Source organism: Aulonocara stuartgranti, assembly GCF_965226115.1.
Source record: "Aulonocara stuartgranti genome assembly, chromosome: 6".
Taxonomy (NCBI): Eukaryota; Metazoa; Chordata; class Actinopteri; order Cichliformes; family Cichlidae; genus Aulonocara; species Aulonocara stuartgranti.
Window position 1 is genome coordinate 32,324,369 of NC_138944.1, and position 71,380 is coordinate 32,395,748.

General features: G+C 40.2%; 4 protein-coding genes and 1 long non-coding RNA gene across 10 annotated transcripts in view; all 5 read left to right on the top strand.

Annotated features, from left to right (window-relative positions):
* The first annotated feature begins 2,935 nt into the window (after positions 1–2,935).
* LOC309708743 (zinc finger protein GLIS2-like) lies at positions 2,936–33,825 on the top strand. Of its 3 annotated transcripts, none has more exons than XM_082537025.1 (7): positions 2,936–3,421; positions 21,975–22,163; positions 23,656–23,849; positions 26,215–26,400; positions 28,677–28,810; positions 29,601–29,719; positions 30,321–33,825. In XM_082537025.1, exons 2-7 carry the CDS (start codon positions 21,998–22,000, stop codon positions 30,992–30,994), a joined length of 1,473 nt encoding a protein of 490 aa, XP_082393151.1. In that variant the 5' UTR covers positions 2,936–3,421; positions 21,975–21,997; the 3' UTR covers positions 30,995–33,825. The 3 variants fall into 3 exon arrangements, with proteins under 3 accessions (XP_082393151.1, XP_082393153.1, XP_082393152.1); XM_082537027.1 differs by having other exon boundaries at positions 23,677–23,849; XM_082537026.1 differs by lacking the exon at positions 2,936–3,421 and adding an exon at positions 10,197–10,325.
* Positions 33,826–42,373: 8,548 nt separating this feature from the next.
* On the top strand, positions 42,374–47,252 carry LOC309707904 (beta-1,3-galactosyltransferase 5-like). 2 transcript variants are annotated; one of them, XM_082535489.1, is made up of 2 exons: positions 42,374–42,651; positions 45,829–47,252. In XM_082535489.1, exons 1-2 carry the CDS (start codon positions 42,608–42,610, stop codon positions 46,928–46,930), a joined length of 1,146 nt encoding a protein of 381 aa, XP_082391615.1. In that variant the 5' UTR covers positions 42,374–42,607; the 3' UTR covers positions 46,931–47,252. The 2 variants fall into 2 exon arrangements, 1 of the variants encoding a protein (XP_082391615.1); XR_014277115.1 differs by lacking the exon at positions 42,374–42,651 and adding an exon at positions 43,475–43,841 and having other exon boundaries at positions 45,829–45,914.
* A 4,763-nt stretch (positions 47,253–52,015) lies between these two features.
* On the top strand, positions 52,016–66,283 carry LOC309708498 (beta-1,3-galactosyltransferase 2-like). Of its 2 annotated transcripts, none has more exons than XM_082536606.1 (2): positions 52,016–53,987; positions 64,228–66,283. In XM_082536606.1, exons 1-2 carry the CDS (start codon positions 53,902–53,904, stop codon positions 65,177–65,179), a joined length of 1,038 nt encoding a protein of 345 aa, XP_082392732.1. In that variant the 5' UTR covers positions 52,016–53,901; the 3' UTR covers positions 65,180–66,283. The 2 variants fall into 2 exon arrangements, with proteins under 2 accessions (XP_082392732.1, XP_082392733.1); XM_082536607.1 differs by lacking the exon at positions 52,016–53,987 and adding an exon at positions 63,054–63,580.
* On the top strand, positions 53,899–62,950 carry LOC309708500 (beta-1,3-galactosyltransferase 2-like). Of its 2 annotated transcripts, XM_082536610.1 has the most exons (3): positions 53,899–54,215; positions 57,130–57,192; positions 61,000–62,950. In XM_082536610.1, the coding sequence occupies exon 3, from the start codon at positions 61,005–61,007 to the stop codon at positions 61,986–61,988; it is 984 nt and encodes a 327-aa protein (XP_082392736.1). In that variant the 5' UTR covers positions 53,899–54,215; positions 57,130–57,192; positions 61,000–61,004; the 3' UTR covers positions 61,989–62,950. The 2 variants fall into 2 exon arrangements, with proteins under 2 accessions (XP_082392736.1, XP_082392735.1); XM_082536609.1 differs by lacking the exon at positions 57,130–57,192.
* A 2,453-nt stretch (positions 66,284–68,736) lies between the features above and the next one.
* The window catches only part of LOC309708501, a 3,299-nt gene continuing 655 nt past the window's right edge, over positions 68,737–71,380 (top strand). Inside the window, exons 1-3 of the long non-coding RNA XR_014277284.1 lie at positions 68,737–69,034; positions 69,341–69,422; positions 70,628–71,380. The exon at positions 70,628–71,380 is cut by the window's right edge and continues 655 nt beyond it. This is a non-coding gene — a long non-coding RNA (uncharacterized lncRNA). The remainder of the gene's footprint in view (positions 69,035–69,340; positions 69,423–70,627) is intronic.

Below are 71,380 nucleotides of genomic sequence, written 5' to 3' on the forward strand. Positions count from 1 at the left end.
TGAGCACAAGGGAGGAGCTGAGATCAGACCACCAACCTTCCAACTGGTTGGTGGCCACTCCAACTGGCCACTCTACCTCCCTACCTCCACCCCAGTGGAATGGACTGAAAAAAAATGAGAGAGTTGTATATTCATCTCTACATCATTTTCCTGGAGGCCTGGAGGCCACGGCCCTTACTCTGATCCTTAAAGTGTTTACATTATAAAGTGATGAATTAGACTGCAGAGACCTTCTTCCTCAAAAAAAAAAGAAAAAAAAAGAGCCGGGTCACGACAATATAACTGTTTTAGGAGATTTATGTCCCTGAAAGAGGAGTGATAAAAACACGCAGCCACTTTGTAGTTCTCAGATTCAGCACACATGTAGCCCGCCTGCACAGTTTTAGTTTCAGGGAGGAAGGTCAAAGTATTCATCATATTTTCATGTGAAAATTAGCAAACAAAAGCCATTTCAATACAAGAAATAAAAGTTAATCAAAAAATGTTTTTTTTTATCTGCAGTTCCCAAAGCAGTCAGCTTTGCTGCCCTTAATTTCTCTGGTTTTCCTGGTTTTGAGCTACAGACAAATGTTTCGGAGAATTTTGTTATGAATTTGAAAAGTGTTTAAAAAGTATAGGATAATATTGTAAAGATCTAATGTCAGTGCAGTCCTTGAGACCGATATTGCATGTCTCACTATCTGAGCATGAAAAAGCTGCAGTGAAATCTACTCACAGGTAACTGGTGCATATTCACGGTGCAACAATGAAATCTAAAACTTATCTGTGAGTGAAAGTGGAAGTAAAAAAGAAATGAAAAGTAAATGCAAAACAAAGCTGCAAAATGCAAATGTCTCAATGGTGACGGGTCGCAGCCTCCTGGAAGTTTTCAGCCATACTGAAACAACAGAATGATCTTAAAATTTGACGGATATTCTTTGAAAGCAACTAAATAGCAAAATAAACAAATAAATGGATTCGAGTGACAAGTGTGCCAATACAGGCTGCTGTGGATGATTGTTGTTTGCTGAGCATCACCTTCAATTTCAGCCTCTTGTGGGCCTCACCACAGTGGCTTTGCTGTTTGTGTCTTTTGGTGCATTTGTAATAGAATTATATGAAAAATTAAATGACCTGCTTTGTGGTACAGGTCATCCAAGAAGATTATGATTTCATTTTAATGAGGGGGCAGCTGTGCCTCTCAACCCTCTGGTCTAAGTGATCACTTCAAGCTCAAAGAAAGAAAGAATAACACAAAGGCAAATGTCAAAGCCTTAAAACGGGACCACAAATAAATGTACATCTTTTATTTACAAGAACAAACACATGAGGCTCGCACAACCAGTCGTGAGTGTGTGTGCTTTAATTTAAAATCAACATCTAGAAATTCAAGGTTTGTAGCATAATTACCGCTTTTGATTCCCGATTTAATTCCCAGTAATTGCAAAAATATTGAAAATCACGCACACTTACACCCTACTTTTAAATCAGCATGAAACGGATGGATGATATGTAGCAACAATTTGGATCTGGAAAGTAGGGGAGACCGGGGATAGTTGTAACATTTTTGACATTTCTGTCTGTAAATTGAAGCTCTTTTAAGGTAGTGGATTCAAAATGTAATGCAAAGTATTTACATGTCTCTGCTATTAAATAATGCAGCTATTTTCTCTGCAGCACAATTACCTATTGCATGGTATGGCCTCAAACACGAAGAGTGAAATGTTACAATTAACCCCATAGTCTGGGTTAGTTGTAACATATCCTGGGGTGAAATGTAACACAATGAAATAAGGGTACTGACAAAATATTAACATGTAATCTTTGTTTATTCAACACATGAATGTGTGTGACAGAATGCAGAAATCTAGCTTTTGAACATATTCCAACCCCCCCAAAAAAGACAAGTTATGGAATTTTCTGCAGCTGAATATTTCATTAATTTTGGTTGGTCTTCCTTGAGTTTGGCCTCATTGGCTCAGTGGGCATTGTAACCTACAACTTTTGCACCAATTTTGAACATAACAATGAAGCTGAAAAAATGTAGTTGTTCACCAGCATCGCAATTCCATTACTTTTTATCATGGCTTACCTTGGTGTGGTTTGCAAAGTGCTTCAGAAAGATGAGGAAATCTGTTTCTTGCACCCATCCTGATTTATTTCCACTACCAGTACTTCCTACTGGTCCATCTCTGACACAGTGGTCTGCATAATGTATGTGTGGGAACACAAACAGTGGAGGAATTGTGTTGCCAATGGCATTAACCACATATACAAATGCGACCAGTGAACCTCTCTCTGCTGATGTCGTTGCCCCAACTTGTTCAATATAAGTTAAAGTAATAGTGTGGTAAGTTGTAACATCTGCATTATTGTTACAACTAACCCAGACTGTTGCTGTTACAACTGACCCAGACTCCTATAGCCATGAACTAGCTAACATTACAGCCAACGGCTAAAACATTAGCACTAAAGACCTACACAGAATATATCCCCATAGACATACAAATAACATAATTTAAGTTTGATGAGTTTAACTGCAAAGCAGATAATGCTATTAAACATTGAAATAAAGTAGAAAAACTTACTTTTTGCCATACAAATGACTTTTTTTCATGTTAAATTGTCTGTGTTTGACAAAATGTGCTGATTTTTCACATGTGATAGCAGAACTGAATTGGGCATGCACAGGATGAGTCACATCATTTGAAACTTAGCCCTGATTGGAGAAATTGGAAGTGTTACAACTGACCCACGTTACAGCTATCCCCGGTCTCCCCTATGACAAAATAAAAATGAAGAAGCGCTGCAATGAAAACGTCCAGATATTCAACAGCTGGAGGAGGAATGCTCCCTCGGATGTCAGACTCTCTCCCTCTCTTTCTCTCGCTCATGCTGTCACAGTGTCTCTCCACGCCCCCTCTCCCTTTCTCCCTCCCAGACAGCTTCTTCCCTCCTCTCCGCCGCTGGAAGCTCAGTTGACCAGCGTCGCAACTGAGCGATGCGCCTCTCGGAGAGCCTGATTTTACGCCAGATTTGACATTTACGCCGCAGAGTATCCTGCATTCGTATATTTGAGTGACACACAATTTAAAAAAAAATCCCTATTCATTTAAATTTTTTTTACATAATAGTCATTTTGAAGAAAAAATATTCCCAGGACAAGGTTTTCCAATACATATGTGAAAACTGACCACTAGCAATAGATATTTTACCTTCCGAACGATTCCCCGAGGGGAGGATTTGCTTTTCAACAACGCAGATTTCTTTGATTTTGAGAGCAGCCAGTGAAAACCGACAACTTTGATGAAGATGATACAGGACACGTCGGACAAACTCGCTTGATTTTGATGAATTTCTGAGCTCACAGTACGACCATTGAAGAAGCATCTTCAGGCAAACTACAGGGAGAAGATCTGCCTCACTAACAGGCTGTTATAAGGTAAATCTCAGCTTTGTCTGTGTATCTAGAAATCTAAGAGTCCCTTGACGTTTCCCTAATATTGATTTACAATATGTGGCGGCCATAAGTGTGGCAGCACTTACAGAATTTAACTAGCTATGTATAAATATACGAGCCATGATTCAAGTATTAAAAAACAAACATTTACAGTATTAATACAGGTTGACATCTGTTGTCTTTAGGGGTTTTAATGAATCTAATCAATAAAAATACTAGAAATCTTTAGCACCTGTGGTTTTCTTTGTCTGTAATCTGGATATATATTGTTTTTTCTGACCTTTTCAAAGATATTGCTTTGAGTTTTTGAAATGACATTTTATGATTTTTTCTTAAAACGATTAATTTAATATTAATGACAATAATCTTTACAGCCATATATGATCTTCCTACTCCTGGTAATCTCAGGAGCTCCTCAGGGGTTTCGTCTGGGAGCTCTGATTTTCTTCTGAAATGTATTTTGCTTGGAGAAAAAAAAAAGTTAAAGAAATAACCAGTCACTAAAACTCTGTGGACTTGATGAAATGTTGTTTTGTTGAATTTTAAACATTAAACATTGATGTGAGGGACAGTGGTCCAAGCTAGGAAAACAACAGCATTATTTCCTTGTTTACAAAGAAGAGTGCAAATGAATTGGTTAGTAACAAATTGGTAAGTTACATCACAATTTTAGGGCTCAACGAGCTGTAAAAGAATTGCTACATATGAAAAAGCATCAGCTGTCCCCTTTACCTTGATGTCTGGTTGAAAAATAGTTTCCAAAAGCAAAGTTGTGCTGAGACTGGAGATATACCTTACACTCAGCTGGATGTCCTTGTTGGAATATCTAGCAAGAAAAGGTTTGTGGTCAATATTGTTTCACATTGTCATTTTATGAACAAACAGTTTATCAACAAACAACAACAACAAAATTAGGGTGGACGTTGTTTGGCTGTCAGATCACTAAGAATTTCTCAGCTTAACTAGAACTACTTCTCGATCAATTCAAGAAATCCAATATCAATCAAGAAAAAAAACCCCAAAACAAAACCCATAAAATCAATTACATTTGATTTCTTCACCACAATTCTTTTTGCTTTCTGAGTGACAGTTAACTGGACTAGCATTGCACATCGATGTACCATCCACATCATTTGGCCTGTGTTACAGTTATTGCCATCATCCTGTAACCAGTTTGTACTGTGTCCACTGTGCTTGTGCCATACGAGCATGCCCAAATAAAAAGGTGGGGTAAAGTGCTTTCAAGGTGGGGCATGAAGTTTGAAGTGGGGTTGTAACAACATGTCAGCCAAATATTGGCATTGACCTTATTGACTTTTTATTGGCATATCTAAAAATTAGATGGCATTTAGCAGTGTCAGTGGCCTGTGTTCATCTCCCGTGTCTCTCTCTTGCCTGTATCAGATGTGGTCTGACTAAATGTTGAAAGATTATTTGATTAATTAAGATCTCAAAGACTCTTTACACGATTACCAAGTATTACTATTGGTATTGCCCAGACTGGTATTTTGAACACTGACATTGGCTGGAATTTCCTAATGTAGCGTCTTCACTCTGGAAGCAGTTGAACCAAATTAGCAGAAAGCCTATACTCTGAGAAAATGCATTGACAAGGGACATATTTTTAGCTTCATGCATTGTAACAGTGGCGTTATTGTCGTTTTTTGCGGCGATCCACAATTGTGTTTGTATATAATTGCATACCGTAAGACCTTTTCTGTCCACAAACTACCAACTTGTGCTAGACTCAAATGCTTAAATTTAAAACAGCTACATTGCCATATTTAGGGACACAAATACTCCCATATACACCAACTCTACACACCCATAAGTGTGGCAAGGTGGACACAAAGCACACACAAAACTTCCACTCTCCTCACACCAAGCATAGCTCCTCTGTGCTTTGCTGCATAAGTTTGTATCAGAAAAACACTTTCCAACTTCATTCTTGCACTTAGACTTCAATTCTCCGGGGTCTGAAATCCTGGTTTAGGGTTTGGGGAGTGGCCACTGGTGCATAAGACCAACAAAAATCCCTTACTGATGTTACATGGTGGTCGGGGCGAAAGTTTTTGCTGATTTTGTGGTTTTCATGTCATGCAGTACTGCGTGTGTTGCAGGCTTGTTGCATCATGCTGCTCTCCAAAGGTTGGGCAGACGCACATGGATGGATTTTAGAAAAGACTCTGAGCCAAGAAAACTCCTTTCCTGTTGTTGTTGGGTGCATCTGTCTTACAGGCCCCTTCCACCCACTCAGTCTGCTACAGGGTGGGAACATTGCTCATGCATATGGACACCTGCAGGGTTGTGTGTACAAGTTTTAAGTAAATTGTTAAAAGAGGGAGAAAGAAAGAAAGAAATAGAATAGGGAGATAAGAGTTGGGAAGGAATGATAAAATAAGGAAGAAAGACCAGAAAGTACAAAAAAAGTAGAAACAAAGTTAGTGAAAAAAGAAACAAAGGATCACAGTTCACAACACTAATCAGTTATAAGAAAATACACAAAATGACTAAACTGTATGGGCAAAAATTAAAGTTTCAGGGCAAACAGAGCCACGGGGAGGAAAAGGATGGCAGAAGATGAAATGGAAGAAGTGAATAAAGTGAAAAATAAATAATCTGATGTGGACTAACAAAGGAGGAAATCAACGCAAGAATGAAAGGATGGCAGGGAAAACAAGGGAAACAAAGATGATGGAAAGAGAATGGAAAACAATGGGAACAGATGTGATAGGACGGTAGTCAGAAGAAAAGAAAAGGAATAAAACATAAGAAAGGGAGTGTGCAATACAAAAAAGTGCAGCAAAAAAAAGACAAAAGGAATGAAGGAAGAAAGCAATTTAGCCAAAAAAAGAGACTGACTGAATGAGTTATTTAATAAGTGGAGTAGTCCAGTGATGAGCCAAGAAAAAAAAACAGTTTGGGAAAGGAAGCAATCCAAGGCCAGAAAGACGGGATAAAAAAGAAAGACGAAAGAAATGTTACAAAATGAAGGGAACAAAAATAAAGGCAAACAGGAATGAAAATGAAAATGGAGCAGACATGCGGCAGGAATAACCAAAGAATGAAGATGAGGGTGGAGGAAATAAGAAAGAAAACAAGGAAAAGAGATGGAAAAATAGTCAAAGAAAGAAAAGAAGGACAAAGGTGAATAAAAGAAGCAACAGGTAAAAGAAAGAACAACCAAAACTGTTGATGTATCACTGAAAAGGGACTCGAGGGAGATTTGGAGGGGTTCTCTCTTACTCCTCCATCCCTCTCTTCCTTGGACCTCCAGCCCTCCTGTGGCCCTCAACCTGAAACCATCTGAAGCCCCCTGCGTGGTTGCTGGCCTCAGGCCTCTGTTGTCTCCATACTTTCCCTGCTGTTTGTACATGATGGGTTCAGTCGGTTCAGTCCAGCTATAAAAGCACCACTCCCCTTCTTTCTCCCCTGCGGCACAGGCAGGAGTTAGCAGGCCTCATATGGGAAGAGGAGGAAGAGGAGGCCTCACTGGTTCTCTTCATATCCTTCGCTTTTTTCCCCTTCTCCTCTTCTGTGCTCCGGTCTCCTTTCCTCTCCCACTTGGCTTGTTGGTTGGTTTGCGGTAGCATTTTCAGGCCTAGCCCTGGACGAGACGTTCATTTTTCTCCTCTTAGTTTCAAACCACTAACTAACCACTGGCTCCCTGCATCCCCCCCACTCCTCTGCATCTAAGGAATGTCTTATTCACCTCCTCTCTACGTCTCTCTTCTCTGATTCTTACAAGCTAAAGCGCACATGCGTTGGTGCCAACATCTGCAAAGATACACACATGTATCTTTGAGCATACATGCTTTGAGCACACATGGCGTTACTTTTGCCAACAGGCGGACACGATTCGGCAACCCCACGTGAACACACACACACACATTTTGACACACAAAAGCCCCCCCCCCCGGACCCGTCAGTATGTGCCGACCACCTGTGAGGGTACACACACAGCCATAAACCTCCCTTTCTTCTCTCCCTCTTTTCCATTATCCTCCTGAGAGCCCAGCGCTGGGGCCTTCGCTTCCAATCCAAACATAGACCAAATTCCGAAAACCCCGACTCAAACCCCCCCCCCCCCCCCCGTCTCTCTCTCTCATTTTCTCCTCTCCCACCCCTCTTTCTTTCTTTTGGGTTTGTGTTTGGAGGAAAGAGGCAAACGAAATGCTGGCCTCAGTGAAAAAGCCCTGGCAGAGCGAGGGAGTGAGTTGTGAGGTAGAGAAAGAGAGGAAAACAGCCTTGTCTCCTCAAGGTTGGGAATTATGATTGTAAAGGAGCCTCAAGTGCCGTCGCAGATGGGCGTAGGATCTTGTTCTGTGTTCAAGTGGCCTTAGATGTAGACAACAATATGATGACTGTTTATTTTTTTTCTTGTGGCTACTTTGATGATGTTAAATTTTGCGTAGGTGTCAGTCTCAACAAATCTCTAGGTCTGCTAGGAAGCCTACATGAAAGATTGTTGGCTTAATTGCTGCCCCTCCCTGAGCCAGGTTAGGTCGGAGGTGTCATCCTGTTAAAAGGGAGTTTTTTCTTCCCACTGTTGCCAAGTATTCACTCATAGAGAGTCGTTTAATTGTTGGGGTTTTCTCTCTATTGTTTATCTCCCTGTTATACTTCACTATATGAAACGTCTTGAGCCCACTGTTGTTGTGACTTGATCTGAACTGAATTTGACAAATGTGGTAAAGCAAAGATTCAACACTCTTTAAAACAGTTTCCCTTTTTAAAAGTGATATACTCAAACTAATGACACAAAGTAACATTTTGGAACTCTTTTGGTGGTCCACTACTTTTATTGCACATTCAAAACCATTGAAAAGTAGACCCAGAGGATCTAGATTCAGAATCAGAATGCTTTAATAATCCCTAAGGAAATTATGTCATGTTCATGTCTAGGGTCTTCTTGTTGCTTGATGCAAAGACTCCATCTGATCTCCAGGGTCTTTGCTATTAAACTGCGTGACACCATCTTGGAAAGCGCAAGTGCCTTCAGAAGAAAACCTTTGTGTAAGATAAGGAGTCTGACGAGGGATTTAAAAAGCACTCCAAACTTTTTTAATAAGTTATTCCACTGAAGGGAAAATCAAGTGGCACTGGTCAAAGGAGCTTGCAAAGAAAAGCGTCTGGACTTCTTTAAGTTGCTTGAAGACGTTTCACCTCTCATCCGAGAAGCTTCTTCAGTTCTAAGGTCAAATGGTGGAGAGTCCCAGATATAAACCTAGTGGGAGTAACCCCCCACAGAGGGACAAAAGGACCCCCTGATGATCCTCTAATCGCCTGAGCCAAGGTGTGAAACTGGGTGTGGGTCCCAATCAGCCAGAGTTTCGGGTATGGCTCACCTTGGCTCAGGCGAAGTAATGATGTAATTAAAGTTGTAATGTAATGAAATTAGCGGAGAGGTGAGGAACAGGCAAGGGTGGTGTTGACCCAGATCAGTGGCATTAAAGTTGAGATGAGAGAGATTGTTTTTATTGTTTCAGGACTAATCTCCACTTTTTAATGGACAACTTGCAGAGTTAAAATTATTACACTGTAAATCTGTATAACAGATTTGCTTTAATCTTGAAACAGTGAGAGCAATAAAGAGCTTGTAATCCCTGCCATATAGGAAAGTCAGTATCTCCACCTTAGATGCATAGAAAAGTAGGACAGTATCACCACTGTGAGTAGTAACAGAAAGAAAAGGACCTCCAGCTGCTAGTGACAGAAGATTGTCTGGACTTAGTGAAAGGCTCCTCCAAACGAAATGGTGTCACCTCCTAGGTGAAGTAGTTTTGGAAATGCCCAAATGGGAGGGAAGACTGGGGAAGTCCCAGGATGTGCTGGAGAGATTATAATTGGCAGGCTCTGAAACATATCCACCCAGAAGAACTGGAGGTGATAGCGAGGGATAGGGAAGTCTGGACATTGCTGCTTACACTGCTAGGCCTGTGATGTGACCCTGTGGCTAAACATTTATTTCTCTCCTCAAGATCTTCCTTGCCTTTCTTCATGTGGGCTGTCCTGTCTACTTCCCCGTCTAATCTCCTTGGATATAGCCGCCTTCTTTTCTAAGGTTGCACAAAAAAACACCCCTGTTTTGGTTTCAGATTTGGTTCCTGTCATATTCAACTGTTTTTCACAAATCCAGAGAGAAAACTGGATGAAAATGTCAATCTGCTTGTTTCCCACAGTGTGAGGAAGCCAACTTAGTAATGGATTGTTTTGTGGAATCTGGAAGGAATCTGTTGCAGTGATTTACCTATAGCTTAAAGGTAGCCGAACCTTGACTCTCTATTGAAATGTGTACAAATGGACTGTTTTTCTCAGGTGGCATCTGGCCCAACTCCTATACTGACTGGCACTCCTACAAGACTCATAATGTCTGCTAGCATTAAAACAAAATTAATTCTTCCTGCTCAATTCTCAGCTGACTTTTTTCCAGCTCATTACTCTGCTATTTGATGGAGCCTTTTTCCTTTCCCTCCCTCTTTGTTTCCTCAGCTAGAATGAGAGGAACGGTCCACAGTACAGCTGGGATTGGTTATTATTTACTGGCTTGGCACATACACGAGCACACGCATACGAAAGCACGCATGCAGAGACTCCCTCACACACACACACACACACACACACACACACACACACACACACACACACACACACTCACACTCAGTGGAAACAAATTGGGTGAATCTGCTCTGCACGCAGGAATGTGAGGCACATGTGTTTGTGTGTTTTACGTCTGGATGACAGAGCTGAGGGAATGAAAGAGGGAGGCTGAGAAAGAAAGAGGAAAGAAGGACAAAGAAAAAACAAAAACTGAGGGAAAGGGAAAAAGAGAGACGGATTTCTGGGATGCAGACTGTGCTTGGCCTCGTCTGTCTCGCCTGACAAGGTTAAAAACACTTTTCTCGCTTTTCTTTCTGTCTTTCATTTCCCACATCCCTTCCCGTTTTTTCATCCTCCACTCATTCTTTTCCATCATCCTCCATTCTCTTTTTTCGTCCTCTTCTCCATCCGTGGTCTTTCTCTTTGAAGGTGGCAGTGGATGAAACGGTCAGGATGGAGGGCCCGTGGGTGGGTGTGGGGGTTCTGTTGCACCGTTGACGGCAAGGAATTACAGAGAGGCAGAGGGGAGAAGTGAAGTCTATGTTGATCTTGTCCTGCTGCCAAATGGTGGGATGGTGGTAGCGGATGTGTTGCAAGGCATTATGGGTGGGGGTTCTGAACGAGGTGAAGAGACAGATGTAAGAGACTAAACTAAAATATAACGAGAATGAAAAGTAAAAAGTTAATAATTTCAGATTGAATCGAAGACTGCTGCTCATAGGGTTCGATCGCAGGCTCACAATCTGCTGGTGTTCCCGTGTACGAGACAGAAGCGGGACAGAGCGTTTCAGTCTGTGGCTCCTTGACTTTGGAACAGTCTCCCACTGTAATTACATTTAGCCGACTCTGTGGACTCAGTTAAAAAGCTTTTTGTCTAACCAGGCTTTTTGTTGATACTTTTACTTTTTCTTTATCTTGTTTTTTGTGTTGTTTTTGCACCATTTCATTGTTCAATTTGAAAGGTATTTGACAGTGTGATCCCTTACATGTCAAAATGCTACTGAATTGTTGTTGTTGTTGTTTTTTAAACTTTTATACATGGGTATTTTTTGTAACAAAGATTTTCTGCTAAAAAAATGATCTCACTTGATGTCAAGAGAATTCCTAAGCAACAAGTGGCAACATAACCTATCCGGTTGTTCAGTGATGACGCGACGAATCCTACTTCCGGGCCTAAAGTAGTCTGCGTTTAATATGGCTTTTGTGTTGTTAACATGTTTAATGTTATGTATTTTCTTCTATTTGATCTCAAAAAGCTCCTAAAACAGTCAGTGATCACTGTTGACCTCCCTCGGCTTTTATTACCGCTAATCATTTATTTAAGCTCAGTTTTTAAAACCTTAGGATGTAACTACAGCCCAGCCCATGCAGCAGTATATGAATGACTAACCTCGTATTGTGGATGGATTATCTCAGTTGTTCTCCTGGCTGAAGTTTGGTCCTTTTACAGCATCCTGCCATGCGATTACATTTGTTCCTGACCACCGAGAACACTCACGTTAACTTTTATCGAGTGGAAAAAAAGTTAGCTTGTTTATATTATGCTAACATAGCTGTGTCGCTAGCGGTCACGTAGCACATCATTATATACCAGCTAGCCAAACTTCAGTAACCCTACAAACATCACTGCTGTTTAGTTTTCTGTCTTCATTTATGTTGGAAGTGATAACAGAGCTGTACGTTTTAATTTGTTTCCAAAACCCCGCAGTCAGGACATGCTATATTGTATTTAGATAGAAGCTAGCGAGCTAACTCCCTGCTAACTTCTAACTCCGTTAAATGTCATAAGTTCCGTTTTCATGGATGCCTGGATGTTAAACTCAAGTGTTACACCTGGTAGAGCAGAACGCTGATCATTTTATTAAAGATGAAAGACTTTAGACAGTTTTTCAACTCTCAGTAATGCCACAGTGATCGTTTGATACATGGAGCTGCAGCGGAGTTTAGACCCAGACACGGCTAGTGACGTCAGACTGAACAACCGGATAGCTGATCATCAAAAAAAAAAGAAAAAAAAAAAAGAAGAATATAAATTTACATGTGGACATGATGTTCATGGACTTTGTGAAAATCTTCACCTGGAAGAAGGTTGTTTTTTTTTCCATTTTCAGTCACTTAGAATGCAGTTTATGTGTGGACGAGTGGCCAAAATGCATTAAAAAGGCTACCAAAATACCAAAGCACACGTGGACAGGTCATAAATACGACGATGAGCCTCAGATGATGGAATAAACACATTCGCTGTTACATTAGAATATGCTATTTTTAGATTGATGAAAAGAATTGCCCGACACACCCTTTAACAGAGTAGTGAACTCATTGGAGGTGTTTTATTGCTTCCATGAATGTGAGCATTTATCATCAGAGAGTGCATGTGAACATCGATGCAGAAGTTCACATGCCAGTTTTTGTGCCTGCGCAGACTCAGAAAAAAACAGAGTACAGCATGCCAGCTATGCATCGACCCTTTAGCTGGACTTCAGTGAAGTGTAACAAGAATGCCTCTTTGTGGCATTTGTGTTCATGTCCAAAACCAAGTATAATTAAACCAAAACCACTGTGAGATCAACATATCTTTTGGAAAGATGTTGCTGCTATAAAAAATTTGACTAGCATCTATTTGTCATAAAGTGCATGCTTGGGGCGCTGTGTCTGTGCTAATTACTAACTAATTAATTACAAATAATTATGAATTCGTTTTTACAACATAAGGCATGGGCTGAGTCAGACAGGTAGATACAAACAATGATTTAATAAGTGAAACATGCTCACTTTGCCCTCATGTGGTTTAATTACTGGCAGTGATGAGCATGTTCTGAGTTAACTAAGCCATTCATCTCCCCCAATGTTTTTGATTCTTTTAGGCCATGCATATGTTTTAACATGCAGTGTGAATGAGTGCTCTGTCTGTATGATTTTCTATAAGTGGTTTTTATAAGCTGTATTACTGCTATGGTGTTATGGTTATGCGTATTCTGTTGTGTTCAGAGTTTACGTACGGAAGAATAGAAAATTTTATACTCTGATTTAAACCATATGGGGATGAAACCCTCAGCTTTTTGTCAACAGGCCAATAATTTGTCCCTACATTTACCACTGACAGAAACTTTTCATAAGGACAGATAATACATAAACCATAGCCATCTATTATAGTGATTCACTTTTCTAAACTAATACACAAAACATATTAAACTCTGCATCAGTGCAACTGCTGCACATTTCAGATATCTGATGAAACAGACGTAAAAAGTAAGTAAACAGTGAGCAATTTCTGTTTCTTACACTTGCAATGAGCAAAACAATCTCAAAACACAAAACAGACGTACTATACCAGTGTGGGCCTACTTTATAAAGCTGAGCAACACAGGCTATTCTTTAAGCTGCAGGTAGAGGTGAAGTGTCTGTTAACTTATTCATTTAAATCCAATATTCATTCTTCTCAGAATAATGGTTCTTTCAGAGCTAATTGGCTGATTAAATGTTCATCAGTTAGCTACTTCCTTTGTCTGCTTGCTGCTTGGTGTTGAGCGAAGAATGAACTGTTGGTTTAATAAACCATTTGGTTGGTCAGGGAGGAGTACGAGTGTACAAAGGGAGTGAAAAGCTCTGGAGTGATTTGGTTTGATATGGTTAAAGTGAAATCAAATCACCCCTTTTTCTTGCATTCATTTGACCCATTTCATTAATGTAAACACAAAGGAGTGGTTTCAGAGTGTTTCTTGAAAAGAGTTAGATTTGACAAAATTCTTAACACTGAAGAATTAGAGAAGAAAAACAGACCCTCTTTAACTAAGGAGTAAGAACCGTTCAGTTAGTACAAATATGCTCTTAACTTCCACCAGCATGAAGTTTACTATACATGGTTATGTTCATCTTTGAGTTATGAAGGGATAAACTGTAACGAGGGGGGTTTATCTTTTATTACAGCTCTTCCTCAACTGATCTTTCCATTTATAAAGCTCCTATCTGATTAACGCCCGCCCACCCCATGTGCTCTAAGTGGGGGCGTCTTAAATAACTCTCCAGCATTTTCCTCCCAGGGCCTATCTTCCAAAATGTTCAGCAATTTTTTTATATATGATAAAAAACAGGTATCCCATATTTTTGCAATAAACACACATATTTCACTGCCTAATGTCCCTAAATGTGATTTTCAGCATTCTGGATGCTGTTTAAGAACCTGTTGATCGAGCTTGTTCCACTTTGTTTATTTTAAAGCAAATGTGACTCTTTGGTCATAGCTGCACTGGAGTCTGTTTGGGATTTAAATATAAAAAAGCAAAAACTATTGTGTATTTGGCATCTGACACAAATGAATAATTAACTTGCAATCGAATAAAAAATGCTTCCATTAGTGTTAGCTACACCACTATTGTACTTTCTACAAAAGATGCGTGTCGTGTACTTTATGGTCAGAAAAGTACATGTCAGTGAAAAAGTGCCTTGAACCTGCACACTTTCTAATGGTTAGCAGGGGGCGACTCCTTCGGGTGCATTAAGAATTTTGGTTCTATGACAAAATGACTCTCTGCTCCCTTGCTCTTTATACAAAGTAAACATTTTGTTTAAAGATCAAGTCCTTTCATCCTTTCATCTACTTTGAAAGTATGATAAAGCAGGTTTGGTTCATTCATTGTTATGCTACCTAGTGTATATAACAGAGGTTTTTTTTAAAGGGCATTGCTGACAACCATATGGTTGATTTTAACACAATACATATGGTGAAGAATTATGTTAAAAGTCTGTAAATTTAGTAGACATGGAAGATGTTTTTGTAACAGGTTAATAACTGTTATTACTTGTGACAGCTGAGGTCACTACTAAGGGTGTTTTCACACCTATAGATTGTTTAGTCTGGTCCGTATAAGTTGATTAATTTGTAACTGTAACAAACCCACAGCAGACCTGGGTGCACGTTCACGTTCGCTGTGCAGGTGCGTCTGCCTTCCCTGCACAGCACTGCAAGCCCCACCCCGCCACAGTAACCTTGTAGCTCTTTTGTTTTGTAGATTTGATTTCTTTTCACACAGAGAAAAATCAAAATGAACTCCAAGCAAAACTAAATGCATCACTACAAACCACGAAAAAACGTTCAGCTCGCTTCTTGTCCAGATGTGTCTGGGGTGGGAGCAACAAAAGTAAACCACTGATTGTACCTTAATTGTACCTTAATTGTACCTTGGCACATCCCAGAAAAGCAATCCAAGGTGGTTTTTAGTTCAAACTTGTAATGTACACCTGGTAGTTGGTTCAGATCGTGGTCGGCTCACGTTCACACTATAAATGAACCACTCTGGAGTTAATTAGGGTCTTGCTTTTGCTCCTCACCTGAGTGTGATTACCATGTTCACACCTGCACAAATGAACTGCACCGAGGGAGGAAACAAACCCGAGTTTGATTTAAGCGGACTAAACACCAGCAGGTGTGAAAACACCCTAAGGAACAGATTTCTAAATACAATTTGTATTAGCAATAACAGTTTACTAGAAGCACTGGAGGATCATTGCTGGTGGCATTTCAGACAGTATCAAGTGTGCAACACTGCAGCTTCCAATGAAGTTGACTCCCTGATTATTGAAGTTGTTGAATGTAAAAACAAACCCTAGGACCTAGTCATATAGGCCTACAGACTGGTCAGCGACCTCTCCTGGAAATCTTTGGTTGGTTGGAGAAAAAATATGCATTCCCCATTCATTGGTGAGTAGTTGCAAAGTAGGTGTTACACCAACAATCCTCCTTGTGATCCATGATGTTGCAAGCGCTCGCTAACCAAGCAGTCAAAATGATGCCTGTTTTCAATGGCTACTAACCATTTTCAGCTACTGATGACCAGCATCCTCCAGCACCCACTCGCCAACCTGTTGGGGAATACCCAGTTTTCTGTAATAACCTGTGTTTGGCAGGGGGACTTGGACTAGTCTCTAAGGCTCCGTCACTGGGCCTTTAGCGATCAAGTTCACCTATGGTCAGTCAGAAACCTCTAGCAACCCCTCACCATCTGGTTGGGGAATATATATTTTCCTCTAGCAGCTGGCGGTTGCCATGGAGTTTCTGATCTGTCTCTTGGGCTGACTGGGGCTTTAATTCAAGGAATTAATAGGAAAAGCATTGTTTGTGTGAGTGAATCTGAGCTTGAATAAACAGCACTGTTCAACTTTTAAAGTTGGGTTTTCTAATGTGCACTTCTTGTCATGACACTTAGCAGCTCAGCCCTTTTGGAACAAATTTTTTGGTAAAGTGAGCAGCTACTTCATGCCTTTCAAAAGTCTCCCTATAGACAGCAAGAGTCAGAAGTAAGCTTATTGACGTATAGAGATGTGAGATTTGTGGTATGTTTCAAGTGAAAAAAAGACAGTCGCTGATTCCAGAAGTTACACCCGCCCACCCCCCGCTCCCCCTCCCCCTGACAGTCGCCACCACTCCCTTCATAAGTGGTGTAGACGCCAGTGTCAGTATGAGAGACACTGCAGGCTCTACTGGTAGCTATTGCAGACTTGCTCGGTACAGTTGCATCACTTTGTGCTGCCGAGATGCAAGAGAGAGAGAGAGAGAGGGAAGGCCGAGACATGCCGAGACAAATAATGGGAAAAGTGTGAGGGGAGGAAAGGGTGGGAGCCCATGTCTGACTCCCACAGTTTCTGTTTTCTCCTTGCCATTTTTCATCGCCCACTCGCTCTCAGTCTCCCCGCACTGTTGCCGTTTTTCTCTCTCCTGAGGGAAGTTCACCCTCGTGAATGCTGGCACAGAGCGCGCGCCGTGAATCAGAGTTGACATCATATAAAACAACAGCGCAACTCATTCTCAAGTTGTGAACACTGACAGTAAATTTCCTTTTTGCTGCCGTGGCGGTGAAAAGAAAAAAAAGCCGCTTGATTGCAGCGGAGGTGGTTTTGTTTTTGTGACTGGAGTTTGAAATGTGATATAGTCATTAGTGTTTTGGATGATCTGCACAGTTTCTCCGGCCCTCAAAAAACATATTGTGCAACACTTGGACTTCAATGAGAAAAGAAAAACTCGTGTTTGTCCTCTTTCTTTAAAAGAAAAACAAACTTGCCTCCAAGAACTTGTTTACCTCCAACTCACCACAGAGTGTGTGGTAAGAGGAACCCCCCGCTGCTTCCTCCATGCTTCTCAACAACCTTTCTATGTCCTTAGAAACCCTTTTTTTCTCCCTAATGCAAACCAGTTGTTTTGTTTTTTTGTCCACTGCTGTTCAAACAGGTGTCCAATTTCATTTCTCACGAGGGCACCTCGGCCTCTTTTCTTTTTGTCTCTGTATGCCTCCACGTCACAAAAACAAAGCCTCCTATCATCCTCACTGTTGCGGCGGTCTTGCATAATACCTTATAAGGACACTGAGTGGAAGATCAAAGAATATATAAACCTTAGAAATCAGGCCTGACGTTGTTCCTGGAGTGATGGACTGGCTTAAATCTCTTTCTCTGTCTGCTGCCTTGTTGAACCTGATTCCTCCTCATCCTGACAGCTAGTTTTTCACACGTGGAACAAGCATAGGTCTAGAGTAAAACATAAAAAAAACAATCATTGAATACCTACACTGAAAAAGGTTTTTACTTCAAGACTGTGAAGTCCATGCCTGATCCAAAGCTTTACAGTCTATCTTCTCAGTTATTAACACTGTCATTTCATGTCATTGTATCTTGTTCGATTTGAAGGACAGAACAGGAATAAAAACAAGTCGTGAAACTGGGGAGAAATAAAAGAAGGGAGCTCAAAAATGCACTGGAGAAGAAAAAGTAGGAGAAAAGAAAAAGGAGTGGGAGGTACAGAGAACAGGAGAGGTATGCTCCGCTGGAGGACTGGGAGAGGAAAACCGCAGGAAGGAGTGAGAGGGAGGGAAGTAAAGCGAGCGCACGAGAGAGAGAGACAGGGGAGGAAAAATAAAAAAATAAGAGAGAGGGAGAGGCCACATCGGGGCACCGTGGAAGCAAATGTTTCCTGTGAGAGGAGGACAAACTCTCATGTGTGGGTGTGTTACACCTGAGGGGAGGGGATAAACTGTGTGAGCATATGTGTGTGTCTGCTTTGCTTCATATATAATAGCGTCAAAAAATCGAACAGTCAAAGTGGGATTTGGATGAGTCTAATAACGATTTGTGTGCTGAGAATACACACAGCATCAGCAATCCAGTCTGAGTGTAAACCAGTACGTATTTCCATGCAAAAATGTGTAAGCAATGCACTTTGTGTGTATGCGTGTTTGTCAGCTTGCCTCCCTTGTAAGACTTATGGGGTTCTGACAGGCATATCTAACCACTGTGTGAGGACGCTCCTGACTTATGAGGTGTTTTGGATTTCAAACAAATGGGTTTAATGTAGGTTGGTTTTAAGCATAACTTTGTTGTTGAAGGTTTGAGGTACACAGCAAAATCTCCAGTGTTAAATTAACACTGGAGAGTGTCTATATGGGTCCACACCTCTGAGTGTTAAATACAACACTGTTGAGTGTTAAATTAACACTTTTGACGGCGTTATATGTTTAAAAGTAACCTAGTCAGTTTTGAAGATTAACAAAGACTAACACTGAGCAGTGCTGATTTTCTAACACTGGAATATTTCTAACATTTTGAGTTATTTTCCAGTGTTAGAAAATCAGCACTGCTCAGTGTTAGTCTTTGTTAATCTTCAAAACTGACTAGGTTACTTTTAAACATATAACGCCGTCAAAAGTGTTAATTTAACACTCAGAGGTGTGGACCCATATAGACACTCTCCAGTGTTAATTTAACACTGGAGATTCTGCTGTGTAGAGTGGTGCCATCTTTCAGTGAGTGACAGTATGGAAAGACCATACAAAGACCATACCAGTATGTACTATACTGTATAGGACAGTGAGTGCATGCACTAGTGCACAAGTATGTACATATGCTTGACTGTAAGTCTGCAAATAGTCAAACTATGTGTTTTTGTAGGCAGTGGAGGATCCATAAGTGGATCTGGGCGTGCTGCCCAAATGCAGGTCACTGAGGGGAAAAAAGGGGGTGGACCCGTTGGGAGGTTGGGGGCTCATGTGTGGTTATGAGCCATACACATGTCTACTGGTGTGACATATGGTCCTGAGTGTGCGTGCTGTTACAGTACCTCCAAATAGCTGTGTGCGTGTGAGAGAGAGAAGTCAACAAGGTTGCTGTGGAATGTGAAACTTAGTGTGGTGAGGTAGCTGGCAAGCCGACAGGAGGACCTAAACACTGACTTCATTGTGGTTTAGCCTCTGCCTTATATTATGTCGGGGGATTGTGTCGGTGATTGTGGAAGAATTTGCGGCGACAGCAAGTTTAGAAGTTAAGGAGGTGTACATGTAGCTGGAAGGTTTAATCCAGCCGGTGAAAGTAAATTAAGAATGCTCTTGCTGCCAGCTATCATTAAAGAGTCATATGGTGAGACACACTGTGGAGCTTTTGCAGTTGTGTCACAAAATGCACTTACAACCCACGTCTGGCGCCAGTTAGGAGTTCCACTGGAGGCAAACACTGACTAAATGCAGTTTAAATACTGTTGTCTTTGAAACGGATACCTGCAAACATTTCTGCACTGTGGGTGTAAGATTTTAAGTGAACTCTGCAAAGTAGAAATGTTTTCAAACTGTCTTTTTTGTAGGATGGGGAAATATTTTTATTTTACCATTGTCTTGTCTGTATGCTAGGGTTGCAATTAAACGCAAGGGCTAACAGTTAAGCCTGGTTCGGTCTTTTTTCTTTTCTTTTCTTTAAAGTAAACTTGCAATTAGCAACATATATATCAAAGTTTTGAATGAGGAAACACCTGGCAACTTGATGCACTATGGAAAGAAGGCAAGCTGGTGGAGGCAGTGTGTTGCTACGAGCAATGTTGCTGGTAAACCTCGGGTCCAACCATCCATGTAGATGTTATGTTGACACGTACCACCTACTTAACCATTACAGACCATGTACACGCTTTCATGGAAATGGTATTCCCTGATGACTGTGGCCTCTTTCAGCAGGATAATGCTGGAGCAAAGATAGTTCAGGAATGATTTTAGGAGCACAACGATGAGTCTAAGGTTTTGACTTGGCCTCCAAATTCCCCAGATCTCAATTAAATCAAGCATCATTGGGATGTGCTGGACGAACAAGTCTGAGCCGTGGAGGCCCCACCTTGCAATTTACAGGACTTAAAGTATATGTTGCTAACATCTTGGTGTCACATACCACAGCACACCTTCAGAGGTCTAGTGGAGTCCATGACTCGATGTTTGGAGCAAAAGAGGACCAGCACAATATTAGGCAGGTGGTCATAATGCTATGACTGTTGAGTGTATATCTATGTTATAGTTATGTATGTATAACATAGAGTAGATAAACCTCATGAACTCATGAAAGAATAAAGTTACGTTGAAACCAAGCACACCATTGTTTTTCTTGTGACATTACCAATACGTTTGATGTGTCACATGGCCCTCTTCCTATTGAAAAAACAAAAGTTGTATCCAAGATGGCCGACTTCTAAATGGCCACCATGGTCACCACCCATGTTGAGGAGTTTGCCCCCTCACATATACTAATGTGCCACAAACAGCACTTTAATATCACCAACCATTCCCATGTTATTACGGTGTATCCATATAAATGGCCCACCCTATATATAATACCAAATGTAATTCAACATTAGATGAGCTTTTTTTGACATCGCGTACACACTCCCACTGACACGGAGTGAATAACAGCTGTGGAATTCTCAGGTGCAAAAATGTCGTGTATTGCGTTGACTTTCCCGGCAGCTGTCAAGCATTTCACTGCGGGTTTGGTCCAAGAATTTCCCCTCTTTGGTTTTCTGCTGGGAGATTTTTTTTCTTTGCAGCACATATCTGCGTCTTGAGTCATTTAGTCTAACAAGAACCCATGAGTTTAGTCGTTGGCTGGGATAACTTTTGTCGCATGCTTCACCCAGAGTATCATACCATCAGAAGTGGAAAACTACTGAAAAGTCTAGTTTAGGCCCTCGAGTGTTCACCACAGAAATGCAGAGGATCAAAGTAACAGGCCCACATCATTATGATTTCCCCCCGGGAACTGAGCTACAACGAAAATTGACAACGAAAGAACTAAGCCCTGCTATTTTCAAATTGCCTTATTACAGAATACATGACCTAGAACAACTAACATTTGTAGGTAGTATGTTAATTAACAAGTATTCACAATTTAGTGAAGTGTCATCTAGACTAACTGTTACTATTACTTCAGTTTGTGGGATATTAAGTAGCTTTTTGTAACAGTTTTGTGACTGTCATTTTAGAATTTTTTTGGGATTATTGCAGAATTATTTCTCATTGCATCTGGAAGTCTAAATGTGGATGCTCTACTACTAAAGAGAGGAATATTGTTATCCAAATTCTAAGAGGGGAATGATAGCTGATGATACACCAGCGGATATCCCATGAAGAAAGATGTGTAACTCTGTACTATTTGTGTGAATGTTGAATCTCGAGAGCCTAAGAACCTGGATCAAGAAAAACGGATGATTTTAGTCATACAACTCACTTTATTGAGTGAATTAATTGAATTTATCGTATCTTTTAACTCATCTGTAGCTGTAAGATGTGCAAAATTATTTTTTTATTTAATAACCTGTTATATAGTCGTCCGTTAGCACGGTGGTGTGAAAGAAATGTCTCCCTGCGTGTAAATGAGATTGTTTTGATTTGTGGGTCCCAGGTATTTCTTTCCCAGATGAGTCAGAGTCATTTCAGAGTGTGGGGAGTTGTGGTTAGCACCCACAACAGACTCAGTATCCCTGAGTGTGAGAGAGAGAAAAGGGAAAAGAAATGTACAGATTTATTCCAGGAGGTTATTAAAAAAAACACATTAGTAAGCAAGTCCTAATAATAAATTTGCTTTCATTGCTCTTTACTGAAATAAAGACACTTTGTTTGTTAACTTGCTTGTCTGTTGCTAGGTGGGCAACAATAATCGGCGGCCATGTTGTCTGTGGATGAGCCACTGGACTTGAAGCTTCCCTCAGGTCGCACAGACGGTCCAGGGATACTGGGAAAGAGGAGCTGCCCGTCCTCTATTTGTGCCCACATCAGCATCAAACGACTGCGGCTACAGTGCACAACTTTTCCATCGCCTCCTTCTTCTCCAGGTACGAGTTAACCTGGTAAACATCTGGCAGTTTTAGCATCACCGAAATAAATTCTCCATCATTTCTACTCTCCTAAATACACACATGACATGACTTTGATATTGTCATGGCGCAGTAATTAAGTTTATCACTGTGGTAATGCAATAGCGTAATAGGTTGATTCTCTGTCCTCACTTTCCTGGTAACCTATTATTGCAAACCCAGTGAACAGTAGCTCATTTGTGTCCTCGAGAAGATTGTCCCCATTTTTGTCAGTGCAGCTCATAACAAGAGGAGTGTGACACTGATATGAAGTGACCTAAAAAAAATACAGCACCTCTGTGACATTCACAAACACAATGGACTTTGTGTCTTCATTCTTGTGTCAGCTTTTGTGCTAGGTATTACTGCATTGTGTGCTTCCGTCTCTGTTTAACACAGAAACACTGCTGTTGCTATTGATTAAAGGACCCATGGGCAGAAAATAGAAACTGAGATTACAACAAATTTAGTTGGTTGGTTTGCAAATATAGTCTTAGGAAGGTTTCTGGAGAGCTAGGCAGGTAGGACGGGCTGAGAGTAGAGGGTGCAGGCAGAGGGGCTGAAGCTGGGGTGAGTGGTGAACCTGGGACAGAGAGAAGAGATTTTGAGCTTCACACAAGGAAAAACTTAAGCCCATATAAATAATAATAAATAGTCCATATATCACCATATAAAGAGGACCTAATCCATCATTCACAATGGATGCCGTGACTGAACTAATGAACAATGCCAAGGTCCTCCCTTCCATGTTTATGGAAGCTCTTGTTATTAAAAGTCTCATTCACCCAGTCATGCACACATCCATACCCAAGTGCCTTGTCTAACATTTGCACATACACTCAGACTCTGAAGGATGGATTGGGGGCAACTTGAGTTTCAGTATCCTGCCCAATGATGACTTCACACACAGTCTGGGGTAGACTGGGAATTGATCCACCAACCTTCAAACTGATAAATGGCTTGCTTTAACTACTGATGACAAACAAAGGGCTAGTAGCTATTGTGTGTCCAGTATGGATGAAGCACCATGCACTTACATTAATGAGTTCTGTGTGATTGTTTCAGATAGCTGCGATAATAACAAAATGAAATGGCCTGGGAGTCGCTTTGTGCTATTTTTTATGCGACTTTCTTCGTGTTTTGAAAAGTGCCTCATGATTTATTTATTACTTTTATTGTGATTGTTATAAAATCTAAGAAGAAGAAAGAACAAAATAAGTCAGTGGATTATAGAAATCTTCTACATGCCTCAATGAAATTGAAAAGGTATATTTAAAATATTTTGAAACATATTTAAAAAGAGTGAGCAGGGGTGTTGCTAAGACCGTGGCATTACCTGCAAACAATAACGCGTTGGTAAAATTACAGGGACATTTTGTGAAATGAACCTCAGCAAAGCAAGAAATCAATGAATCATGATACTGCGATGGGTGTAATAAGGATCCTGCTTTATCTCTAATCTCTAATCTAGATTCCCTGTCTTCCTCTCAAGAACGACCTGGGTCCTGCTTCACCCCTCCAGCCATGGACCTCAGCCTGTCCCCCTCCTTGCGCCATGCCTCTTCTCTCTCCCCATCCCCTTCCTCGCCATCCTCCCTCTCTCCATCCTCTCCCATGGAGTCCCCTCAGAGCAGCAGCAGCCCTCAGCCACACCTCTTCTCTCGGGTGAGTCCATGTGTTTGCTGGAGTGCACTAATGCTACCGCTCCTTGCGTTGCTGCACTTTGCAATTAGTGTGCAAACACGAAAGTTGTGTTTTGCTTGTTTCATCAGTTGACTTGGTAATGACTTCAATCTCTTGTGACATTCCAGAGAGGACATGGGGATTAAAAAGATTTGAATTGAGTGGCTGGGTGCAGTATACTTAGCATGCAAAGCATCAGACCGAATCAATACTTTGTATTAAGACCCATTTTTATAACAGCAATTTGTGAGCAGTGTATCAAGCTTGAAAAATGATTGTTGTCAAAAACTACATGTCAATTTGCGAGTCTAGATAGCGGTTGCTAGGATTGTGTGGATAGCGTTTTAGTTTGTTTAAAAATTAACGGGAGAAAAAAATGACATCTTCTATGTTGCACATTTGTATTGCCAAACCTCTGCTTCGAATTTTGTTGACCTTGTTGATCTTGATTTGAGATATCAAAAATCCTGCTCTTCACATACAAGGTCTAAAATAATCAGGCCCCATCTTATCTTAATGACCTTGTAGTATCACCGTATTAGAGCACTTCACTCTCGCACTGCAGGCCTACTTGTTGTTCCTAGATTATTTAAAAGTAGAATGGGAGGCAGAGCCTTCAGTTTTCAGGCCCCTCTTCTATGGCACCAGCTTCCAGTTTGGCTTCGGGAAACAGACACTATCTCTACTTTTAAGATTAAGCTTAAAACTGTCCTTAGCATATAGTTAGGGCTGGATCAGGTGACCCTGAATCCTCTCTTGGTTATGCTGTAATAGGTGTAGACTGCTGGGGGATTTGCATGATGCACTGAGTATTTCTTCTTCAACCACCTTTCTCACTCACTATGTTCATAGACCTCTCTGCATTGAATCACAGTTGTTATTAATCTCTGGCTCCCTTTCACATCACGTCTTTTGTCCTGTGCTATTTTGCTCACTCCAACCAGTCGCAGCAGATGTTCGCTCCTCCCTGAGCTTGGTTCTGCTGAAGGTTTCTTCCTGTTAAAAGGGAGATTTTTCTTTCCACTGTTGACAAAATGCTTACTCATAGAAGGTCATGTGATTCTTTAAGATCTCAGATAAGCAGAAGTGAGGCCTAGGAAATGGTAATCATTTCCCTGTGTCAGCACACTGGTCGGATTAAAATGCACATGCCCCTGAATTGATGTCTTAAAAGTATCAAAATGGATGAGATATAAAAAAAAGATCACCAACTGTGAAGCTGTTGTGAATGTGAATATAATTTTTTTTGTACAGAGATGTAGTTGTTACAGCTGGATTTTGGCATTTTACAAATGGGAGCGGAACCCAAGAGGACATTAATAGAACAGCGGTTTTTGGGACTACTAGCACCTGTACAGCTCACAAATGAATATTTTACAAGCTAACTGGCTGCTGGCTGTAGTGTTACCTTCACAGTACACATGTGAGTCACATCTGTCTCTCAGCATGTGAGCATGTGAGCATGTTTCTAAAACAGTTCCTTTAATGTTTGTCCAGCTTTTGAAAAACCCAGGAATGTCACATTCCCCTAACCTGAGCGGGGTTCATTACAAACACATGTGTGTTGCACTCATTTTAAAGACGATTGCAAGAATAAAAAGAATAATAAAAATGTTTTACAAGCACGCACTCCAGGTACGTGTATGTATTCATGTAATCACTTAATCTTCTGAACAGGCATGACCACAATCTTAGAATTCTCACACCGGTGACTAATCGTGGCTGAATGCGCTCCATTTTTCTTCAGCAGGACTGAATAGAAAAGTGATCCAGGGAGTGAATCTAATTTGCCGGTGCAGCATCTGCACACAGCCACGCAGTGATTCTGTCTAAATCAAATTTTAGCTGTGCTTTAATGGTGAAAACATCAAACACACAACTCCTTTAGTTACGGCACAAAATCTACCTTCTTGGACCAGATTTATCATTTAGCAGAGAAAGTCCTCATTTTTACATTATCAAGCCCTTTTTCATTGTCATCACTGGATTTGCTGAAGTGTATTCTATAAATCAAAAAACAAATGCAGACCTTCAATCCCCATTTAATAAACATACATGTCATGGATGCAAAAGCTCTTAAATCGTACTTTAACACACTTGAAGTAAACACGATCAGAAGGAGTACATTATTATTTCACAACCTTCCTCCATTTCCTCTGATAGTTGTATCTTTCTAATGATCAAGCTCAAAGTGGCAGGCTTTAGTGTTAGGTCAGCTTCTTTCTTCATCGTTAACGGTGAAGTAAATTAATTATTTTTCTTTTCTTGTGAATAGCTAATGAACATCTTGCCTTTGTTGCCACAAAATTCTCTTGCTCTGACCTCTCTCTATCCTCCTCTGCTTTAGGAATCACCTTTTCACCGAGGTGTGGAACCTGGTGCTTCACCACAGGGCTATCCATTTTATGTCCCAGTTAGAAGTCCACCAAGAAGCTACAGCTTTCCCTCTTCCATGTTCATCAGTCAGACTAGAGAGAAGCCGGTTTCTCCGGAACCCTCCATGGATGCTCAGTTGGCCTGTCGTTGGATGAAGGTACGTGTAATTAAATATTGTAGGTTTAGTTATACTTATATATTAGTTATATGTTTATTGCATGCATTTTAGCAGAAGCTTGAGTCATATTATTTTGGCAGATAATATTATTAATCATGTGTCGCGCTTCAAACCCTACACTTAATAGCAGGCACAAGCAGTTTCTTCAATGAGGGTGAAAAAGAGCCTGCAAACATTACTCTGACCACTAAGTGGCGCTGGAAACAAAATATATAAAGCTGAGAGTTACAGAAAAAGAGGTCAGCGGGGATAAATGCTATCAGAGGTTACAGTATAAAAAAATGAGTGTGGTGTGCGGTGTGATCTAGCAATAACAAATGAACCATTTTGGTGTGAAAAGGGATTTACTTTTTCATCTGTTTGTATAATTTTAAATAGATAAACTTTGTGTTTTAAAAAAAATATAGTTGGGTGAATTAAAAGGTCAAAATCAACCATTTCCTATATTATATTCTGGTGTTTTAAGAACTAAAGGATTAATAATTATGTATAAAAAATGAATGAAAAACAATGAAGTACCTTGATTAGGTAAACTGTACAAAACGTAACTCATATATCAGAACAACAGATGCTATGATTAATGGACATGCTCTTCAGTACGTCACACTTAAATTTATTACATACAGTAAGATCATCACGTCAGGCTAATAATAGCCAGAATCTCCCTTTTTGCTAGCAGCAGCAGTGTTCCTCAGAGTGTTTTCACCTGTTTTTTTATAGCTCTCTTACACCAAGCCACAGTTACCCATTAATACTCACATTCATACCGCACACAGAGCCATCAAAGTCACAGAAATGTATAGTTGTGTACTAAGACTAAGTTTGAAGATGGGATGAACCATAAATATGAAGCAAAGAAGAATAACTTTTTGTGATGATCAGCTTGCACACTTAAAGCTTGTGTCACACATTCATGGGGTTTGTGACTGTTGTGAATCCACAGGAAAAACTCTTTTAAAGATTTAGAGTTACCCATCAATAACATTATGTTTTTATGATGGCTTTATCCGAGCTATGAAATGATCTTTTTATACTTACACATACTTATTACCTGTCATTTAAACTGCAGTTGACTCTGCCAAAGTTATGTTTTTGATAGTGTTTGCTTGCGTGCCTGTATCATGTTATTATAGTTTGACACATGTCACATTTGACCTCTGACCTCACTTTAAATTTGGCATCTGCCTTTCCTTCAAGTAGACCCCAGAACGTTTTATATCTCTTGATATAACCTCAAGCAAAAGATTACAAGCTGCCTATTTAGTTAGAAAGATACTCTCGTATAATATTATATAATAAGCTCAAGTTTATGTCCAGTTATTTACAAATCAATGCCTATTATCCACGACCTACTCCTACATTATATTAATTTAATTAGACAAAACATCTGTCATGCTACCTGATTTTTAGTGCAATAGAAACTTTTTAAAATAAATGTTTAAAATATACAAATTTATAGAAAATACTATTGCTGTGAAGAAGGACCACAAATGGACACACTGTATGGGTTTATTTTCCTTTTATTGCCATCACACACACTACTGACAGTCTCTTTGTCGTTTTTCCCCGGCTTGGCACCCACGCGAGCAGCTTCCAGCCACACTCTGACACACCTCCCCACTCTCTGCTCCGGCTTCACTAAAAATCAGACAGGAAAAGAGAGAGAGCTCATTAACTATAACACCACACACGTGTCCCACCAACCTCCCTGGCACTGCCCCTTGAGCTCACTGCACCACCCCTCCCCTGCAGCTGAGCCAAGGACCACACCTCTGCCACAATCGCCTATTGGTTTGTTTTGTCTAGGATGATTCTGCTTTTTCATTTTATTTTTTAATTTACATTAAATTTACAGATATAAAATCCATATCCTGGGACAATGCAGAAAATTCTAGAGACAGAGGCTTATTTTCTCTTTAATCCTTTGAATCAGAATGCTTTATTAATCCCTAAGGAAATTGTGTGGGTTACAGTTGCTCCAAGACAGTAACAGTAAAAGACGAAACTATTTAAATAATACAATATGTTACGGAGTTTACAAATTTAGGAAATAGCACCTACTGTACTGAACTGTGGAACTGTAGATACTTTGACAAAGGTTGCTTTTAATGGTATACTGTTCAAACATTTTCAATTAAAAAGAAAGAGTGACATAAGAAGAAAAAAACATCAACTGTTTGTGTGAAAGTTTCCTAAAAAGGTCACAATCAGGTTTCTTATCAGCCATGTGCTTCATTCCCTCTTTTGCCCTTCAGTGCCACCTGCTGTTCGATTCACTGCAGGACCTGGTGGATCACATCAACGACTTCCATGTCAAGCCCGAAAAGGATTCTGGATACTGCTGCCAATGGGAAGGCTGTGCTCGAAATGGGAGGGGCTTCAATGCAAGGTATTCTGTGGCTTTATTCCATTGTCATGAGGATGACACAAAGCATATTTCTCATAAAAATTATACCAGTCTCTAAGCAACAGGTGTTAAAAGCAATGTAATTTCCGGTACCCATCTGCGAGTCGCTTGGTACCGGGCCGCGACAGTTGAGGCTTGAGTGCGAAATTTATGGTTCTCAGGGTTTTTATTGGTTTTTAGCGTTGTTTTAATTTTTATCATTTTTATTGTTAACTCGGTTTCCCTGGGTCTTTTCCCGTATATCATGAATAAATCTTCTGTTTTTGGTACCAGTACTGATTTTATTTTGTTGTATTTATCCGCGACACATTAAAGCCAGTCTGTGAAAATATTGTTGGACATAAACTGGTCCGTGGTGCAAAAAAGGTTGGCTGCCTTAAGAAACAAAGAAATGAAAACATGCTAGCAATAGTAGCTTTGAATCCAGTGTGACAGGTCATCAGAGCGAGTCATGATCTTTTCAATATAATGTCAAAATCAAATCACTTTTATTGTCACATCACATGTGCAGGTACATTGGTACAGTACATGTGAGTGAAATTCTTGTGTGCGAGCTTCACAAGCAACAGAGTTGTGCAAATACAATAATGTAAACAAGCAAAATACAAGAATGGCTACATCTGAAACTAATAAATGTAAGCATCATATGTCAGGCTTCCAAGATAAGACACATTTGAATATCAGCAGCCACATCCTAGGTAAAAATGCTGAAAAAAATAAAAACGGCTTGATCTTGATTGTAAATGTGTGTCTTATTTGTTATGATTTCTAGGTATAAAATGCTGATTCATATCCGCACACACACCAATGAGAAGCCACACCATTGTCCCACCTGTAACAAGAGCTTCTCACGTCTGGAGAACCTGAAGATACACACTCGCTCGCACACAGGTGAGTTCAGTCCCATCAAAACCAGCAATGACTTGAACCAGTCATTCTCAAACTGTGGTATGCATACCACTGGTGGTACGTGGGCTCCCTCTAGTGGTACACGGGAAGATTCCAAAAATATTTTAAGACTAAATAATATAGCATGTTCTGACTGAGTGATTTCTGAAAAAATAAAACGTACAACTCTGCTATCACTTCTGTCATAAATGACAGACTTTACTGTAATAATGTAAAGAAGGAGCAAATTAAACCTTTTGAAAAAAAAGGAACGTCCCAGTGAGGCTATTACAAAAGGCGACCATTAAGGCGACCATGGTCAATGGCGACCATTGACCATTAAAAATAAAGTATTTTATATCTTTTGTTCTTATGCAGTATTTTATTTTGTTCTTTTAAAAAGTGTCACATCGGAATAACACTTTCTTCTTTGTTCCTTTCCTTGTTGAGCAATGACACACCATGAATCTCAAGAGTTAGAAACAAACTGACAACATCCTTCTCTGGCATTGTTCTCAAATCAAATCATTTCTTTCCCCTCCATTTCTCCTTCCTTTGTCCTTCTGTCTCTGACTCATATTTGTTTGTTTCTCTTTTCTTTCAGGGGAAAAGCCTTACATCTGCCCCTATGAAGGCTGCAGCAAGCGCTACTCCAACTCTAGTGACCGCTTCAAGCACACTCGCACCCACTATGTGGACAAGCCTTACTACTGCAAGATGGCTGGCTGCCTGAAGCGCTACACAGACCCCAGCTCCCTACGCAAGCACATCAAGGCTCATGGGCACTTTGTTGCCCAAGAGCCGGGGAGTTCAAGTAGGTCAGGGACAGGGCTGGGCCTTCCTACCCACCAGAGTGCCACTGAACAGCCCTCTGTAGGCGGGACTCCTGTCATCATCCCTGGGGCTGCTGCAGCCCTTCTTGGGGGCCTTGGGACGTCCTTGCCCCTCTCTGCTTTCTGCCATGCCAGAGCTCTAGGCCACCACCGGGCACCGCTCTTTTCCATGGGTGGAGGAGGAAGCATGGGATCGCTCAGCCTTTCAGACTCCCCACTGTTGCGCTTTGGACTTTCAGCTGCGTCTATGTTTGGGTTGGGGGCTTTGGGAGGTCTGGGGCAGGTGGTAAGAAGGGAGCCAGAGGACGGGGAGGAATCAGAGGAAGGAGAGGACGGGGAAGTGCTGAACCTCTCTGCAGGGGTTGGGGCGAGACAAAGTGACGCTTTGTCTTGGGTGGTGGTTCCATCAAGGGCGCTACTCCTCAAACCAGCTGTTGTTAGTTAAGATGAACTGTCAGCAACTCAGAGAACCAGAGAGTTTGACTTTGTGTTTTTCCAGCCTGCCATCATCATTATCACCGTGTCTCATACTAACATTTTATCAGAAATCACTGGTAATGTAAGTGTAATAGTTTAAAAAAGTACATAACATGTGAGACTCGCTCTGGATACCTTGGTGCCACATTAAGATACACTGAAATGTCTTTATGTTGGCATATCATGGAAAATCCAGATAATTCTATCTACAGTCCCTCAGTGTATGCCTGCATCACTTCCTTTTGTTGATATATTGTTGCTCTTTAAAACAGGACGTTTACTTCCTCATTTATGTTGTATTAAGGAGTTAAACCAAAGGTGTAGATCTCTGTGAAGCTGGTGGCTCCTGACAAAACACTAGTATTTAATACCCGGGCATGAAACCTTATTGGTTTTACTAACATAATGCAGTGCATATGACTGTGGAAAGCTTTTGTGGGTGTATAAGGTTATAAAAATCCCTTCCACAGTTAGAGCCATGCAACAGTTCAGCCATTCCAACCAATAATAACTAAAGACAGACTTGAGTACAGTGGTCTTGTAATGAGCAAAACTTCAGCAGGGCCTTTTTGTACTGCATAACAGTTATTTTTTACACCATACATGCATTTAGCTGTCTTAACTTTGAGAAGGTCAGTTCATCCATATTGCAAAGAAAAGAAAAAAAGCCAGATCCTTAATCGTAGCATGCAGATCCACTTTATATTTTTTTTTTCACATTGACCTGAGATACCTACTGAGTATCTCTATAGCTCTAGTTGTTATCTGGGTAATGTTAAATCATCAGTGCAAACAGTTTCTCCTGTTGAAATACTCCTAAGGATAGCAATGTTGTTTGGATAATTTCCTCAACCACTATAGCTGTTTGTAGTTATTAGTAGGCTTGATAAAAAGTCTCGGGCATTTAAAATTTGTTTGCTTTAACTGGTCTCTGGTTTTAAAACCCCAGATGATGAGTAAGAGAACCAAAGGTCAAAAAGTAAGTCCATATAATAGTGACTCATACAGTAATGACCAGGGAAAACATTGTGATTGCCCGGCCATCACGTATACCCACCTTCATAGTCTGTTTTACTCTAAATTAAACCACAGTTTACCAAGTTAATATCATGGTGAGACTTGAAACTGGGGCCTGAGATCATAAACCCACTAGGAAATGTTTACTCCAAAGAGAAACAAAACCACATCGCTGCACAGCTAAATAACAGAAGTTAGGGAATATGTGTAATCTGGGTGAACTGAGCCTTCATAAACCCATCTTTTTAATTTCATCTACAGCTTGATTTCCTAAAGGATTTTTCCACAGGCAAGCTCGTGGATTAAATTTACCAAAGCTGCTAAGGAAAAACAGCTGGCACCCCGGCCTTGTGTAGTTTTTAAGCTCGACAACCCCCACAGAGTGCTTCCATCGACTCAGATTGTTTCCTCAACAATAAAGATGTGAGGAAACAAGGATGTGGGGAGCAATAGGAAGTACAGTCCACACACCAAAACACACACAATTATGTAATATTAAAACATACAATACAGAGCTACCCTTGATACAGTTGATTTTATTTGAGCAAAGCTGTTTACACAATATTTATGCATATGAAGAGGAAATTATGTGTTTATGGAAAAGATTTTGCACAGCAGTCTTCTTATAGATTGTACTTAAGTCAGTTTGAAATCAAAATCTTTGACTCGGTCTGATCATGTAAAGGTTTCTATGGTTTCAGTTTGGTACACCAGTTGCTACGTGCAATATGTAGTCCTGGTATATCCCCTCACCTGCTTAATTTCCAAGCCAAAAGCAAACAGAATAATTGCCTTGCCTCCAACCCCCCAAAAATATTGATTTAAAAATGCTAAATCACAAGAGGTCTCACGCTACACAGGACAATGTCAGCAGTTATCGCACTAATTTGCACATAGAAAAGTGCTCAGTGTTGCTCTCATATCTCCACTGCTGTTTATTTTAGCTAACAGTAAAACCTTGACTCAGACTTAGAACACAATGACGTGTGACAGATTATTTTCAACAAAAAGCTATGTTGACCATGTGATTTTTCTAATCGCAAGAAAAACGAACTAAAAAAAAAAAAAAAAAAAACGAAAAACAAACATATTGACACAAGTGAAGGTCAGAGCTCCTTCACTCGCAGATTATATTAGTGTAGTGTTTGTTGTACTAATCGTTTCAAGACAATGGTCTAAACAGGATCAGCTCTGCCTGAAGGAATAATTCTTGTGGGTAGACAAAGGTGTGTATATGGCAATAATAATTACACATTTGCTTTGAACAAATGTTGAGACATGGCATAAGTAGGAACAGAAAAAAAAGCAGTCTGTCCAGAGGCAGTGAAGGGGAAGTGTTTGACGATGGCCACACATGGCCAGTATCTGTGTTGATCTTGTATTCCTGTTTGCACATCCTGATCAGTATTTCAAAGGTGCCCCAGTAAGTGCCTTGTGTTTCAGCTAAAATATATCACTCAGTATATGGAACATATGTACTCAGCTGTAAAGTGCATATATATGCTTTTTTTTTTTAAATTACATTTTAGGAAACGTTAAACTTTTTAAAGGCTTGACAACAGATGTGATTTGTACATCAGGGCGACTGCAACACCTTTTAAACACTCCACCAATGTTTACGACTATGGCAATGACTCAGTGTCAATAAATGCATTAAAGGAGAGAGTGTGACACCATTGTGTAATTTTTGTGCTGTGATGTTTTTTGTTTTGTTACTTTACAAGTTGAAAGACTACATGGTAGAATAAAGAATTGTAATAAATTAGGGTTTTTCTTACTGTGCGTGTCCACTCTTCTCTATTTGTGTTATGCCCACTCACAGTTAGAGTTTGCCTCTGCTGTTTCATTTGTTTGAGATTATGACATCAGGTAGCTTCCTTGTATACCAGCATGAATAGAAAGCAGGAAAAAGCAGACAAACAGGTATCTTCTTATCGATGTGAAAGAATTACCACGTGAATGTTACTGATAGCTCCGAGGAGAATCAGAAAATGGTCCTCCCATATCTAAGTGGGTTATAATAATATGTCTCCACATCTCGGGTGACATATTAACAATAAAACATCTCTGATGGGTGTTGCAATGGCATGCCTGTCACAGCTTTGGTTATAGTAAGGGCCCCTCTTCCCCTCCAGGTAGGTAATTGTTCGTAGGTGAGAAAGAAAATCAGTAAATATTTGACGTGTAAATACACCTTTGTAATGAAAGCCTTAGGTTTCAGCACTTGGAGAAGTAATACAGTTGTATAAGCATTGTAAACGTGTAATCTTTCTCTGGACTGAAGACAGTGGATTGGTTGCAACAAGTTTTATACCTCCAATCCAAAACCTCATGGGGTGATGACACTCAATCTGCAAATGCTCACTTAGACCCCTAGTCCCCACCCTAACCCTAATTCTAACCTTGATTGGACAGGCATGAACTGCCAGCCTGAGGAAATAGGACATTTAAATGCTGTGGCTGTGGTATATAACATTCACACACAAACACACAAAAAGAAAGAGGAGGGAATGGAGGGATGGGATTCCAACCAATTACTGGCTTATTGTGGTTAACCACAGAAGTGTCTGATAAAAATGTCATGGGAAAATCCCCCCAGCAGGGAAAAGTTAATTGTTGATTCTAAACGACCTGTAGGTGTTAATGTGAGTGTAAATCCTTGTCTGCGCCGAGTTAACCCTCCCCATTTCTTTAATTGAATCTATGAAAAATGCCAACAATAAAACAGTTTGATAGGCATAAAAATATTATTTCTGCACCAACAGGATGATCTCCAAAGAGCCATCACCTGAAAATCTAGTGGATCTCTGCATGATGTGGAACTGTGGAGGACAAAAGAAAAAGTGGTGTTGCTTAAAAACTACCTGCAATAGATGAATAGTATCTGAAATTAAGAAATTAAAGAAATCTACCAAATACCTGAAATGAGAAGCCTCATTAGAAATGGTCTCAGAAGGTTAGCTGTCAAGGAAGGTTAACATGGAGCAAAGGCTGAGGTTGCCAAATTACAATTGTTACGCCTCTTATCAAGGAGTGAAATCAGATTTCAGAATTTTGAGTCAAACGGTCATGAACTTATGAGGCGTACAACAGTGACTGCTGCATTTCAAGCCAGTGATGTTGGGGATTTTGGCGAAATTGGATGGAACTACGAACATATACAAACAATACAATCTTATTGGTGATGGCTTTTGCTTTGGCATGACAATTGCCCCAAACACAATACCAATTCAGTAAACATGTAGCTGTATGGGAAAACACACAGTGGAATACTATCAGTCATGGACTGGCTTCTCCAGAGCATGGAGCTCAAACTTATTGAAGCAGTGTGGAATCATCTGGACAGAGAACAGAACAAAAGGCAGCCAACACCCAAAGAAGAGCTTGGAATGTCCTTCAAGAAGCCTGGAAACTACTTAAAGAAGTTAGAAGAAAGCTACCTCATAGAGGTAATTAAAAAAAAGGGAAATAAGTTGTAATGCTAGTGATGTTTAATGCTTTATTATAGCACGTTAGCATGCTAATATTGGTGAATTACTAACAATAACACTTACAACAGAGTAGTACCTTTTGTTTTGTTATATTTTTTTTCAATATTTGAATGTTAATGTTCATAGTATAACTGAATAAAATCTTGATATGTTACGATAAAGATACTTAGTAAAATATGAAATTTAGCCTCATCTCTGCACACTGTCAGGCAATTTGTCAAAATGTTAGACAGACAGAACTTTCTATGTAGTTATCACACAATATAAAAATCATATGAAAAAAAGTGTTAAGATGTGGATTGTATTAAAATAAATATTACAGATGTCATGTAATTAATTTATCCTCAGTGCTTATTTTCTTAATATATTGTTTTATGTACTTTAATAATGAAGGTTTGTAAAGCAAGGCCACTTTTGACTCATAAACTAAGTGCTCAGCCAGACTGAAAAACAGGAAGTTAGTGTAGAGCTATACAAGTACATTAATAAATACAGGAAGCCAGACAGAAAAGAGGAACTTGTACCATATAAGGAGTCTTTGTATCAAAACTGTGTGACGTGTAAAGCAGGGTTTTAATAGTTTTGCAATTTTCATTAGTTTTTATTTTTATTTAGTTTTGACTTCAGATTTTATATCAGTTTTAATTAGTTTTTACCAATTGTTTGCTAGTTTAGTTTAGTTTTTTTTTTTTTTTGAAAAACCTTAGTTTCAGTTTAGTTTTGATTAGTTTCAGTTATAGTTTTAGTTGTGTTTGCAATAATTAAGTGTAACAAAATCCCAGTTTCATCATATCAGTCATGCTCTTCTGCTTATCCTTGGGTATGTTGCTATTCCAGCTACCATATCCTGCACCCTGGACAGGTCAGCTGTCTGTCGCAGGGCTAACACGCAGAGACAGACAACTCACATTCCCACCTATAGGTTCTTTAAATAAATAAATAAATAAATAAATTAATTAATTAATTAATTAATTAGGGCAGATGAACAACCATTGATACCAGGCAACTATAAAATGTATATCTTGGCCCCAATGAGACTATTAACTTTTGCAGCATCGGGTGTTCGTAATTTTGGTTCAAGTGAATTGATAAACGTTTTGAAGGCAATTGACTCACACAGTTGTGTAGATATCCCCGTCCTGTTGTCTCGGGATGCATCACGCTGCCTTGCCTGGGGTTAGCTTCTGTTTTCTGGGGATGAGGGTTGAGTGTGCTCCCTTACCTTCTCAAGGTAAGCTAGGTTAGCCTTCTTGTGTGAGCTTTTCAAGTGCACTTTAAGGTTTGTGGGATTTTTTTCCCTTTAGAAATGTCCCTCATAATTTGTCTCTTTCCACTACAATTATGCTTTATCCAAAACACAGTCATATTCAAAGTAATCCCAAATTGGACTTTGGCGCTTTCTCCCGACTTTTCCTGACATGAATCTGCGTGTGGACAGAGCAGCAACACAGACGACTTGACTAATGTACTGCCACCTGCTGGCATAATGAGACACAGCAAGAAAAAAACCTGGAAACTAAACTTCATTTTCACCCTTGACTATTGTATGACACACACACATCAACGAAAACTAAACACATTTTTGCTATAAATTCAGTTAATTTTAGTTAGTTTTGTGAACACTCATTACAGTTTTAGTTAGTTTTCCTTTTTTCGCAAAGTCTCGTTTTTATTTTTATTTCTGTTAACGAAAATGTTTTTTCACTTCTAGTTTTCGTTATTTCGTTAGTTTTCGTTAACGATAATAACCTTGGTGTAAAGTACCAAAATAACACCTATATGTGAGACGTTTTTAAATTCTAATGTTAGAGTTTCTGCAACTCGCTTTTGGGGCTCTCTCTTCCGGAAGATGATTGAATAAAAAGAAATATAAATGTTTTGACCACTATGAGTCGGTTTTCTCTGTTCTATCAAGGGGATAAAAGAATTGGGTTTTAATATTTGGTGTTTCCGCCTGGTTCCCTTTGCAACAGAGAGAACAAACGTGGCCGAAGGTTGGATCTGATATGAGGCGAACATGAGATTTAAAGATTTAAAGGTAGGCACAAACCTGTTCAAAGAAAAAGCAAATCTGTGCATATTGGATGAATTCAAAAAAATTTGGGTTAGCAAACCTGGGAAAGAGAAAACTGACTGCTTAAGTGGGAAAATTGTGAAAAGAAACATATACAGAAAATGTATTAACCTTACTAACACTTACAAATACAAGAGAGCTCATGAAGATTGGACAGCATCTTGAGCATGTGAGTCTGTTTATCATCTTGTCCAAGTCACTTAGTGTGAAAGGGAAAAAGCGATTAAAGCTTAAAGTAGTTTTTAGAATACTGAATTAGAAGTGCTCTTGTACAGATTGATCAAAACAAGTGATTACTGTAGAAATAAAATAAGATAATTCAATAATGTGGTAATGTTTAAATTAGAGATGGCACGATACCACTTTTTTATGTCCGATACGATATCATAAATTTGGATATCTGCCGATACCGATATGAATCTGACACAGTGTTTTTTAATCAATAAAACAGTTTTTTTAATATCTTACTGCATTTTGTATAAATTCATACTCAAGTTTAAATAGACAACACTAAAGCTATTCTGTTATACCTGTGTGTAAAAAATACACTGCACCCAAAATATTTCATAGTTCAGCAATACTGATCAATCTAATAAACTTAAACCTGCTCCATCCTTCCTATTTTGGTATTTTAAAGAGTACTTAGCAGAAATATTAAGCAACCTAACTAATAGGGTTGCAAACTCCCAGCAAAAAATAAAATAAAATAGGGAACCACCCTCCACCTCATGATGCTTAATCGATGTAATCAACTTTAATTTGATGCAGTGTGAAAAAAAATGCACAGAAATCAATTATTTTTCAAGAATAATTAAATAGATTCAACATCTTTCTTCAACAGAACTGCAGACTGCACGGTTGGTATCTTCCCAGAGGAAAAAGTAATATAGCTTACTAGGGTATATTAGACTTAACAGCAGACAGTAATGAACTTCTATACATTTTACATCAGATTAAAACTTTGGGTGTAAGATTCAGATAATTATTTATTAAAAGCTAGACATTTTAAATGAGAATAAGAAAGAAAAGTATGTCTTTGTGCCCCTTTTCCCTGTTAATGACCTATCGGCCCCCCTGGCTAAACTTTGCTAGATCCGCCCCTGCACAGTTACCAGCTGTCAGCTATGTAGAAAAAGATCCTCGAGTAGAAAGTAATATTAAATAAATTCTAACAACAGCTTATTAAGCTTAAATGTGCTGCTGTTGTTCAGCCGCTGGTTTCCTCTTTCTGGTGCGAAGTGGGCGAAAAACAAACAAGAGAGACGGACTCGTGACAGAAAAGCCGATCAGCTGATCGTTAAGCAGTTTCACGATTGAAGTAGCAGCAAGAAGAGGGAGGGGGAGAGAAGAGGCAGTCGCTCCATATATCGGTTGTTAAGCTTAACGTGGGAATGCTTTACAAACATTCAGAGATGAACTTACACACTTGCTTTACCTCTCTCTGGGATAACTTCCTCGGAGATGAAATGCTGGTTTGGTAGCGAGGCTACAAACCAGCATTTCATACAAATACACGCAGTGCTGTATGTGATGCATACTGCTCCCACGTGCTACTTGGGTTTCCTGTCTGACTGGATGAGTGAAGCTTGCACTGAAAGAGACACTGTGACTGTGTGAGAAGAAAGGCTTGGTAACATACAGGATAATTAAATAAAGTGGTCAGGTCTGTGACTAAGTGCAGTAGTCCAAATTTGGAAAAGAAATTTAGTATTTAGGGATGATAGATTGTTATAACGTCTTTAGAAAAGGCTTAATGAGAATATCAATAGTGTGCAAACTGTGTGGCGTTTAACAAGATTTTCTGTGTATTTAGGTGAAATTATGTCAGTTGACTATGTCCACTGTGAGCGACCATCTTTGAACAGAGGCGGGGTTTACGACACCAACTCTCTGCCATCTATAATCCAGTTTTGAAATCCCTTCCCAGACGCCTTAACGCCCACTCACATCCTGGGCCATCTGACCTCAGGAATTCGCATGATAAGGTGGGGCCAGGTTTCACAATGAACACACCCGAAACTCTGGCTGATTGGGACCCACACCCAGTTTCACACCTTGGCTCAGGCGATTAGAGGATCATCAGGGGGTCCTTTTGTCTCTCTGTGGGGGGTTACTCCCACTAGGTTTATATCTGGGACTCTCCACCATGGACATGTCTACACTGAACAAAAGGCCATGTTGAATTTACTTGATTCAATAGTGGACATTGGTTGCACACAAATTTCTTGCTTTGGCAAAAACTTAAACAATTGAGTTAAATCAACACAGCTTTTTCATATGTAATAACCATGTGCATTTTGTGTTCATAAAACACGATTGAAACATGTTCAGATGATGTAAGTTGAGCTCTTGGAATATTTTAATCCTTCACAATTTTGTCATTTTATTTTAACACTATTCAATAACTTTTACCCCAGTACTACTTGGTCACTTAAATACTACATGTTGTCTTCATATTACATAATGTTCAACAAAGTCTAGAGTCTGGTTACCATAAAAATTGAATGGATCTACAATAGCTACCATCCTCCTAACCTTATTCTGGTGCAGGGGGGCTGGGAAATAACCCTGAAGTGATAGGTTACAAGGCAGGACAGCTCACAAGTCTATCACAAACCACCATTTGCACTTACATTCACAGGTAATTTAGAATCACCAATTAACCCAATTCTAACAACTGCTTGACTTTTAACTCTGGGACAAAAAACAGAATACCCTAAGAGAACCCAGTGCAAACTAGCCAGATTGTGGATTTGAACCCAGGACCTTCTTAATGTGAAGCAACAGCACTAACCACCACGCCACCAATCCAGACTTAACAAAAGTAGGAAAGCTATGATTTCAAGGCTTGATGCAGAATTCTTTTGTATGTTTTTGTCCTTGACAGGTTAAACCACAATAAATAGCAATAGCATACATGTGGTGTGTGTGTAGTTGTCTGCCTCTTATAACTCCAGTGGTTTTCCTGCAGTTTGAAATCTCGTGCGATCTTGTGAATTTCATGAGTTCAGCAACTAACCACTCTTACTAGATTGTATCAGGTCGTCTCAACAAGAACAAATTAAGTTGTTGAATTTCGTACAGATTCTTCATGATTTAATTACATTCATAGAAACATGAAATTATTGTGTTTAAATTACAAGTTAGACTTTTTTAATGCAACAACCACCCAATTTACTTAGAGGCGGCTGCTCGATTTGACTGAGATGGATGCCTTCCTGAAACCACAATCCAAAGCGTGCGAGACTGAAATCCCGTGTGGTGTCGCAGTAAGTTATTGACTTACTTCACTCGAACATGATATGAACAATTTAATCTAGCCTCTCTGCATATCATGTAGTTTCTACACTATATAATTACACTTAACTTTAAAGCACGAGGCACTTATGTTAAATACACGCAAGATGCTTACGTAAATCCAAGAGTTGGCCAATCCCTTTTTTTCAGTGTATAACGGGGCCCTTTAACATTGTGACAGTGCACTTAGAGAAAACCTGGCAGGTGATTTTGTTTTGTGCTTGGATGAGCTACTAATCGGCTCTCTTTTTCTCATTTTTGTTCTAAGAAGGCCTGCAAGATTGAATTAACAGCGCTGTAAAAAATTTACGGGAGAACAAATAGAAGGTGACCTTTTCCAGATTACAACTAGTAGTCCATGTCTGTTGCTGTAACAGTAGTTCATGTTTAGAGTAAAACATCCCAGCTCACTGATTTGATCGGGGCAATAGTGTGCCTAAAATGTTGCATAATTTTGCTGAGAGATCTTTTACTTTGTGGTAATCTTAGACGAGTAGTTTTATGGACAAAAACCACCAGGTCATTCAGTGCGTTCCCTTAGTGCTAATGTATAAGAGATGTTGGTGTAGTATAACTGAAGTAATGTTGTTAAGTCCTTAAAGTCATATTCTTTTATTGTCATGACTGTATTTTAAGGTATTTTTATTTTTGTATGATATCTGATTTATATGGAATATGGTTGAAGTAAACTAAAGTATAAAATACTTAGTCAGTCATTTGTTTAATAGTAACTTAACATTATATAATTCCCATATAAAACTATGAATTGTAATTTTAAATGGTTTAAAAGCATGTAGAATAACATATGTAGGCAAGTATATTTCTCCTTTTTTTTATTAAGAAGCAAAGACGAAAAGAAAAAAAAAGAAACAGGGCAGGGTTCGGTGGTTGAATCATCCGTCCCCAACAATGCCAAAACCAAATCTACGCCCTTGTACTGAACAAACACTAGTGTTCAAACAAATAGAACATACACAAAAGAATAGTTGTGCAATTCAAAGATGCTTTGAAGTCAATGTTTATTTAGGTATTCGCGACCCGATTTTAACCTTAAGTCTTCAACACAGCCCGAGCTGTCTTAGGCAAGCTTTCTTGAAATTTCTTTATGTAGTGTTAAAGAAATTACAAGAGAGTAGTTCTCCGGGCTTCTAGGAACCACAGCACCTCAGCCGTTAAAAGGCAGTTGACAGTGCCGGTGTAGAGGGTTAGGGTGTAGAGTGCTGTGCGTAAAAGTTGTCAATACTCGGCTGACTCCTTCAATATTAAAAAGAATGCGTCTCCTCCCATGCGCACAATTTTTGTGGTTAAGACCCTTCCTACTCCCATAGACATCCATTTTAATACCATAAAAGACCACATGCAGTAAATTTTCAGATTACAGTTAACTTGAGTGGAAAGATGAGCTGGTTCTAATTAGGGGAAAATGACAAACTATAATTCCCCCCCGTGTCCCGTCTCTCTCCTCCCCCTTTCTCCCTCCCCAGTCTCCTCCTGCGCCTCCCTCCTTCTCTCACTTATCCTATATCACACACAATGAAAGGAAAAAGACAAAAAGAAGTCGCTTCATTCATTTATCTGGAAACATTAATGGATAGAACACCTTAAGTGAGCCACTTAAATAAATAATCGCTGGATTTTGTGGCTGAAGCGAAGAAGAAAGAAAGAGAACAAGGAATCACGAAAAGAAGGATCGGGGCCGATCATGGGGGATTCCGACACTGGCTCAGGTGCAAATGGAACGAAGAGGTAAGAACTTATCAAACTGCTTCCAAACCAAAACTCAGCTTTGGTTTCCTGAAAAGCAGCAGCATGTAAAGGCTCTGAATTCATCATTCTGGGACGCATTAGTCGCTATTCTTTAGCTTTCATTCATATTTGATTCCATTTTTTGTGATGAAAAAAGTGACAAGATCAGTATTAAAAAGTTTAACTGATTAAACTTAAATGTTAGCGTTCGGGGAGAAGCTGACTTATGCGATAATATAAGCTATACATTTTCTCTACTTGAATACTGGATACCTGACAGACAAAACTCATTAATTGAAGTCACTTTCAACTTATTTAAAAGCAAGAAACAGTTTCGGTGTCAATGAATGATTAGAAAACAAAACAAAACAAACAAACGAAAACTAACATTTTTAAAGATGTTATTTAACGTCTTTTGTGTGTTTTATTGTTGATGGTGTGTTAACGCTATTGTTCTTCCTGGTAAGTTAGACAAAGTTGACCGTCTTGTTCTGAGCAGGAAATGATTGATGATTAATGATTGGTGACTTGCATCTAACTGATTTTTCATGGCAAGTTTGTATACACATCAGTATAACAAAACTGGCTCAAGATGACTTTATGTCATCCATAAGGGATGCATTTGACATATGTTTAACATATTATAGCCCAACAAGTTACTTATAGCACTTTAAATATGAGCAATCGCTTTTTGGCAAATACCGGAAATCAGTTTTTGGCAGACAATCACTTTTTGGCACAACACCTGTTCCGGCACTGGTTCTGACATAAACGGTAGTAACCAGACCGAAAAGCAGCGCACATTTCGGTGCTTTTATTTCCTGAGATGTCATACACTTTGGATTCTAGCCAATCATTTTACCTTTGCAAGCGTAGTAGGCGGGCAAACTGAGCAGCCTGCAACAAGTGGTATTATGTTGATACGGTGATACTGTGCAAAGGAGGTAACGCCTCGAATCTGATGAAACACCTGGTGACGTATAGCATTTTTTTAAAAGCCGAGAAATGCGCCGTATTTGATAGCTTGCTGCAGGACCTCACACTGAGCATATCTACTGCGGGTGTGGTGCCTGTTATCGGACCCGGAGTTAGCAACATGAACCCAAAGAGGAGAGTCCTGGCCCCTAGCCCTGTCAGTGTAGCAGAAATGATGACGGATGATGATGGCAGCAGCAGCCGTTCTTCTCTGGGTCAGTAGCTTAATGTTGTTCGTGTGTAATTTACATTGATTAGGCTAACCACGTTATTACATTAATGTATGTAAGGTGAACTAGCAAACACCGTTGTAGTTACATGCGGCTGTCTTCTTGTTTGATGGCAGATACTCCCTTCACCCTGGCCAAAAAGGCTAAAATGACCAAAGAAAATGTGGGAAACAGCTAAACATGAGAGGTTTTTGGATAAAGTTTGTGTTTTTTCCATTGTTTAAGCACTGCTTCCAGCCAAGAGTGATACCATAAATCCCCTATAGCTGCAGAAAAGGCTAACATTGTTATCTTTTTACAAAAAACAGCTAAACATGAGAGGTTTTGGACAAAGTTTGTGTTCTTGATTCTTTAAGCACCGGTTCGAGCACCGTTTAAGCACTGGCACCATTTCAAAAGTACCGGATTGGGACTGGTATCGGATAAAACCTAAACGATACCCATCCCTATGCTGCACTGTGCACCAATCCAACACAGTGCTTTACTGTGAATCCACCACACCAATTCAAATTAAGCTATATATTTATATACATAATATAACTACCCACTAACATGCAACATTTGAATAACAGCTAACAGGAGTTAGCACAGCTTAGCTTTATATATAAAACATGTGATAATATACGTAATTTATCAATGTGATTGATAATGATGACATCATATGTAAGCTTTAAATTTGCAGTTAATTTGCCCTTACCTTTAAATATAACCTCTCATCTTCCTCTCCTGTTCTTTCTGTTTTCCTACATCTTTCTCCATCTCTGAGTGAAGTTAGTGCTCTCTCTTTTCTTTCCCTGGAAATACAGCAGCTGAACCTTTACCTGGCAACACACTGTGTGACAAAATGCAGACAAACAGTTTGTGTGATTGTTGATGTTTGTTTAGCTGATAGAAACATTACATTTGAAATGACCTAACACTTAAAAAATGCCACTCCTTTCATGCTTCCCCCCTTCTGTAGCACTAGATTCTGATGTATCACAAACACAACATACTTAGACCTACACTCCTTTCCCCCACTTAAATTCCCGAAGTAACAAATCTGTTAGAAAATATAAGAAGTGGAAAGCATAAATATTTATGTAAAAATGTAGAGAGTAAAGAAAAAAGTTGTCAGAAATTAAAATACTCAAATAAAGTACAGAATCCTAAAATTTCTACTAAAGTAGAATAACGTAGGTATTTGTACTTTGTAACTTTCCACCTATGGTCACCATTAGATGTCACAAAGTGTGGAGTGCAGAGATGAGAACTCAAATGCAAATTTCACAACACACATTTGATAAACAAAATATGAAGCCCTACAGGTAATAACAAGTTCAATAGCTCAGAGAGAAAACCTCAGAAAAAGTTTCACACAAGGTGACAGAAAATAATCTAAACAGGCATCCGTGACTCAGTTTCAGTGCTATCATTACAAAAAAAAAATGTGGAAAATCTTTATAGACCCTTTGATAAAACCTGCGCAAACAATCGTTTTCCAACAAAGGTCAAAGTGACTTCTGATGAAACAAAGAAATGGCCTGTTTTTCAAGTGTTATCATGACTGTATTATCTGCCTCCAGGAATTTGTTGCCATTTGTGAGTCCTTATATTGATGCTATAAATATTGTTCCCTATACTGAGGTAATGATTGTTAATCTTTCACTGATAAATTCAAAAAAGTAGCTGGAAACATTCAACAGAAATTGGCAGTACTAAAGAGGCTGAACACAATAGCTGTGGGCTGTGTTCACCTGGATTGTACTTACATCATTAAGGAGGTGCATATCAAGTTGTTCCATAGGTTATAGCGCAGGATTTCAGAGGAGTGTTGATATGAGGCAGATTTCCCACTGAAGCATAAATCTTCAGTATCAGTGAGCTTAGAGATTTTCAGCTCTAACTCAAATGTTGTGAAGCTGTGCACTTTGTTAACAATGGCAAAGAAAGGTGATATAACTCACCACTTTTATCTTTCTTGTCTTTTTAGGGAACTTGTCCAGAGCATCTTTCCACAGAAGAAGATCTTATTTCTTTCCTGGTTTCAGCTCCTGCTTCTATTTTGTGTTTTGGCCTTAGGCTTGTGTTACACCCTGTCCAGCCGCCCGCTGTCACTATGGCAGAGCTTCCCACTGCAGGAACAATACCAGTGGTTTTTAAACCAGAACAGTAGGGTTAATGCACCTGCTTACCGCATTCATCCCAAAAACAAAGTTATATTAAACAAAACCACTGAACCTTCGACTGTGCGATCTACCTCCCTCCAGTACCACCAAGCCTATCCACGCAACTACCATTTTCTTATGGATAACACAGAGGTTTGCAAGAACAAGATCCCATTCCTGGTTCTCATGGTTCCAGTGGAACCAAAAAATGTGGCAGCTCGGGACGCGATCCGCCAGACATGGGGCAAAGAAAACATAGTTCAGGGTGAGGTGGTACTCACTTTATTTATGTTGGGTGTCTCTAGAGAAGATGATGTTGAGAAGCTCAAACAGGAAAATTTGCAGCACCATGATCTGATCCAGAGTGACTTCACAGACAGTTATCTAAACCTAACAATCAAAACCATGGTGATCATGGACTGGCTAAGTACACACTGCCCTGCAGCAGCCTATGCCATGAAGATTGACTCTGACATGTTTCTGAATGTTGACGATCTAGTAATCATGCTAAAACAGCCGGGCATCCCCAAGACCAACTACCTGACAGGGATGCTTATGTGGAACAGACCAGTCATTCGTTCCAAGAACTCCAAGTGGTATGTGCCTGAGGAATTGTATCCAGAGCCTGAATACCCGACCTACACACTGGGTATGGGATATGTCTTTTCTAATGATCTTCCAGAGAAATATGTGGAAATGTCAAAGTCAGTCAAACCCTTTAACATTGAGGATGCTTATATTGGGATGTGCATGAAAAAGCTTGGACTTGCCCTCACAGCACCACCAACACCCTCCCAGTTCAAGGCCTATAACTATGCATATAATCGCTGTGAATTTTCCAAGGTCATTACATACATTCTTGGTTCTTCTAAACAGCTGCTGGATTATTGGACAGACCTGAAAAAGCCTGGGCCACCTTGTCCTTAACACCTTAGCTTTATGCTAGAGTTTTAATGTATTTATAGATTGTTATAAACTACCGAAGTTATTTATTTTTTTAAATGTGATTTAGAGTTACTTGTTTGGAAAGGTGAAGGTGAACAATTGCTTCAAGGTTTTATAGGTTTACCAGGTCTCATTGGGGTGCACTTTTACATGTGTGATTATTATGTGAGAATGCTGAGGTTACTTAAATGCGTTTACAAATAATACAGTTGGGGTTAAAGATTAAATTGACTGCTAATGAAAGGTGTAAATATTTTAAAAGATTATAAGGTTTATTTTACATATTAAAGTACATTTAATTAAATGGACTGTTCTTATTCATTTGAATGTAATGAATATGTTTTTCCAAAACCTCAACCTTTCAGTGTTCTCTTGAATGTTGTGAGAAACGCCATTCACATACTAGAGTCTATGATAATACCACAGTAGAGCACTGTCCTGTTTTGTTTTCTATCACTGGCAAATCTGGGATCCTTAAAAGCCCTTAGAGGACAGTTTCTGACATACAGAAAGATACTAGTTACAGAATCCATATTTCTCTATAGTGCCTCAGATTGTTTTAATCTGCAAAGCAATTTCAATTCTTTTAGACTATTTCTTTATTTCAATTGTATTCATCTCTCATTGCATACATCTGTTATGTTCCCATTGTGTCCTTATCTCTCCCACCAGAAATAAGACACACAGACAGCAAAGACTCAAAACAGCCAAGGTTCACTGCACATCTTAACCTCCTAAGACCCAAACTCTTCCATGGCATGCATTTTTAATTTCTCTTTGGTATTTGGGCATATTGGGATCCGATGAATGTAAAAACAAAGAATTACCAGATTTTTTTTAAACTGAATTTTTGTTTCTGAGAAAAATGAGAGCCACATATGAGGATATTTGTTTTAAATTTTGATGAAACAGAGGCAGTATAATGTCCTCATAAGTTGATATCAGGCCCTTGTAGAGCAAAATTTAGTGATTTGGTCTAGACAACCAAAAATGTAATGGCCACATCATAGCTGGACTGGCCATCGGGCATACCGGTGGGCCGATGGCGATTTTTCGTTTTTAAAAATTTTTTTTTTTATGGTATAAACAATGAAAGGTGGTGGATTGGCCAGATGCTGGCCGATACGTAAAAGTAACTCAGTAACCAAATTTTTGGTGGCTGTGGCGGAGCTGCCACAGAGGCCAGCAGGTGGATGAGGGAGAGTGGAGGCAGGAGGAGGAGAGACCCGAGGCAGCTGCCGGTCCGAGTATCAGGTGAACTGAACTTCAGGTAAGAAGTTATGACCTGCAGTCTATCTGGGTCAGATATAAACCAAGTTTAGGTGGAGTTTATTTTCGTTGTGCTGACTTTTTACAGTTACAATAAGTTGTACTGCGTACTATGGGAGCTATGATGTTGCTGACAGTGAACTTTATTTTATTCATAAAGTTAGTTAGTAGAGTTGCCAACTGTTCTGTAAAAAACAGAATCGCCCCGCATTCAGAGAAATTATTACGCACTTCGTACGGAGCTGAAAAAGAACACAGTTTGTCCTGGACGTCAGCTAGAATGGAAGAAGACACAAAGCTGGAGTTATTCTGCGTCTTTACGCTGTCAGCTGCCTCTTCTTCTCAAATTCTCTCACCCTCGCTCTCCTGTTACTACTTCAATCATGAAACTGATCAATGATCAGCTGGTCTTGATGCGTGCTTAATCATCCAGGTAAGTAAATCCCAAAAGGTTGATTCTGTTGGAGAAACGTTTCGTCACTCATCCAAGTGACTTCTTCAGTCTCAGCTGACTGCAGGTTTCCCCAACCTTATAAACACATGTGAGTGAAGTTGCCCCCCTACCTTCTTCAAATCGAACAAAATTGATGTCAAACATTTGTCCTGCAAATTATTTTGTTTGTGCAGGTTATGTTTCCCTAATTTTATAAACAGTACATGTACAGTGAGAGAGAGATGTTACATCTGTCTTCACTTGCATCCCAGTCATAGAAGTGTTGGAGGTAGTTCATAAGAGATTACAGGATCACCCCAACCTCAGCAACAGGACCACTCTCAGCACTGATCAGTTGTGTTTGCTTTTGGAACTGTGTCTTAATTCCACCTATTTTGCATAAGGGTCAGTACAGGCAGAAACCTAGGTGTGCCATGGGTTCCCACAGGCCCCTGGTCAAAGTCACCAAACCAGTTCGTAAGCAGGTACAGGTGTGGCCAGAAGGGTACTCAGAGGCACTGCAAGACTGCTTTTCCACCACAGGTTGCTACACACGACAACACCGCAGACTTTCAGGAATATACAGAAACTGTTACTGCCTACATCCCAAAATGCATCGATGATGTCACAGAGACCAGGTGTCACCGGTTGCTTAGAGGAACCACTTGCAGGACTCATGAGTAGCGTTTAAACAGAGATTGTTTATTACAGATCTTCACCAAGTGTATGTACAGACAGTGCGGGGTTAGTGCTATATACAAGACGTGAGGGGCAGGGGTCCAGGGGTCCAGGGAAAACGGGGAAATCACACACGCGCTCAGTTCAACCTCTCTCTTCTCCGCTAGCGACCAGTCACTCCTTCCACACTCCACACGGGGAAACACGGGGAATCTAGGAACAAAGAAACACTCGTTAAGTCTCTGAGACGGAGGCACAGGAAACTTGAGCTAGACGTGTACTGACTAGAGCCTTCACAGCAATCCAGCGTTGAACAGCTGATCTCCTCCTTCTAATATACCAGTTGGTCTGATGAGGCCCAGGTGTTCCCAATCCAGGAAGGTGTGGACCGAGGGCGTGAAGCCGCCATGAGTTCTGCCCCTGCAAAACAGGGCAGAGAAGGAGAGAGGGGGAGAGAGAGGAAAAAAGAGAAGAGAAGGAGGGCTAGGAGTGGAGAGATTCTGATCAGCACCTTGCCGATCCTGCAGGTCGTGACACCAGGACTATCACTGTCCGGGCCAATCAGAAACCATGGCTCACAGGTCAGGTTTAAATGCTGCTAAAGTTGAAAAATGCAAGCCTTCAGAGCCGGGAATTAGGTGAGCAAAAGAACAGCAAGGGCAAACCTGTCACGTGGCATCAGCTACAGCAAAGCTTCAGCGACAGCAGAGATACTTGGAGGCAGTGGCAAGGAATACAAACCATCACAGACTACAAGCCCACTCTGCAGACCGTGGTGACACAATCCCCAGACAGTGTGTGGAGATCCCTTGCCAAAATCAGTACCGCCGTTCCCACATGCCTCAAAGCCTCCACCATCATTACTGTACCCAAGAAGTCATCTACCTCCTGCTTTAAGGACTACCGTCCTGTCAAACTCACCTCCATCATTATGAAGTGCTTTGAACGGTTAGTCCTGCATCAAATCAAATGATCTCTTTCGTCAAAACGCTCAAGTGATGATGGAATTTCAACTGCCCCTCACTCAGCCCTCACACATCTCAACACTAGAGACTCATATGTCAGAGTGCTGTTCATAGACTTCAGTTCAGCATTCAACACCATCATTCCCCAGCAACTCATTCACAAACTGGATCTGCTGGGGATCAGCACCTTGCTGTATAACTGGCTGCTAGATTTCTTGACAGGAAGACAGCAGATAGTACGGGTCGACTGCAACAACTCCAGCCCAAGAACACTGAATACGGGGGCTCCCCAAGGATGTGTGTTGAGCACCCTTCTCTTTACTCTGCTGACCCACGACGAGATCTACTACAGGGGTGAAGTTAACCATCTGGCAGAGTGGTACAGCAACAACAACTTGTCCCTGAATGTGGAGAAGACCAACAGCGACTCTACTTCCTCTGCAAACTGAGAAGCACAAGAGATTCAACCCCCATTATGAGCACCTTTTACAGAGGCACAGTTGAGAGTATCCTCAACAGCTGCATCACTGTGTGGTATGACTCCTGCACTGGGTTCTGCAGGAAAAAATGACAATGCACCTGCCTCATTTGGAAGGTCGTCTCCATTACAGGTGACCCCACTCATCCCTTCAGCAGCGTCTTCAGTTTGCTGCCATCAGGAAGGATACTGAAGAGCCTCCGGGCCAGAACACACAGACTGAGAGACAGCTTTGTCCATCGGGCTGTCAGGATGCTGATCATCTCTGAATTGAGAAGGGGGGCCCAAGGGTACATCTTTCGCCATCCTACAATGCTATGATTGTAGCCATTCCCCACTTTCTGTGAATGGTACTCATGGCCATTCTTCAGTAGGCTTTGATTAGTTGTCATTGATCAATGCTCATAAGAATTTGCATACTAACAATCATGGAACTAACCCCCCAGCACTTTGTTCATTCAGTGGTGCTAGTTTCTTCCCTATGCAAATGTACTGTTTATAAGGTTGGGGAAACCTGCAGTCAGCTGAGACTGAAGAAGTCACTTGGATGAGTGACGAAACGTTTCTCCAACTGAAAATGTCCAGATAAACAGAATCAACCTTTTGGGATTTACTTACCTGGATGATTAAGCACGCATCAAGATGTTATTTTATTAAAAAGTTTAAAATGTTAGCAGAAAAAACAAACATTTTTGCAGCACAAACCAGCACAAACATTTGACATCAATTTTGTTTGATTCCATTAATGTGGGGGGGCTGGTTGACCTCTGTTGACCTCTAGAAATTTTTGTTAATTTCTTCAAAATGATAGCGGCACAAACAAAAATTTTTGCAGCACAAACCAGCAGAAACGTAGCAGAAACGCAGCACAAATGTAGCACAAACGTTTAACAACAATTTTGTTGGATTTGGGTAATGTGGGGGGGCTGGTTGACCTTTTGACCTTTACCTTTTCATTAATATATTTAAAACAGAAGCAGCACAAACGACAATTTTAGCAGCACAAACCAGCACAAACATAGCACAACTGATTGACACCCATTTTGTTTGATTTAATTAATGTGAGGGGGGGTGGGGGGTGGGGGGGGGGCTGGTTGACCTCTTATGACCTCTAGTAATTTTTATTAATATCTTTAAAATGATAGCAGCACAAACGAAAATTTTTGCAGCACAAACCAGCACAAACGTAGCACAAACGTTTGATACCACTTTTGATGGATTTGAAGAAGGTGGGGGGGGGGCAACTTCACTCACTGGAAGACTGCAATTGACTCACACTCTCTAACTACACAAACAGACTGCATGAATTCAGATACCACCATGTAGTATTTCATTTATTATGCTGTAGTAACAAGTGGTACACTTACTGGAAATGATATTTGCAATGGTTGACTGATATTTGCAACATCTGCAAATTGTAAATATCATGTCAAAAATAGAAACATTTTAACTTAGACTAAACAAATGCCTAATGGCAGCTAACAAGCATCTGTTGGTGGCAAGCTTGTTAGCACTGACATCGTCATTGTGGCTGATGATATTTTGTACTTATGCAACAGCTTTTGGTGGATTTTTTTTCTCTACAGCTCTTATAGATAACCATTTCCCGGTAGTTCAATTCTGTTGAATTGTCTGTTTAGCTATCAGTTATGCTCATCAGTTCCAGTTGCCCTTATGGTGCAATCTGATGATATCAGTCCATGTACCTGAGGAGGAATATAGTAGCACAGTTTTCAGCGTGGATATGAAAACTACTTTTATTTTTCTTGTAGAAAAAGTTCTCTCTCACAAGTAACTTTGTAACATAGGCATGTGTGCATATATGGAGTATGAGCATCAGAATGATGCATACATAGCTGATAGTTGAATATGAGGTATTATTGTGTTTTTCATGTGATGACTGCTAAGCAGGAGCATTCATGATGACTTATATGTTTCTTTTTATCTCAGTTCACATTAAAGGGACAAGCTGTGTGTCATTTTATTTGTTTATTTGCTGAAAACGTCTTCAATAAAGGAGCCCTCTCTCAACTTCAGATGCATTTTAGGAATGGACACATTCTTCAAGACGGCATGCTGACATCCATTTTGAGGTCCCAAAAAAGAAAAATGTGAATAAAAATATCATAAAAGTAAAAACAAAAAACAATATGGTAGGATTCAAATTTAGAATTTTTGAGTATTTTATCAAGTGTGCTATAAAGAATTAACTACTGAGTTAATAAATTGTAGTTGCATTTTATTAAATTTATGACAGCAGCCATGCCTGCCCTGTAAGCATCCTGACAGATTACTGCCTGCTGTTTCGTGTCAAAGCACTGTGCAGATATCATTTGGGGCCAGGGGAATTTTTCCAACCTCAGAAACGAGTGTCATATTTTGCAGTGAGTTTGCATTTCCAGGTAGGTCAGCCCTGGGCAACATTTACTTTGTATATTCATTTTGATTTCTTTGTTCTCTTTAGTCATGCAATAAAAATCAGATAAGGGCAGCCTGACGTCTACTTCGATCACACAAACATTACATAGAAGTAAGTCGTGGATAGGTACGGACTTTGAGCTTTACTTTACTTCATTACATATTTATATTTATTACATAAAATTATACTACAGTATATTTCAAAATAACTAACCAGTCAAATGTGACACGTTTGTGATCTTTAGAATCCCCGTACAGCGTACAAACAGAGGCAACCACATTTTAAGCACAACTTTAAAAATAAAAACATTTTATAAAAGTTTGGCCTTATTTGACCCGAAGAAGAGATCAGATGCCCATATTATTCCCTAAAGGTATACTGTATATACTGTGAATTTAAACAATGGCAGTAAGAAAACCGTTTTCGATACCTCTGCACGAATGATCAGTTTCATCAAAACCTTCTAGGAAAGAATTGAGAAATAGCAGAATATTTTTTGACATATAGTCTTTGTTTAGGTTCCCCATACAAATATTTAGTACGGGTTTGTATATTTCATTTTTAAAACGTTAATTAAAACACTAAATACATACATTTAGGATACTTTGTTTCTAATTGTAGTGTTTGGAAAATCCTCACAAGCGAACAGTTGGAAGTGTTTGGAGTGAAAAATATCAATTGTTAGAAATTTGTTCTAAATATAATTTCAAGATGATTTCCTGCCGACTGAGTTCATTGCGAATAAGCGGAAGAGACTGGATTGACGCGGGCGGTGCGCAGACTCGGCGTGACTTCAGGTAAACTCTGCACTGGGAGGTCCCCTGTCTGCGACCACACCGTTTAGGAACTCTTTGGAGTTTATCTGCGTAAAATCTGTTTATAAAGACAAAAGCGTAGAAGACCGCTTTTCACAAACAAGCGGATGGAAATCAAGGAACAACGCAACCTACGTGGGTTTCCCGTGTTGAATAAACTTTCCATCCACGCTTTACTTCGTGCTCCGATTTAATGCCCAACAAAAACAGGTGAGCACAGAATGATGTTATTACGTGAAAGGATTATTCTGGAACAAAGAAAAGTTCTCCTGATAAGACAAAGTCGGCTTGCATGCTTCGAGAAATTTCACCGAACGCGGAAATGATGGCTAAACGCCTACATTTATGGTGTCTGTAGTTTTTCCGTCTGCATAGCGGTTTCCGTTTGATCAGCAAACGTAGAGGGGGATTCACAAACGGCACACACTGCCGGTGTTCTGGAGAACAGGGCAATTCTAAATGTTAGCTGCACGAGGCTGGACACGGATGACCCATATGTAGGTCGAATGCTGATTGATTGATAAGTGGGCCGGAATAAGGAAGATCAACACAGATCTAAAAGTACAGCATGAAATGCACAGGCAGTGGTGGAGTGCATATTTTTTCATTGTTTTTGAACCCTCTTTTTCGCTTCTGTTTTTTGTTTGTTTGGACATCACTCATCTGTGCAGCTAGACTAACACTACACGTTGACTTCCTCATTGGAGTGTGGTGATCTCTAAAATGGGAAAAAGGCCAAGAGTTGCTCCTAGGCTTAATATTTTGTTATAAACAGCGAAAACAAGCAGAACTATTGTACACATCTGATTACCACAGTTTTCAAGTGTTATATTACAAGTGGAAGTGTTCTCTGCATTACACTCTATGAGTGTCTGTAGACTGCTTTCTGTCTACATCCGCTCCAGCATAAAACAAGTTATCAGGTTCAGTAGCCTATGTAAAACATTTCACTGAACCTAAAATACAGAATCTTTAACAGTGTACTCTGGACAGGGGCGTTTTTAGCGTTTTTAGCCCATTTCTGGCTAAAGCACCCCCAAAGATTTCTTACTTTTTTGACAATATTTGGTACAGGATATTGTCTTTTTTGTGTGTGTGATACACTACAAAAAATATAGAAAGCATGCAGTACTTGGTTGAGATGTAATATTTTAACAACAAAAGTATAGATACCCCCCTCCCAAAATGGTTTGTTCCAGCTCGCCTTGCCCCTGCTCTGGCTCTTGTGCCCTACGTGGTGTGCGATATTGCATATTTTGGTATCGATCCGATACCAAGTAAATACGGGCCAGTATCGCCGATACCATTACCGATACTTTTCAATAAATAAGGTGGATGCCTCATTGAATTGCTAAATCACAATTAATTTTCATGACCTTAAGTGTTTTTTGTGATTTTTTTCCTTTTGTATTATTAATTACTTAAAACCCAGGACATAATTAGGAGAAATCATTTATTTATAATTAAATAAAAAAATGCTTTATTATTGTGGCGGGCCATGGTCTGCGATGCTGCTGCAGAGGAGATGGACTCACCTTCACTGCATCTACAATGATGCCTCACCGGCTTAAAACCTGTGTGCTGCTTGTGCTGTTGTTGTTTTTGGTGTTGATGTGTACAGCTGGCAGCAGGATGGCTGCAGCCATTAAATGTAGGCTACAGTTACAGCAACCGGGTGATCACTGTAAGGGTGGACAGCGCGCGGCTTGGGGTGAGCCGGAGGCTGGTGCGCCAGCGGGACCTGCCAAGCTGGAGATGAAGGTCGAGGTGCGCGGGGGTCCTGCCTGGCCCTGAATGCTGTCCGCCCAGCTGCCTCTGAGCCCTGGCTCACTTCCACTGCTGCTGCGCTGCCGCTGCTTGCCACATGGGTGGCCATCAGGCCAGCTCCCGGGCTTCCGCTGGAGTCGCGGGCGACCACCAGAGTGAACACTTCCCTGTCGCTGGGCCGGGGCATGGGGCGCCGATGGTCCGGGCCGATTCCCTCGCCTGCTCGCGGGGTGGGGTGAAGCGGGCGATGGGGGTATGTGGCAGGGCGTGTTCTGTGATGCCGCTGCAGGTTTGGTGGTGGTGATGTGTACGGCTGCCAGCGGGAGAGCTGCAGCGGTTGAATGAACTGTTACAGCAACCGTGTGATTATTGAGCGCAACACCGAAATATAAGGGGGGGGGGAAGCAAAGTGTTTACTGCTGACACAGGAGCGGCGAGTCCAGCGACCTGGCTGTTTCGTTTTTGCCGAAAGCACAGCATAGCATAGCAAACAAGCAGAACTGTCAAACAAAACATAACATCAAAGAATCGATCTAACCAGGCTAGTATCGATCCGATACCGATCCCGACTTGGGATTGATACTATCGATATTTGGATCAATCCGCCCACCACTAGCCCTCACTGCCAGACCGATAGTCGCTGAGATGCAGAGGAGCGGAGGTGTAAGTGCCTGCCTTAAAACAGGACATATTAGCTGCATTTAACCTTCAGTTACTCTTTATATAGTTAGGTAGGAGTCAGACCATGTTTCTTTTTAGCTGAAAAACATTACACCCGGGTAACCTGCAGTGTTGAAAACGTGTTTTCCGATGATGTTTGCTACCCTACAATCCGTCCTGCTCTGTAGTAAAATAAGCGACAGTTGACGGTCCTGTTGCTCCCATTGAAATGTATAAAGCCTATTTAAAATCTAAAACTTAAAAGTGTCTGTAGCCTGCTGTTGTTACCACTGTCCTGTTTGAAAAGGAATGAGAGAAGCCGGTTATTTTGTCATATGTGCCGATATTAAACCCAAGGTACTTATCAGCTAACTGACTGCATTCCCATTAGCCTTAACTCCTGTTGTGTGTGTGTGTACAGAGAGACAGTCACGTTCATAATGGATATAAGGAAGTTTTTTCAAAAAAGTAGCCACATTTAGTTAAAAGTGTAAGATCAAATTATCCGTCAATAAAGGATAATGTTGGATCAGTGTTTCAGTATTTATATCTTTTATTAGATGTTCATGTGTTTGGTTATTTGCCTTTTGGTTGAAAGTACATTGAGAAGGGACTTTAATAGTGATTTCAATAGTATTTTTTTCATATTAATTTAACTTTTTTCATTCAATACAATCTATTTGTGTATGATTGTCAGTCCAAAGAGGGAGAGAGGAAAGAGGGGAACGTGAGGAGAAAGTACAAGGTCAGGAAGAACCAGGTAAGAAAACAGACAGGGAACAGTGACAGGCACAACAGAAACTGTTAAACTGCTTGAGAGAGTTGACCACGAAACAGTGATAGATTTTCCAACCTCAAGGTGAGGCGACATAGGTTAAAATGATATAAAAAATCTGCAGAGCCATATTAGTAGTATCTGCAGTAAAGAGCTTTTCATACATTGTACCATAGGCACAGTTGTCTCCATTTTTATAATTTTTTTAATTAATATTTTGTACATTTCAAGGACTCTTCTATTTTTGGAGTGTATTTTTTATGTATCTGTATTATATTATACATACACTTTAAAAGTGAATCTCTGTCCAAAAAATGCATTCAGTTTACTTTTTACTCACTGTGAGCATCATTCATTATTCTCCCCCAGTAATTAAGGTTAGGATATGTATTTTTTTTTTATTCCAATTAGGGCTGGGCGATATGACCCAAAATTCATATCTCGATATTTTTTAGCTGGATGGCGATATAAGATATATATCTCGATTTTTTTTTTTTAAGCCATAAAGTAAGAACAAAAAGAGAGTTCTTAGTCAAAGCTGTGTCCCAGATGTCACACAGGCACTTTTATTAACATACAGCACAGATGTACATGAAAAATTACTCAAAATTAAATTATGAGAATTCATTAAATAATAATGCTCCATAAATAAAAGAAAACAAGGTTGTTTTTGTGCTAAACAAAGAGCTCACAATTGTGCAGTCAAAATGTAAACTAAAAGACGCTGAGCGTAATAACAAAGACAGATTTCACAGCTGCTCTGTTCCCAAGTTTTACTGTGTGACTGATAGCCTGGAGTTTGAAATCCGCTTCATAACCACCTCTCTTACAGGTGCCATTTATGGTCCTTATACACACACAATACGGTAATATTACGTTGATGCACAGTACGTATCACTCCGCGAAGCTCCTCGGTAGCCGTAATGCGCCGACAATCTATCAAGCGGTGCAGCTCCGTAGCTTACCAAAGTCGTACTCAAACATTTTTGACAGATTGCTGAGCGCCGTGTACCACATAAAATCGGTTCGCGGCCATCAAGCACAACCAGAATTCATACATAAGGCGCGCTATCAACTTTTGAGAGAATGAAAGGATTTTAGGGTTAGCGCTGTTAGCTCGTTAGCATGTTTAGCTCGTTAGCACGTTGACGCCGTCCAGCCCCACGCATGGGGCGATGCGCAGTAACTCGTTAACGGAGATTTGCCGTGTCCGTCTTGTCGCTGCCTGCACGTGAAGCGATGGGGGAGGAGGGGGAGTTGTCTTCAGTGAAGGCGAGGCGGAGTAACGTTGCGTAGAGACAAAAGTGGACGAAAGAGAGGCAAACTTGCGGCTCCACAACTATAATTATAACGTAACATAGACTATATCGATATAAAGGATATTGTCACATCTTATATCTCGTATAAAAATATATCGATATGTTTTAAAAACTCGATATATCGCCCAGCTCTAATTCCAATCCATTTTTCTTTTGCAGCATTTAAATAACCTTTGTCAGATTTGATGGTTTTGATACAGACTTTTCAAAAAACTGTTTTGGTTTTCTTTCACAAATGTGGGGATTAGATTTTTTTTTAGAATTGAATATTGATTTATTGATTAGCATTCAAATATCTCAGTGAAAACAGAATAAAGATCTACCACAAAGCAAGAAACCAAGACAAGGCTAATGAAAAGGTATTGGCTGAAGCATATGCTTATTAAATTGTGTTAAAATGTACAAAACAGTGATCTCATGTTTTGAGACTTGATGAATTTAAGAATCTTATTATTTAATAAAGAAATTTGCAGACTTGCACAGAGATGGTAAAATTATGATGACTGATAACGAAGACGAAGACAACAGTCGATGAGGACAGGGAGGAACAGGGGTTTAAATGCACCAAGGAGACAATCAGAGAGAACTCGGGACAACTGGAGACATTTAGGGATACAGGGACTTACAGAGACAGGGAAGAAGTCTCATTGTGACAAGTAAAGTTTATCTTGCTTGGCTGGGCAGCTCTCCTGGTGCTCAGCACCCCCAAAGCCCTGATCCTAGAATCGCCCCTGACTCTGGATGTTGCTTCTGTATTGACTGTTAAGATATTTGACTTCATAAATGAATGGCAAGGGTAGAGGGTTTTTAGAAATTGCCAAAGCTTTCTGAGTCATTATCTACCGCGTATGTTGCAAAAAAAATTTTCCGAATGTGACCCTGCCCTGTAACATAGAGATGTACTGAATGTGTTTTGGTTTTGTGAAAAATTAGTTTTCAAAAAAGAAACTGTGAAATACATGAAGTTGACATCAAGTGACGATGAGCTGGTCCTGATGTTTCTGAACCAGAAAAGGAAGAAAGAGATTCTGGCTATGTCTAGTTCTCACCAGAAGCAACCATCAAACCATGAGATTTTCATCTGAGGAGGCAAACAAATAGGTTCAGTGAGCCGATTGACCCCGAATCGCGTCTAGCTGTGTGTCTGAGTTAAAATAGAATTATTTCCGAATTGTATATTCAACACGATGAGCGCATTTGTTGCCAAGTGCAGTGGTCTGATTAGGTTAAAGCTGTTTATTCGTGTCCAAAAAAAAAAGATAAATGTCAAAACATTGTTCTGTGTGAATGGCTGCAAGAAAGAAAATAGGTGAGGCCCAAATAAATTTTTAACAAGAAATATTCACACAAATATTACACATCTGGTGTGTAAAGGCCTTTTGATAGCGAATTTGGATAGGTAACTGAGGATAGATCTGCACAGCAGTCCCACCTGACTGCTGTTTTGAGCTTTTCAAGGGCCAGCCACTCAGAAAGGTAAGCGTGTCCTTGAGAGCAATGGAAACAACTTCTTTCAGACATTAGATTAATTGGGTGACCACACTAAGGCCCAGTACGAAACAATTATTTGAACTGTGAATCATGCGGCGCTCCTTTATCACATTGAGAGTAGGGGCATGCATCGATCAGTAAATCAACAGCTTTGCTTCTATGAGCGGCCGTCTCGTGCCAAACGGGTGCAACGTCTGCATTGCTGTTGCTGTGGCACCAAAACTGTTTGTCAGGCTCCCACTTTCTTCACTTGTGAACAAGACCCAGAGATACTTGAACTCCTCCACTCCCGGGCAGTGACTCGTCCCTGACCCGGAGTGGGCAGTCTGGCATTTTCCTACTGAGGACCATGTTCTCAGATGTGGAGGTGCTGATTGTCATTCACACTTAGCTGTGAACCCCTCATGAAGCCTGCAGAACCACATTCTCTGCAAAAAGCAGATATGAGAAATTGAGGGCTACAAAGCTGGAAGCCTTATGACTTTAGTCAAAGGAGCTTGCAAAGAAAAGTGTCTGGACTTCTTTAAGTTACTTGAAGACGTTTCACCTCTCATCCGAGAAGCTTCTTCAGTTCTAAGGTCAAATGGTGGAGAGTCCCAGATATAAACCTAGTGGGAGTATCCCCCCACAGAGGGACAAAGGACCCCCTGATGATCCTCTAATCGCCTGAGACAAGGTGTGAAACTGGGTGTGGGTCCCAATCAGCCAGAGTTTCGGGTGTGTTCATTGTGCAACCTGGCCCCACCTTATCATGCGAATTCCTGAGATCAGATGGCCCAGGATGTGAGTGGGCGTTAAGTAACTTAAAGAAGTCCAGACGCTTTTCTTTGCAAGCTCCTTTGACTACGATGACCTGGATGACTGAGAACCTTCACAGACCTTATGACTTTAATTCTGTTATTTATTAATTTGTGTATTGCTGTGTTATCAGAATACGTGCTGTACAAGTTCTCGCGATAAAATATGTTTCCTTTCTCTGTAGTTTTCATGGACAAGAAGAGGCACCTAAAAGGCATCTTCATTTGCATTGCAGCAGCAGTGATTTTCATCTTTTTCTATCTCAATTCCAACAAAGTGGTTAGGAACATTCCTTATCAACCAGCATCAGCAGAGCCACGTTGGGAGGATCCAGGACCATATCATGTGGCCTACCCACGAAACTACAAATTCATCATGGATGACACGCCTACATGTAGGACCACAACTCCTTTCCTTATTCTGATGGTTCCTGTTGCACCCGGTAATGTGGCAACTCGAGATGCCATCCGGCAGACGTGGGCAAATGAGAAGCTGGTTCTGGGTCAGCAGGTAGAGACTGTCTTCATAGTGGGCCTCCCTGGTGGAAGTGATGCTAAACATCAGCAAGAGAAGCTTCAGCAGGAGAATCAGCTGTACCATGACCTGATTCAGAGCAACTTTCAGGACAGCTACTATAATCTGACTATCAAGACTATGGTCATGCTGGAGTGGCTGGCTGCACACTGTACTAAGGCTTCCTTTGTCATGAAGATCGACTCCGATGTTATACTCAATGTCCCGAATCTGGTGAAACTGTTGGTGGATCCTAGCACAGCTAAGCAAAACTATATGACTGGGCTGGTTTGGTGGCATAGTCCTGTTTTAAGGAACCCATTTATAAAGTTCTACATGCCTCGATCTGTGATTGCTGAATCAGAGTACCCCCCGTATCCGCTCGGCTTTGCCTACGTCATGTCACTAGACCTTCCTGGGAAGATCTTGGGAGTGTCACCTCAGATCAAACCGATCTACATTGAAGATGCTTACCTCGGCATGTGTCTGAAACGCCTGGGCGTATCTCCTACTGACCCTCCAGAAGAAACAATGTTTCTTGTCAATCCCAGCCATTCTCTGAGCAGCTGCAGTCTTTCAAAGCTGATCGCTTCGACAACAACAAGCATCTTGCAAATGAATGACTACTGGGAGAGGATCAAACGGGGAGTTCAGTGCTGAAGGTTTTCCAAAAAGAGTGAGAACCTGAATTTGGCTAATGGATAAAACAAAAATGAAATATTGCGTATTTATTATGTGGCAAAATGGAGATACTTTTGTTACATCTTGCCAAATCTGATGATTAGGCCAAGTTAACAGAATTATTTTTCTCTAAAAAAAAAAAAAGAAATAATAATAATAATTACAAGTTAGAACTTTGTGTTTGGTGATATTGAAATATTGCTAAATTGGCAAGAGATGAAATGATACTGTTCTCAACTTTTTATTGGAATCAATCAGGCCTTCTTTGTCCTCAGCTCAAGTAACAGATGTTTAATTTACTTTTATGTCCTCTTGTATTTACCTTCTCCACCTCTTTTGTGTTTCTGTACTTTTTACCCTCCGGCCTGTGTTCGTCTTTATATTTGTTGTTATGGTATGGTTTGATATTTGCTGTAGAACTTCCAACTGACGAGATGATAAGATGACATTACTGTGCAGTTGCTTTAACAATAGCTAAACATCCAAATGACCACAATCCATAATTGTTAATGAAGTGTACTGTTTTGCTATGGTATTTTGTTATGATGTAGTCGACTACTTAAGTATATTGTAATAGCCCTGCGCTGTTTTGATGTTTGTTTTAATGTGTATATTTACTATAGATTGTGCATGTTGTTGATTCTTTTTTTTCTTTTCATTTGTTTGCTTGTTTTTTTTTGTTTGTTTGCATTGTAAACCAGCTTAGGATATAAAAGCTGTGGTGTGTTTCTTAGAGACAAGTTTTTTACATGGACTATGTCAAACTAAACTGATCTAAACTAAACTATGGGGCATGTATGATCCTGATGTGATGCAATATACGAAATGTACCATGACTGTAAAGAAAAAAAATTGGCCAGTACTGTGAATTCTACAGTTGTAGTTTGTCATAGTTCCACAAGATGGACGACTTTGATTCTATAAAATTTAAGCCACAAGTATGTTTAACGTGCTGCATATTTTTTAACCTCACTGCTTTAAATGTATGATCTAAGCTTCCTTCAAAACACAAAATACTAAAATATTATATTTAAAAAACTAAACAAAACAACAACCTCATGTAATACCTTCCAATAACAATCAGTCGCTGATAGGATTGGTGTGCTGGGCCGGGCGGACTGCTTGTCTAAACCCCAGAGTGAAGGAGAACATCTCCTGTGTCTGGGTGCTAATTGCCCCTATGGGGGTGTTGGTGCTTGACCTGGGAGTATAGAGTGTTTATGGGTAGTGTGAGTGTACAGTATTCATTTCTGCATGTCTTGATGTTGGGTGTGTGAGGAAGGGGAATGCATGTGTGTGGCTGTTTGTCTATGTCTGTGTCAGGTCTGGTCTTACACTCCACCTCTCTTAGAACATCTCAGGCTCCCCCAGGAGCTAAAAGCACAGGGTTGTCCCTGCGGTGGTCCTCCTGGAGCTTTCATGGTGTGGTGGGCTTCTCCATGCCTTCTTCAGATGTTGGTGGGCGGGACTGTGGCTCCCCACATACACTGTTAGACAGTTACAGTGGGAAACCTTATGAACACAAGCACACTCCTGCATGGCAAGACATGTTCACACAGATGTACAAGCAGGTTACTCACAGACACATGTCATCTTGGGCTGCTGCTGCCTCTAAAAATATCTTTTATTATTAGTACTTTGTTCAGTAACAACATCACTGTTATTTATGTTGGTAGTTGCTCTGGTTTCTCTGCTCCCCCCTGCCTCTTCTCAACAACTGGCATTTTTTCTCTCTCTCTCCCTCTCTGTTAACTTTCTCCCCAACTTAACTTTCTTTCTTTTTGTCTTTTCCCGTCCAGGTCTCTTTACTATTATACCATAGAGGATGGTATCAAAGGCTTTAGTTAAGACTGAGAAATAAAAATTGCATTCACATTTGCAGTTTTGTCTTCAAAAACTGCAGCATAAAAGTAGCTGGAAACATGCAACAGAAATTGGCAGTACTAAAGAGGCTGAACACAATAGCTGTGGGCTGTGTTCACCTGGATTGTACTTACATCATTAAGGAGGTGCATATCAAGTTGTTCCATAGGTTATGGCACAGGATTTCAGAGGAGTGTTGATATGGTGCAGCTTTCCCACTGAAGCATAAATCTTCAGTATCAGTGAGCTTAGAGATTTTCAGCTCTAACTCAAATGTTGTGAAGCTGTGCACTTTGTTAACAATGGCAAAGAAAGGTGATATAACTCACCACTTTTATCTTTCTTGTCTTTTTAGGGAACTTGTCCAGAGCATCTTTCCACAGAAGAAGATCTTATTTCATTCCTGGTTTCAGCTACTGCTTCTATTTTGTGTTTTGGCCTTAGGCTTGTGTTACACCCTGTCCAGCCGCCCGCTGTCACTATGGCAGAGCTTCCCACTGCAGGAACAATACCAGTGGTTTTTAAACCAGAACAGTAGGGTTAATGCACCTGCTTACCGCATTCATCCCAAAAACAAAGTTATATTAAACAAAACCACTGAACCTTCGACTGTGCGATCTACCTCCCTCCAGTACCACCAAGCCTATCCACGCAACTACCATTTTCTTATGGATAACACAGAGGTTTGCAAGAACAAGATCCCATTCCTGGTTCTCATGGTTCCAGTGGAACCAAAAAATGTGGCAGCTCGGGACGCGATCCGCCAGACATGGGGCAAAGAAAACATAGTTCAGGGTGAGGTGGTACTCACTTTATTTATGTTGGGTGTCTCTAGAGAAGATGATGTTGAGAAGCTCAAACAGGAAAATTTGCAGCACCATGATCTGATCCAGAGTGACTTCACAGACAGTTATCTAAACCTAACAATCAAAACCATGGTGATCATGGACTGGCTAAGTACACACTGCCCTGCAGCAGCCTATGCCATGAAGATTGACTCTGACATGTTTCTGAATGTTGACAATCTAGTAATCATGCTAAAACAGCCGGGCATCCCCAAGACAAACTACCTGACAGGGATGCTTATGTGGAACAGACCAGTCGTTCGTTCCAAGAACTCCAAGTGGTATGTGCCTGAGGAATTGTATCCAGAGCCTGAATACCCGACCTACACACTGGGTATGGGATATGTCTTTTCTAATGATCTTCCAGAGAAATATGTGGAAATTTTTTTATTTGTATATTTTAAATGTGATTTAGGGTTACTGGGTTGTAAAGATGAAAGTGAGCTACTGCATTACATTTAAGGTTTTATTAAGAGCAATATGCAGGGAATTTACATTTGCATTGACCAATGGTACCTGGCTCCTCAGTTTCCTGTGGGACATTTTAATACTTGAAACATAAACTACTTGAAGGTATCCCAGGCAAGGTTTAATAAAAACTCTACAACTGATGCTTGTGTTTCAGCCATTTTGGCAGGGTTGACGGACGGGGTGGAGTTGTTTGTACAGCACAAGTTACCACATTACCTGGGGCTATCACCGTTGCCTGTGTGTTTGGTTTCCAGATACCATTAGGGTGCACTTAGGGGTGTGGTTATAATGTAGGCTAGAGGCACAACCTCACAAGCACACACAAAAAAGGGGTGAGAGGGGAGAAACAAACAGACAAATCCACTACAACTACTGATGCATTAGTGAAAGAATTCAGCACTTCACTTACTTCTTAAGGGTATGCGGAGCATTTTGAGAAAAAAAAACTTGAAGTTACTTAAATGTGTTTAGAAATAATACAGCTGGGGTTAAGCTTTAAAGTGACTTCTAGTGAAAGGTGTGAATATTTTAAAAGATTATAAGGTTCATTTTACATATTAAATTATATTTAAATTAAATGGACTGTTCTTATTCATTTGAATGTAATTAATATGTTTTTCCAAAACCTGAACGTTTCTCCGGTGGTTGTGAGGAGTGTCATTCACATACTAGAGTCTATGATAATACCACAGTAGAGCACTGTCTTGTTTTTTTTTCTATCAGTGGGAAATCTGGGATCCTTAAAAGTCCTTAGAAGACAATTCAATGTGCTGAGCACTTTCAATGCTTTTAGACTATTCCTTTGTTTTAACTGTCTCATTGCATACATCTGTTAACTTCCTCTTGTGTCTTAGTCCGTCCCACCTGAAATAAGAGACACTGGCAGTAAAGAGTCATTAAGTCAAGGTTCACTGTACATCTTAAAGAAAAATGCACCTTAGTACGAGGGTTCTGATCTCAAAGATGGACAGCATTTAAAGGTTAAAATGGACTTGAAGACTGTAATTGATTCACGCTCTCTAATTACACAAACAGACTGCCAGAAACAGACTGCTTCCACCATGTATGTAGTACTTTATTTAGTATGCTGTAGTAATGAGGGATACACTTAGTGGAAATGACATTTGCAATGGTTGACTGGTTATTTGCAACATGTAATGCCTCTGATTATTCAAAAAAAAAAAAAAAGGCAAAAACTAAGACTAAACACATGCCTATTTACATTTAACAAGATGTAGAATATCAAGTTTTATTCAAGGTCTGAAGTGTTGGGTTTGATGACGCTTGTACATCTTTGCCCACTGTGTAGTCTCATAGCTTTACTGGGCCATGATGGCGATCTTACATTATATAGTTGCAGGCAGATAAAAGAATTGATTTGTTGTTAAAGATAAAGAAAATGTTCTGCATGTAAAGAAAAGCATCTCACTCTCAGTTTGACATTTGTAGACTAATGTGGGCAAAATCTAAATGAAAATTTTTAATGTCATTTTTTTTTGCCTGTCTTGTCTGGCAGCTTCTTTGATTTTCGTTAACTGGGACTATAAAAACTCTGCCATCCATGGATGTTACTTTGACATGTACCACCTACCTAAGCATTGTTGCAGACTATTTACACTCTTTAATGCAAAAAGTATTCTGTGATGACCGTGACCTCTTTCAGCAGGATAATGCCAAAAAGGAAAAACGGTATGGTTTGAAGGGAAAAACAAGTTGGAGGTGTTAACTTTGCTTTAATCAAACGCACGACTGTGAATTTGGCCAGTGAGTTTTCCTGTTTTATGTATGTGGGTTTTTTTTGTTTTCTTGTTTGTTTGTTTTTGTTTGTTTTTAAAAAAACAAACAATTGCGCGGATGTCATTTGCTTCCAACGTCAGAAACGGTTATTAGTTTTACACTGACGTTTCCTTGTAGCTCAGAAAACCAGTATTTCAACTACCTGTCAGGTGGGCCACTTACTGCCCACGTCACCCCTACTTGCGACCCGTATATCGACGTGAAGAAATATAATACAATTTGGCACTTGAAGCTACTTTTCTTTTGTTTCTGGGTGTTGAGTGCGATGTCAAAATAAGTTCTTTAAAAAGCAAAAAAAGTATTTAGTATGAAGGCAATATGAGCAGAGAGTACAGACATGTTGAGCGGTTCGCTGTGTTAGTTCAGTGAGAGTTATTTGTAAATAAAGCAATTTTTACTGGCAGTAAAATACGTATGTGTACACTTATATCTTCATTTTTTATTTTTAATACGAACAAAATTATAGCAGAGGTGCTGCCACGTGTCTGGCCAGAACGAGAGCACTAATTTGTTTACTTGGTAGTTCAAAGAAACGCTTCAGTTAGTTAAGAGTGAGAAAAAAAATCTTGCTTTCACGTTTCTAGTTTTGCCTTGTTATACAATATTTGAAAATATTTCAAGTTCAAGTTCAAGTTCAACTTTATTGTCACTTCAACCATATACAGTTTAAAAATACACAGTGAGGCGAAACAACGTTCCTCCAGGAACCAAGGTGCTACAAGACAAGTTAGTGCAAAAAAAAAAAAATATATATAATATATCTAGTAATAATATTGTGCAAAAGAGCATTTACAGGTTGGTGTGTGCGATGGTTTGGTGGTGTAGGTCAGTGTGTTTGCGCTTGTGTTGGTTAGTCAGTCCAGTCTCAATGTTTTGAGGTATTTGAGTTAAGCTGAGTGATAATGTTAGTGTATGTGTGTGTGTGTGCGTGTTTATCAGTCAGTCCCTTTTTGCTGAGGAGACGGATGGCTTGTGGAAAAAAAGCTGTTGCACAGTCTGGATGTGCGTGCCCGAATGCTTCGGTACCTTTTTCCAGATGGCAGGAGTGTAAAGAGTGTGTGAGAGGGGTGTGTCCGATCAGCCACAATGCTGGTGGCTTTGCGAATGCAGCGTGTGGTGTAGATGTCCTCAATAGAGGGTAGAGAGACCCCGATGATCTTCTCTGCTGTTCCCACTATCCGCTGTAGGGTCTTGCGGTCTGATATGGCACAGCTCCCAAACCAGACAGTGATGCAGCCGCTCAGGATGCTCTCAATAGTTCCTCTATAGAAGGTGGTCAGGATCGGTGGTGGAAGCCGGGCCTTTCTCAGTCTTCTCAGAAAGAAGAGACGCTGTTGGGCTTTCTTGTGCAGGGAGCTGGTGTTGAGGGACCAGCCGAGGTCCTTCTCCAGGTGTACGCCCAGGAATTTGGTGCTGTCAACGATCTCCACAGAGGAGCCGTTGATGCTCAGCGGTGAGTGGTCGCCTCGTGTCCTCCTAAAGTCAACAACCATCTCTTTTGTCTTGTCAACATTCAGAGACAGGTTGTTGTCCTTACACCAGTCCGTTAGTCTCTGCACTTCCTCTCTGTACGCTGACTCGTCGTTCTTGCTAATGAGACCCACCACGGTCGTGTCATCAGCGAATTTAATGATGTGATTTGAACTGTGTGTTGCTACACAGTCATGAGTCACTGATGATGATTTGTGGGTGTTTTTTCGGGGTTTTTTTTGTTGCTGTTTGTTGTACTAGTGCCAGCAGTAGCACAGAGCTCATTAAAGTTTGAGAATTCCAGAGTAAGTAAGGAAGTGACTTGACTGGGCGGTGCTCAGACTCAGGGCGTGGAGTTTACCTGTTTGATCTCCCTGTGGTTACACGTTGTAGGAACTCTCTGAAGTTTATCTAAATTCAAATGAAAAGAGAAATAGAAGAGCGCTTTTCACAAACAAGCGGATGGAAATCAAGGAACAACACAACCTACGTCAGTTTGTATTCCCGTGCTGAATAAACTCTCCATGCACGCTTTACTTTGTGCTCCGATTTAATGCCGAATGCAGGGGACAAAAACAGGTGAGCGCTGATCGCTGTTAATGTGACAAAGCATAACCGGATTCTGGAATAAAGAAAAGCTCTTCTCTTTAAGACATAGTCCACTGACATGCTCCGAGGAAGCTCACAAAAAGCGGAAATAGTTGCTAAAAACGTACATTTATGGTGTTTATAATTTTTCTTTAATTTTCTTTATTTTATTTTTCCGTTCGGTCGGTGAACAGACAGGATGGCTTCACAAACAGTAAAAACCGTGCAATTATTTTTTATTGTAATTTATTTTTTAAATGTATTTATTTATTTATTTATTTCCGTGCAAATCTAAAGGTCAACTACAGGTCGCTGGACGCAGATGACCCAAAAGCAGGTTAAATGCTGATTGGCTGCTAAGAGGTCCGGTTGTGCCAAGGTAGGTATCCCCGACATAATTTGTTCCCCCTGAGTCGGGAGCACGCGCTGGGCTGTCCAAGTCACAGATATCCCACGTACTTGATTTTTAATTCAAATACGCTTGTTATAAGGACTTTTTACTCCTTTGAAGACGTTAGCTCTTTATACATTAAGATTACAGTGGGATAAAAATAATATCATGCTGATCTTCCCACAATCTGATTTTCCCGTCCAAATACGGACAAATTGTCCCACGTATACTTGATTTTTATTTCACAAACACGTCTTATAATGACTTCTTACTCCTGAGATTTTGGAGGTTGTACCTCTTCATACAGTTAAGTTAGAGGGGGATACAAATAATTATGTGGCAAAATGTCCTCGTGATAGTAAATAATCTCTAACAGGTGAAAATCAATAAATATATCACTTTATATTGTAATTCACAAACTAAACAGTAATGTAATTTTCCACTTTTTCTCTAAACTAAAACATCACGACTTCCGCGTCGAGTTAGTTTTAATGGAGGCGGAGTAAACTGGATCCTTGCTCCAGGTGCAGGGGAAACAGGTTCTATCGGGGATGTCTATCTGATCTCTCCGACGTCTATTCCTTATACAGAAAAACAAGCAGAACAGGTGTGCCTATGCGATTGCACAGTTTCTAAGTATTTTTAAGTTCATTAAAGTCCAAGAATTCCCGTAGACTGCTTTCATTGTACACTTGTTTGAGCATAAAACAAGGGAAGTTGCCAGGTTCAGTATGCAAAACATTTCACGGAACTTAAAATTCTGAATCTTTAACAATATACTCTAGATGTTGTTCCTATATTGACTATTAAGATAATTTGGCTTCACAAATGACTGGCAAGATTAGAAAGTTTTCTTTCCTTCTCTTTTTTCAGTGGGTTGTCAAAAAATGCCATTATGTATTGAGCACTTTCTATCTTTCTATCGCCCACAGCAAATGGGCGATAGAAAACCAGTCGGTGCCTACGACATTCCCGATATGCGCTGGCATGATGTCGGGGCAGCATGAGTACGAGTAATTTTTTATTTATTTATTTTGCCCCCACCATGATGCCGCCCCGGGCAACCGCCCGTGTCGCCCGTATCAAAAACCGCTGCTGCCCTCTAGAGTGAGCTGGAGGCCACCACTCAATGAAGTCTGCAGAATACGTGCTGTACAAGTTCTCGTGATAAAATATGTTTCCATTCTCTGTAGTTTTCATGGACAAGAAGAGGCACCTAAAAGGCATCTTCATTTGCATTGCAGCAGCAGTGATTTTCATCTTTTTCTATCTCAATTCCAACAAAGTGGTTAGGAACATTCCTTATCAACCAGCATCAGCAGAGCCACGTTGGGAGGATCCAGGACCATATCATGTGGCCTACCCACGAAACTACAAATTCATCATGGATGACACGCCTACATGTAGGACCACAACTCCTTTCCTTATTCTGATGGTTCCTGTTGCACCCGGTAATGTGGCAACTCGGGATGCCATCCGGCAGACGTGGGCAAATGAGAAGCTGATTCTGGGTCAGCAGGTAGAGACTGTCTTCATAGTGGGCCTCCCTGGTGGAAGTGATGCTAAACATCAGCAAGAGAAGCTTCAGCAGGAGAATCTCCTACTGACCCTCCAGAAGAAACAATGTTTCTTGTCAATCCCAGCCATTCTCTGAGCAGCTGCAGTCTTTCAAAGGTGATCGCTTCGACAACAACAAGCATCTTGCAAATGAATGGCTACTGGGAGAGGATCAAACGGGGAGTTCAGTGCTGAAGGTTTTCCAAAAAAGGTATTGTTTATAGGATTTTGGATCAATGGAGTGGGAACCTGAATCTGGCCAATGGTTAAAACAAAAATAAAATATTGCATATTTATTATGTGGCAAAATGGAGACACCTTTGTTATGGTACATCTTGCAAAATCTGATCTTTAGGCCAAGTTAATATAATTTTCTTTCCTTTGAAAAA

Excerpts from the sequence above, each read along its gene's own strand:
- LOC309708743 (XM_082537025.1), top strand. The coding sequence starts at position 21,998 with ATGTTGTCTGTGGATGAGCCACTGGACTTGAAGCTTCCCTCAGGTCGC. Across the intron at positions 26,401-28,676 it reads TGGCCTGTCGTTGGATGAAG|TGCCACCTGCTGTTCGATTC; the intron begins GTACGTGTAATT and ends TTTGCCCTTCAG. Across the intron at positions 29,720-30,320 it reads ACACACTCGCTCGCACACAG|GGGAAAAGCCTTACATCTGC; the intron begins GTGAGTTCAGTC and ends CTTTTCTTTCAG.
- LOC309707904 (XM_082535489.1), top strand. The coding sequence starts at position 42,608 with ATGGGGGATTCCGACACTGGCTCAGGTGCAAATGGAACGAAGAG. Across the intron at positions 42,652-45,828 it reads GGTGCAAATGGAACGAAGAG|GGAACTTGTCCAGAGCATCT; the intron begins GTAAGAACTTAT and ends TTGTCTTTTTAG.
- LOC309708498 (XM_082536606.1), top strand. The coding sequence starts at position 53,902 with ATGATTTCCTGCCGACTGAGTTCATTGCGAATAAGCGGAAGAGACTGG. Across the intron at positions 53,988-64,227 it reads CAGACTCGGCGTGACTTCAG|GGAACTTGTCCAGAGCATCT; the intron begins GTAAACTCTGCA and ends TTGTCTTTTTAG.
- LOC309708500 (XM_082536610.1), top strand. The coding sequence starts at position 61,005 with ATGGACAAGAAGAGGCACCTAAAAGGCATCTTCATTTGCATTGCAGCA.